This window comes from Tachyglossus aculeatus, chromosome 24, assembly GCF_015852505.1.
Source record: "Tachyglossus aculeatus isolate mTacAcu1 chromosome 24, mTacAcu1.pri, whole genome shotgun sequence".
In the NCBI taxonomy this organism is placed as follows: Eukaryota; Metazoa; Chordata; class Mammalia; order Monotremata; family Tachyglossidae; genus Tachyglossus; species Tachyglossus aculeatus.
In genome coordinates this window covers 9,628,881-9,700,969 of record NC_052089.1, presented here as the reverse complement: position 1 = coordinate 9,700,969, position 72,089 = coordinate 9,628,881, and the positions used below count along the sequence as shown (strand labels likewise).

The 72,089-nt window shown below is 43.1% G+C and overlaps 1 non-coding gene and 1 pseudogene across 1 annotated transcript; one reads left to right on the top strand and one right to left on the bottom strand.

Annotated features, from left to right (window-relative positions):
* The first annotated feature begins 28,254 nt into the window (after positions 1-28,254).
* Positions 28,255-54,793, top strand: LOC119945120 (annotated as a pseudogene).
* Positions 46,270-46,407, bottom strand: LOC119945311. Its single transcript, XR_005456182.1, has one exon. It is a non-coding gene; the product is annotated as a small nucleolar RNA SNORA7 (small nucleolar RNA).
* Positions 54,794-72,089: the final 17,296 nt, after the last annotated feature.

Genomic DNA, 72,089 nt, shown 5'->3' with positions numbered 1-72,089 from the left:
ATCATATTTCCTGAGCACTTACTGTATGCAGAGAACCATACTAAGCACTTGGGAGCGTGTGTCACAGCAAAATAGCAGGCACATTCCCTTCCCACAACAAGCTTACAGTCAGAAGTACCTGACTGTATCAGAAGTATCTCTCGCCCCTGGAATAGAGTCTTTATTTCCTTCACACTAACATTTTTTTAGTGATTAATACTTAAAATGAATGGCCATCATCTCTAACTCTGCTTAGATCTCAAATTTCCTCCATTCTGAGGGTGTTCTCTAGACACTAGACTATCTGCAGACTGAAAGAATCCAGAGATAAATATTCTAGCCTGTGGCTCATCAAGTAAGAATACCCACTCCAATTAATTAATTCTCCAATTAATATATGGATGTGGCAGGTCAGCTCTATCGAGTTCTCTGGGGTAAAAGTATTGGTTGCTGGAACTGTGTCGTGAGAGCTAATCTTAGCCTTGGGGTCCAGAAAAAGACACCCTGAATCCTGAATTCTTTGGGGTGATAAACTGATTAATGTATAGAAGCTAATGCTTCCAGATGAAAATTAGTTATCCTCATTAAACAAAAGAAGAAGCTCATATGAAATCCTACAATTAAGATGAATTATTTTAGGACATTATTCAGGATATCATAAGAACTTAACCCCACTGGGTTGTCCACTTAGCATTTAAGATTGTGGGATCATGAGGATGATGAAGATGATGAGGAGAAGGATGAAGAAGAGGAGAAGGAGGGAGATGAGGAGAAAGAAGAGGAGGAGAAAGAAGAAGAGGAGTAGAAGAAGGAGGACAAGAAAAGAGGTAGAAGAGGATGGAAAAAAAAGTCTGCCCCAGAAATCACCCAATGCCTTCCACCTGACAGCTAGCAAATTGCAAGCATTCTAGTTATCCAGTATGCCTACAAATATGTGGTAGCCTGTGAATAAAGCATTTTGTTTTTTTTTAATGAATTTGTCAAGTGCTTACTATATGCCAGGTACTGTAGTAAGTTCTGGGGTAGATACAAGGCTGTAAGGTTGGACACAGTCCCTGTTCCACATTTTAATCCCCATTTTACAGATGACGTAATTGAGGCACAGAGAAGTGAAGTGACTTACCTATGGTGATACAGCAGACAAGTGGCGGGGCTGGGATTAGAAACCAGGCCCTTTTGATTCCCAGGCCCGTGCTCTATCCACTAGGACCATTGTTGGGTAGGGACCATCTCTATATGTTGCCGACTTGTACTTCCCAAGCGCTTAGTACCGTACTCTGCACACAGTAAATACTCAATAAATATGACTGACTGAATGAATAGGCAACACCACTTCAGGCAATTCTATCACATCCCCGCCTTACCTCCTTCCCCTCCCCACGGCACCTGTATATATGTTTGTACATTTTATTACTCTATTTTATTTGTACATATTTACTATTTCATTTTATTTTGTTAATATGTTTTGTTTTGTTGTCTGTCTCCCCCTCCTAGACTGTGAGCCCACTGTTGGGTAGGGACTGTATATGTTGCCAACTTGTATTTCCCAAGCGCTTAGTACAGTGCTCTGCACACAGTAAGCGCTCAATAAATATGATTGAATGAATTAATATGCCATAAAAATAGACATTTTAGGTTTTCTTTCGAAGTATCCCCAGGCCTGTGCCACAAGGCATTTGATTTCAGCTTCTTCCCAAAATTTTTACTAAAAGTCTTTTATTTAGAATATTCAAAAATATTTCTCTGGAGAAACAGTATTTAATAAAATGGTCCTGATACCATAAAAATATTGAAGCAAGTTTTCATTGTTTTTTAGGAATTCATTTTTGTATGCTTCATCTCCCACTGAGATTTTGAGTTCTCCAAGAGCAGGGATCATGCTTTTCATTGGCTCTGCCACTTGCCTGCTGTAAAACTAGATTGCAAGCTCACTGAGGGCAGGGATCTCTTCTCCAAGAGGTCTTCCCCTATTAAGCCCTCTTTTCTCCAGCTCATTCTCCTTTCTGCATCATCTATGCATTTGGATCCGTGAAGTTTGGGCATTTGATATTTGCCCTGCCCCCAACCCCACAACACTTATGAATATATGTTTACATTATACATTATAAATCATTTATTCATTCATATTGATGTCTGTCTCCCCCCTACAATGTGAGCTCGTTATGAAGAAGGAAAATGTCTGCTGATTCCACTGAATTGTACTATCCGAAGTGCTTAGTACCATGCTCTGCAAGTAGTAAGGACTCGGTAAATATTATTGATTAATTGATGGTTATATTGTACTCTCCCAAGTGTGTAATGTTGGGTTTGGCAAGAATAAGCATTCAGTAAACAAAAAATATAAAATACTGCAATTATTATTGTTCACCATAACCTCCCCCATGCTCAGTACAGTGCTCTGCTCATACTGTTGTGATTCCATTATTTTCAGCCTCAGGAAATTTTGCACTGTGTCACCCAGGGCTCACAGTATAAGAGATGTAGTAAACTGGGCCAGTTTACTAACGTCACTAATGTTCAAGAGAACTAGACTGGACCTCTTATTTGTTTGGACCTGGACTCATCCCATATCGAATCCCCAATCTCTCTGACTCTCCAGTATTCCTGCAGAGGCATGGCTAAAGCAGAAGGATTAATTATCTCAGCCAAACCTTTGACACTACACGGTGCCACTCCATTTCCTCCTTTGCACTCTTTGAGTTGGACAGAACAGTGTGATGTGTCATCAAAAATGTGGCAACTAATGGTGTTCAAATCCAGAACTTTCTCTGCTAAATGATGCTGTCATTCCTCTTCAATCAATCTGTTTCCACATAAGCAGATCCTTTTTTTAAGAGCAGATCCTACTGCGGGACACACCGATTATTTTTCACAAAGGACAGTTCCCAAAATAATTCAACAGTCAAGGAGTCAAGTACACAAATAAAATACCTCACTCTTATTCCCACTCTTCATCTCTAATTCTCTGCCTGTTGACCATGGGAGGGATGTGTGGGGAGGGGGGAGGGGGGCGAGGGGAGAGTGTTATCTGGTCTCTAATCCTTTTTTAAAAAAACCTATCAGTTCTTCTGCAATTTCAGCCCCAAGTGTCTTAAAACTGTTGCAATGGCTTAGGAGATTTCCAATCTTCATTACTGTTTTCCTCCTCTGACTGTCAGAGCACAGGATGAGCCATTATTAGGACAGTAAACATCCGCCCCAAATCATACTGCTAATTAGCAGACTCAGATGCTGGTAAGGAGTCTATTCGGTATCTACTACTGGGGCCAAGTGGGAAGGAACTAGAGCAGGTATTCCCATCCCGGACATTTCTTTGCATTTATGGCTCAAACTTATGGTCTGACTTTCTCCTTCTGGCTTCATCGCCTCCCCATAGATCCACTGGGTTCATTCCATGAGATCAATGCCTCTTCTGTCAGGCTTCCTGTGGAAACAAACTGATCTATATTTTCACCGGTTTTACCAACCACCATTATAGGTGTTGCCTTCAATTCTGCCCCTCATCCAGGAAATCAAATCATTTATGGTTCTCACTCCCCATGCCCACCTCAAGATTTCAAAGCTTAAGAATTTTAACTGCCTCACAGCTCCAAGTCAGCTCTCTCACATGTATATTCTCCTGACTCTTCAGGCCCCCACAGTCTCTCTGGCCAGGTATTGATGCATCCTTTGAGAGTGAACATTTCTTTCTTCCCCAACACACACTCAATTCTGACCTTTCAGCCCTGCTTGCCACCCCCATACTCTGAAAGCTTTGTGACAAATTGTCCTGAGACTGAGGGTTCCATCTCCTGTATCTCCGTGGAAGGAAGGGGAAGATCAAAGCTGATAGAGAGGGCCAATTTCAGGGTCAGCCTAGAGGAGCACCATCCCAAGCTAGAAAATCTGAAGCATTGATTCAATCTAGCCTTTGGCAATCAGCACCTCAAAGTAATTTTTTTTTATTATTTCTAAAGGATTTATTTTTAAAGCTGTTTTCAAAGTGTCTTGCGTTCCCTTTAAAGATAAATAATGGGATACGTAATCAGCGGTAATTGGTGTTTTGTTAAAGTATGTACATTTCCAACACTCAGCTAATTTAAAATGTTCTCGTGTTATCTTGCAAAAGCTCTGTTTGTTATCATTGGACACCAATAGTAGCTCTCTAAGGTAATAGCTATTTCTTTTCACTTGCCATTGTTTTCATTTATAAAAATATTCTGGTCCCCTCCAAGAACTTGGCTGCCAGAAAGAGTCTGTGGGCAAGCTCGTTTTCCCACTTCAAACCCTCTGTGAGAACATAAACAGAGAAAGAGAAGGTTGGATGTTATAGGGAGGTATAAAAGATGTTATAATGAGACTAAAAATTGTAGTTGATTTCTAAAGTGGATTTTTGGGCCATCCATTCAGCTGAACCCTTTGAGACTGTATAAAAATGAGAATGTTATTGAAATTCAAACTGAAGAGGAGAAATTGTAAGAGGTTTCAACCAATCAATCCAATACATGCATTGACTGCTTACTGCGCAGCACTGTACTGAGCTCTTGGGAAAGTATAATATAATAATATAGCAGATACATTCCCTACCCATACTGAGCTTACTGTCTAGAGGGGGAAATAATAATAATAATAATAATAATTATGGTACTTGTTAAGTGCTTACTATGTGCCAAGCACTGTTCGAAGTGCTGGGGTAGATACAAAGTCAACAGGTTGTCCCCATTCTACAGAAGAACAGTCTTCGTGGGGACATGGTTCGATCAGACTGAGGATCACATATTAACCTTTTTAGCCACGTCTGTAGGTGTAGGGTGAACTTTTCCATCTGTAGCACATTCTCAGAGCACAAGTGCCACTACCTATTTCTACCCATACTTTCTCTATGAAGAGATATTGAAAAGTAATGCAGCCTAGTGGATAGAACCCACACTGGGAGTCAGAAGGACCAAGGTCTTATTCCCAATTTCACCACTTATTTGTTGCTTGACTCTGGGCAATTCACTTCACTTTTCTGTGCCTCATTTACTTCATCTGTAAAACGGGAATTCATTCATTCATTCATTCAATCATATTTATTGAGCGATGTGTGCAAAGCACTGTACTAAGCTCTTGAGAAGTACAAGTTGGCAACATATAGAGACGGTCCCTTCCCAACAAGGGGCTCACAGTCTAGAAGGGGGAGACAGACAACAAAACGAAACATGTGGACAGGAGTCATCAGAATAAATATAAATAAAGCTAGATGCACATCATTAAGAAAATAAATAGAATAGTAAATATGTACAAGTAAAATAAATAGAGTTATAAATCTGTACAAACATCTTTACAGGTGCTGTGGGGAGGGGAAGGAGGTAGGGTGTGGGGGATGCGGAGGAGGAGAGGAAAAAGGGGGAATTAATGCCGTGAGCCCCATGTGGGACACGGACTGTGTCCAATCTGATTAACTTATGTCTATCCCAGCACTTACAACAGTGCCTGACACATAGCAGACATAGTCTCTGTCCAAAAGGCACTCACAGTCTTAGGAAGAGGAAGACCAAACATTCAATTCCCATTTTACAAATAAGAAAACTGAGGTTTAAGAGAAGTTAAGTGACTTGTCCAAGGTCACCCAGTAGGCACATGACAGAACAGAGTCCTAGTCTTTTGATTCCCAGGCCTGTGCTCTTTCTGCTAAGTTCACTGATAGAAACACCTCAGTGAGAAGCACAATGCATCAAAGTCCACGACAAGCAGCAGAATCTGCATTATCCTGCTCTCCATGAACGAGGATGGTAAATTTACCAAAAGTGAGTGTAGGTACTCCTTCAGAAAGCTGCAAATGCAAAAAAAGTATAAAACTTTCTAAAAGGTTTTCTTCCAACCCCTAAAGAAAAGGCATGCATATATATTTCAAAATCCCAACCAACTTGGGGGTAAACTTATGTTTCAGGTTTTAAAGGAAATTGTAATTTTCAAATGCTTAGGAAAAGCATTTGTCTCTTCAGTGACTCTACCTTAACAGAAAGGCAATTATCCAGTTCTTTGATACTACCAAAAAGGGACAAAGTAATAATGCAAAACTCTGTTCTGAGTGATCTATGCCACTTCTATGTCCTTGAACTGGGTGACACTTCTGATTGTCATGTAATTAGCTGCGTGTTCACTCTCCCTCCTTCTCTTGCAGTTGTAAATATATTTTCATGTTTCTTATAGGCTACAGACCCGTTTATTATGTCCTCGATGTGTGAGGGCACAGTATGGGAGGAAGAACAACGTTATCAGCCTATAGGTATAAGTGGATAAAAAGTGGATCAAGTGCATTTGAAAATGTTTTGCATGGGGCAATCGACAGAATCGCAATTCTTCTGGCTCCGCATTATTTATTATGTCCCGATCGTACAGTGGAAATCATGGCATTTATTACTGTTCAGAACATGATTTGTAGGAAGAGTCAATGAACCGAGTCGTATGCAGAAAGCCAAATTCCGCAGTTCCGATGAATTGGAATATACCATAAAACACCTAATCGGAGATGGGCCAGGCTGGGTTGGGAAAGCTCCAGGGTATTTTAGAAGCAGAAGGGAACTCGTTATTATTCCCCAAGGTCGTAAGGAGTGTGGAATCACTTTGTTATGATGATTCCCCTCACAGTGAGTTTCTGCTTTAGATAGATGTTCCCATTTAGTCAATACCTCCAAGTGATATTTACATGTCTTTTGCCATTTGTATTTTCAAGTGTCATAGTGTGAATATGTTTTTCTTCTACCCCATTTCACAAATATCTTAATCAGGGGACTTGTACCAATAGCCTGTGCTTGAAGATCTTCCAATTCATAATTGAAAATCATACAAATTTTTGAAAGGAAACTTTAGGTCAAACACACGCGTAAACCTATAGGCATTTATCTGACACCTGACCTTTAAATTCAAATCTGTCCAAAGAAGGTAAGAGCTCAGTCAATTAATCCATCAGTACATCAATCAGCAGCATTTACTGAGCACCCATTCTGAGCAGACTTCTGTATTGAGCTCTTGAGGAAGATTAACAGAGGTCAAAGACATCGTCCCTGCTATGTTCACAATCTAATGGACGAGATAGGTAGATTATTAATTATTTACAATATAAACCATTTACAAATAGATGGAATACACTGGCAAGATAATATAAAGAATAGATTAATAATTAAGTGTAAAATAAGTAGTATTGACAGATACGTAAGTGCTGAATATGGCTTTTGGATTTACATCAGTTGGGGTAGGGGAAAAGGAGTGGAGACAGCTTCCTCAAGGAAGTGGGATCTCAAGAGAATTTTGAAAATGGGGCAATCCAGTGGATTCAAAAGGGGAAAGCATTCCAGACAGGGGGAGAGGTGGGAAAAAGGGAAGCAGCATGGTCTAGTAGAAAGACCACAGGCTTGGGAGTCAAAGGATCTGTTTTCTAATCTTGCCCCTGCCACTTCCCTGTTGTGTGATCTTTGAAAAATCACTTAACTTCTCTGTGACTTAGTTCCCTCCCCTGCAAAATGGGGATTCAATACCTGTTCTCCTTCCTACTTAGATTGCAAACCCCATGTGGGACCTGATTATCTTGTATCTACCCAGCACGTAGTACAGTTCTTGGCACACAGTAAGCACTTAACCAATACCACAGTTATTAATTATTAAACGGGGTCAGAATTGGGGGAATCATGAGAGAGTTATACTAAGAACAGGAGTTTAGGAAATGGAGGAATCATCCGGTAAGTGGTTAAGTGAAACATCTTGGGCCAATGGTTGTGTTTAACTTACCCCCAGTCACCTGTAGTCTTGAAGCTCACCTCAAAATGCATGAGAAAAGCATTTGTTGGCACAGTTTCTTCATAGGTTATCCAAATACTATGTATTCAAGGCTTTCTGCTTCAGGAATTGGATGAAAACACTCCTAGTTTGGGAATTCTGCTTCTTTGGGCTGGAAATGCTTCAGCCACATTCCCCTGGCATGGCCCTTCTGTACTAGCTGAAACATGAACACCCTTCTCAGCAGCGACGTTAATTCAATCTCACTCCATTTCATTCTTACACTCCTCATATTTTAAGTTTGGAGCCTCGGATTCACTGGGATAAAGCCAAACACAATTCTTAACCATGAAAGCCATTGTGCCCATAATAACTGGTTTCCTCTAAGGCTCCAAGGAATGTCAGCAGGAACTAAGGAAAGAAAGATCTAGGCGAAATGTGTGATTCTTCCTTCTTTCCTAGTCCCCACTACATCGGCTCTGTCATTTAAATCACTCTCCCAAGTCTCCTGTACCCCTCTTCTCCTACTCCCCAGTGGAGTTCTAGGGAGACTACCCCTGGGCCCAACCACAGTGTGTACACACAAAAAGGCTATCCCTTGTCATGTTGCCATGCTTAATGTTTGCAGCTATAATGCTGTGTTAACTCTTTTGCCCCCTTGTCTCTCGTCTATTGTTATTATTGTCCATTGCTATTTTATTATCTCCCTTTTGAGTTATTAAAAATTTCCTATGCTTGTCCTGGGTTATTTTGGAGCTTGTCCATCTGTACTCTTCCATGTAACAATGAAATAATCGTGGTATTTGTTAAGCACTTACAATATGCCAAGACCTGTACTAGGCACTGGGATGGATGCGAGAAAATCAGGTTCCACATGCAGTCCACAGACTAAGTAGGTAGTGAATCCCCATTTTTGCAGATGAGGGAACTGAGGCACAGCTAATTTAAGTGACTTGTCCAAGATAACCCAGCAGGTACATGATAGAGTTCATTCACTCATTCGATTGTATTTATTGAGTGCTTGCCATGTGCAAAGCACTGTACTAAGCAATTGGGAGAGTACGGTACAACAACAAAGAGACACAGTCCCTGCCCACAAAGAGCTCACAGTCTAGAGTTGTGATTAGAACCCAGTTCATCTGACTCCCAGTCTCTTGCTCTTTCCACGGGGGCCACACTGCTTCTTATCTTAGCTATAAAAATTGCTCATAAAAAAAAGATAAGGAGTAAAATTATCAAATAACATCCACATGTCTTGTTGTCCCATGATGATTTTTGCTGGGCTACCAACCCAGATTTGACCGATTTCTTGCTTTAATGTATCTGTTTCCGAAATAGCAACAGTCACGATATAATACTGTGAGTTGATGAGTCGTGCCAGGCTGCATTAGCCCATATTTCCTCCTGCCTACAATACTGCTTTTGGATGGTGGCCCAAAGGATGCATAGAGACACGGAGATATGAGCAAAACAACTGCATAATCTCTCTAAGAGGAGTCTAAGCTAATGCAAAAACATAGAAATTATGGAGTGAGATGCAATTGTGTGGTGATCTCATTAATTGTTCATTCATTCAATCGTATTTATTGAGTGCTTACTGTGTGCAGAGCTTGAAAGAGTATGGTATAACAATAAACAGACACATTCCCTGCCCACAATAAGCTCACAGTTTAGAGGCAATTTAGTACCTACTGGATGGGGGACTTTGTCAGGTTATTTCTTCCTCTAAACCGGCAGCTTGTTTTGTACAGGGAACATGTCTAACAACGTTGTTGCATTGGATTCTCCCAACCACTTTGTACAGTGCTCAATAAATACTGTTAATTGTTTTGGGGTTTTTTTGGAAGAGGAAGGTTTATAGAAGAGCTTTGAAGGAAGGGAGGAGCATGCTTTGGAAAAGATTTCTGGGAGTGCAATCCAAGTAGGTGAAAGGCATAGCAATGCTGGGAACTGCAATAATTTACAGCAGCAACTTGTGAGGACGTTTGCCGGGGGCAAATGAAGATTGTGGGCTGGGGTGCAGTGAGTTCGGAAAGAGAAAGGAGCAAAAGAACTAAACACCCATCCTTTTCTTCTAACCCCCTAAATGGGTCACGTAGAATTTTAGCAAACCATCAACAATAAAGTACTAGCTTGTTGTGAAAAACATAATGACAAATGTTAGGGCAGGATTTTTCTTTCACTTTTCTGTATTTTTGTTTTTGTTTTTCAAAATTTATGAGACTGAAAATAGGAGTTCCAAATTAAAGTGGCTCAAAACTGTAACCAAAGAGTCACTACTGAGAACCCTGATAAGTATGTCTGGGACATTCCAGACATTCTGTAGCTGCTTTTGGGAGAGCAAAGTGATCAATCCAAACAGTTTCGCTTGCTTCACATACTGTACGATTGTGACTCCTTACCTTCCCCTTTACTTTTCCATCTTTGATTCAAGATTAAAAAGTACCAGACCGTGAAAGAATGCTACAGTGTTAGAGTTCATATTGCTGTAATTTTTCTTTGATATGTGTTGTGAGCTCCCTTGCTCTCCCCTTTTGCAAAAAAAAATAATAATAATTCTGAATGAGGCTGAGAGAATAATAATAATACTCTGAATTTAGGTGGTAGTTTCCCTCGAAGTTCCTTGCCAGCATTAATTGGTACTCTTGCATTTTGCATGTGAAAAAAGGGGAAGGCATCAACGTGCCCCTGTTTTACCAAGGGAGGAACTGACTCGCAGAGGTGAAGTGACTAGCCCAAGGTCACCAAATCGCTTAGGAGGAAAAAAAGCTAAAAATGGAGCCAAGGGTGTCTGACATGAACCACTGGACCTCAATGATGGCTTCCTGTCTCACTTTCTGGAATAAAATCCAGAGATCAAATGGAATCCAGTTTCACAGAATTATGAGGTACAACAGGAAAGCCAAGTCAGAACACATAATGTCTCCTTGGGGCAAGGTCGGTAAAAAGTACAATGAGTGTGATTTGTGCAATTTAAACAGACTTATGGAACCAGAGGAAAACTTGGCACCAAATAATAGTTTGCAGGGGATAATTTTAAGGGGAGCCAGGACTCACCATGGCCCAAGAAATAGCCGGTTGACCTCTGTCTATGCTTGCTCACCATTTGGAGTGACAGTCTGTCAGGATTTCAATTTATTAATCTAGTATCCTCTTTTCTGTCCAATCCTCTCAGACTGCACACCGCAGCTTATTTTCCTCACTCAATCCAGAGTCTTTACTGAACGCTTACTCTGTTCAGAGCAGTGTTCTAGGAGGTTGGGAGAGAACAAAAGAGTAATTAGATCCTATCCCTGCCTTTTCTTCATATCCATCAAGACCTGGACAGAAGATATGAATTTGTGATTTGGCCAAAATTCTCAAATATCTCATTTCAACTGGAGGAAGAAATTCTAATACCAAATGTCTCCTGCTCTTTCTCCTCCCTTGGGACCGGAATTTTAGTTAAAGATCATTCCTGGAATATCTGAGACTATCAGGAGAGAGAATCAGGTATTGTAGGGATGCCTCAATTTTCCTTTCCAATTTTGTAGGCTCATAAATTTCTGGGGGCTTTAGATGAGCAATTTTGGCGGATTATTTCAATGAAGGCTCTCAGATTGCTCCTCCCAAAGTGTCTTCACTGATCTGTAATAGGTGCCTCAAATTGTAATTCTTTTTAAGAAACTTCTAAAGGAAAGAAAGAAAAAAAACAGGTTTCATTTGACATCTATGAACCAACAGGTCGCCGGAAGTAACTTTTAATGAAAAATTACCATAGCGGTGTTTGTCTCCTCAAAAAAAATGTGTTTCCACTGCTGCTCATGGGTTTTGAGAGAGGGTGGCTGGTACAATCGGTCAGTTGAGCAAAGCAAGATGTCTTTATGCCAGCAGAGCCAGAATAAATGCAACGGGTGCCCTCCTCCTCCACCCCCAGGCAGTAGCTGATGGGTGTATTTCCAAAACTACCCAAGCATTTGACATTAAAGAAACAAAAGCTACATCAGCTTTACAATAACAAGGTTCCTTCATGTCTGGTTGGGAAACAAATCTAGACACAGAGCCTTTAAGGTATCACAGCATTGGGTTTTCTGATAAACGATATAGATGTAAGAGAATTCCAGAGTCTATGCCTGCAGTCCATCACTAGGTCAAACGAGAAGGAAAAAAGAAAATGCTAATTTTGAGTGCAGAACAGCTGGTTCTGACTTGCTCCTAGGGGAACTCACACAAAATTAATTCACATAGCCTGATTTCAGGATTCCACCACATCTGAAAGAATTCAGGAACATACCATAAGGTGCAGAGAGGCCTAGAGAGCAGTTGAGAAACCTTATAGAACCAGGGAAGCCCTTATTTAATCTAGTGTTGTGAAAACAATCTCTTTTGGGAATCATCACACAGACCTGTTACACGTAAGAGAACTCAGACTGGGTGAGCAAATATACATATGATGTGTGAGTATTTCTGTGTTCAAGTGTCTCATCGCTCAGGTCTTCTGGCATTTTGAGGGCCAGGGGAACAATTTGGGCTCCTGGAAGAGTGATGAGACTCATGCTTAATTCCCAAGTTGAAAAGTCCCTGAAGTCGCACCCTTTTCCAGAACACGCAGCTGTGTGTCTCTCTTCTTTTGCCTTCCTGTGTTTTCCCTTCATCCCCCCGACCCCGGCTTCCCCATTCCAACCCTCCCGCTCACACCACACAGAGGGAAAGATACCAGATGCTCTACAGCAGTAAGGAAACTTTGCACTCCACACTCACTGCCCCTCAGAGGAACTCCCAGACAGAAAAGGCCCAGAGCCAGAAAGCCCTGACATTTAAAAAGGTCTTGACATCAGCAGAGGAGACTGCCCAATGACTGGACAAGGAAGGCCAATGCCAACAATGAAACCATTGTACCCTGCCAATAAGAAGGCTGATCGGCCTCCAATTATTCCACCTCCCTCTAAGGCGGCGTGACTCAAAAGGTCGGAAGTTCGCTCCTGGGGTTCCAGCCCACACTCTGACTTGATTTATGATGATTGTTCATTAGCAAGGCCTCTGTATTAGGGGAATGGCATTCGGCCGTGATGGAAAATAGTTTAGGAAATGATGATTCCTAATTGATCTGGCAACCCGCCGTTTCGCAAACACTATGCCTTCTCGGCATTTGCAATTTCTTGGAGACGATCCTCTGACCTGAATCCAAAGTACCCTCATGGCATCAGTTTGGAGCTAGAAAAATCGGAACGGTCCCATTTTTCTGTAGCGGTTTCTGGGACCCAGCCGACACTGCCATATTGATTTCCCATAATAGTAGCCAGGAAACCCGGCTTTTGATTCAGACATCATTGGAATTATTGCTCAATTCTCCCCATGAATTTGTCATTCCAAATTTGTTATGCATTAGCTGGGCACCTAAATATGTATATCTCTACCTTTCTCATTTGAATACGGTGCTTCTGACAGTGGCGTGATCCCCTTCACTCATGCGTGTGCTGCATAAAAAACCCAAATGCGACTAATAACAATAATAATGATAATAATTGTAGTATTTGTTAAGCGCTTAACATGTGCCAGGCACTGTAGTAAGCATTGGGGTAGATACAAGGTAACTGGGTAAGACATATGTTTGGTTTTGTTCTCTGTCTTCCCTTTGTAGACTGTGAGCCCACTGTTGGGTGGGGACTGTCTCTATATGTTACCAACTTGTACTTCCCAAGCGCTTAGTACAGTGCTCTGCACACAGTAAGTGCTCAATAAATACGATTGATTGATTTCCCACACAGGGCTCACTGTCTTAATCCCTATTTTACAGGTGAGGTAACTGAGGCACAGAGAAGTTAAGCGACTTGCCCAAGGCCACACAGCAAACCAGTGGTGGAGCCATGATTAGAACTCATGACCTTCTGATTCCTGGGCCCGTGCTCTATCCACTACGCCGTGCTGCTTCACATGACTAGCACGCCATTCTACCCTGTGGCCACATAAAGATTGTCCTTTGCTGCTCTGCTGGGTTTGCCATTTGCAGCACCTGTCGCTGACTTCAAATCTGTCTCTTGGGGGCTTTAGACTAATCTTCGGTGATGCTTCCTATCTCCTCTTGTAGCACTCCAAGCTGGCGGCTCCTTAGTGAACCGGCGTCATTCTGGCATACTCACACTGTCGTTTTGCTTGGGATTAGTATGCTCACTGCTGGTACCTGAGCGCTGGAAATACAGCACCGTTTGCTCTTGACTGGAGAGATGAATGGGGGGAGAAGAGAATCGCCCATTATTCTTCCAGCCGCGATCACAGCCTTCCTTGTCAGAACATCCATCTAACGTATCCAGTGTCTAACGTCAGATTGTAACACAAGACTGGCCACCACCCTCATAGTGATCAAAACACTATTATGCAGTATTAATGCAGCTTCTGAACTGGCCTTTTAGGAGCGGGTTGTGAGGAAATCAGAGTCTATCTGCAGGAAAAATATATAAATATCCATGTAAGACGTACTATCTGTTCTCAATGTGAGAAAAGAAACGTGTTGGAAGACTTGTCCCCTAACTTATTCATTCATTCAATCATTTTGATTAAGTGCTCACTGGGTGCAGAGAGCACTGTTTCAGTTCTGGATAGAGTGCAAGTAGAAGCAGCATGGCAGAGTGGATAGAGAGCAGGACTGGCAGTCAGAAGGTCATGGGTTCTAATCCCATCTCCGCCACTTGTGTGCTGTGTGACCTTGGGGAAAGTCACTTAGCTTCTCTGTGCCTCAGTTACCTCCTTTGTAAATGGGGGATTGAGACTATGAGCCCCAAATGGGACAGGAGTATGTACAACCCAATTGGCCTGTATCCACCCCAGGGCTTAGTACAGTGCCTGGCACATCATTATACTTCCCAAGCGCTTAGTACAATGCTCTGCACACAGTAAGTGCTCAGTAAATATGATTAAATAAGTGCCTAACAAATACCATAATTATTATTATAATTACATCACATCAATCGTATTTATTGAGCACTTACTGTGTGCAGAGCACCGTACGAAGCGCTTGGGAAGTACAAGTTGGCAACATACAGAGACAGTCCCTACCCAACAGTGGGCTCACAGTCTAAAAGGGGGAGACAGAGAACAGAACCAAACATACTAACAAAATAAAATAAATAGAATAGATATGTACAAGTAAAAATAAATAACACATTCCCTGCCTACAATGAGCTTACAGCCTAGAAGGGGAGCTTACAGTCTAAAGGGGCAAAATTTTTTCATTCATTCTTTCATTCACTCGTATTTATTAAGTGCTTAATGTGTACAAAGCATGGTACTAAGCACTTGGGAAGTACAATTGGGGACATATAGAGATGGTCCCTACCCAACAACGGGCTCACAGTCTAGAAGGGGGAGACAGACAACAAAACAAAACATGTGGACAGGTGTCAAGTCATCAGAATAAATAGAAGTAAAGCTAGTTGCACATCACTGACAAAATAAATAGACTAGCAAATATGTACAAGTAAAATAAATAGAGTAATAGAGCTGTACAAACATATATACAGATGCTGTGGGGAGGGGAAGGAAGTAGGGCGGGGAGAAGGGGAGGAGGAGAGGAAAAAAGGGGCTCAGTTGGGGAAGGCCTCCTGGAGGAGGTGAGCTCTCAGTAGGGCTTTGAAGGGAGGAAGAGAGTTAGCTTGGCAGATGTGCGGAGGGAGGGCATTCCAGGCCAAGGGGAGGACGTGGGCCAGGGGTCGATGGTGGGACAGGCAAGAATGAGGCCCAATGAGGAGGTTAGCGGCAGAGGAGCGGAGGGTGCAGGCTGGGCTAAAGAAGGAAAGAAGGGAGGTGAGGTAGGAGGGGGGAGAGGTGATGGACAGCCTTGAAGCCGAGAGTGAGGAGTCTTTGCTTGATGCATAGGTTGACTGGTAGCCACTGGAGATTTTTGAGGAGGGGAGTAACATGGCCAGAGCGTTTCTGCACAAAGATGATCTGGGCAGCAGCATGCTTTTCACATAGTAAGCGCTCAATAAATGCCATTATTATTAAAGTATAGACTGAAGTGGAGAGAGAATGCTGTATCACTGCTAGAAAGGATTTCATAATGAGTAATCAGAGGAAAAAGGTAATAGTTTAGGCTTCCGGGGCAAAAAGCAGGAAGTCTAAGTAGCCTCTACTTTTTCTATTTCACATGTCTGGTGTCATGTGCCGGTCCCAGGGCCCAGAGTTAAACATCTTCAATCCAAGGGGCATAGTGGCCTGAAAGAGAGGACAGGACCTAAGAATTCTCTGATTGCCTTTCATTGCCTTCAATTCTCTAATTCTAGAGCTGGGATCATTTTCCCATGACTCCTTGCCACTGGTGCAATCTGCAAATTACATTGAGCTTCTCAGAAATGATTGAATAAGAAAAAGGCATCATTATTGGGAAGCGAACTATGATGATCACTAGCTGTTTGTGGGCATGTAGTTGGAGGTTTGAACCTGTTATGCTCCAAGAAGATCAGCTCTGCAGGGCATATGTAATTTTTGTCCTATGACCTTCTGCAGCGGGGAATCTTTTAACGTCCAAGTTGTCTTATGAAAGTGTGTGTGTGTGTGTGTGTGTTTGAGAGAGAGAGAGAAGAGAGTGTGCACAATCACAACAAAGAAACCAGAACTCTAAAGATAGCAGTAGCCACTTTTAGACCGTCATTACCATTACCTCAGACCTTTGTTTCTGAGATTTAGTTGGTGTAACTTGCTACAGCTGTAAGCACCCTCTAAACTAATTAGCTATAGATTTCATGGGTCTTCCTTAGATTATTATACTGTATACTGTGCATAATTACAGGCCTAGAACAAAGGACTGAAGAATCCAATCTGCCCCCATATGGGACCCTTCTGGGTCAGGAGCAGACTTTGTAGGAAGACCAACCAAGCTATAGTGGTTAACAGTGATTATGCCATTAGGAGTTCCTGCATCAAGAACCTTATCCATTACCATATAATTACTATTGTTTCCAACGGAGGTGCTTTATAAGCCTCCATGGTTACTGCCCGGGGGCTAACAATGCATTTCTGCCATTGTAACTATGTAATTAACTCATTTCAGCCACAGGGTGCCTGGAGTTGGGGAAAAAAAAAAGGGGCTGGTTGGTCACTCACCCTCCAGGAAACAATTCTGCCTGTTTTAGAGTTGACAACTTCATTTCTGAGGCCTCTCGGAACTTGACCGCCTGAGCCAAGGGAGAGTCCAGATCAGCTATGGGAAGTGGGAGGAGAGAAGGAGAGAGGCAGAGGGGCAGGGGAGGAGAAAGCCGCTGAAAGTAGGTCACTGTAAAATGGGTGTAGCATTCAGGGCATTGCACCAACCCCTTCCGATGAGATGTAAAAGTAGCCCTTCTGGGTCACCCTGAGACTCTGCCCTTTACAGAAATTTGCTCTCCAGCTACAGGTTCCTGGGCAAAGAGGGTTGTGGAGGAGAGGCAGGGATGGGGAATTGCAGCTATGAAGGAAGCCTGGCAAAAAGGGTTTATAACCTCCTATTTTCTCACTCAGATGCCCTTCTATTATGGTGGAAGCTTCAAAAGCCAGCAAATTAGGTCGGGGTAGCGTTTCATAGGACTCTACCATCAACCCGCCCCTGGCTTCCCAATGAAGAACTGGTTTATTTACTGACAAATGTTACCAGATTGAATCTAGCTATGTGTATCCCTCGCTTTGAAATGGAGGAAGGAGTGATTCATTCATTCATTCAATCGTATTTATTGGGCACTTAAAGTGTGCAGAGCACTGTACTAAGCGCTTGGGAAGTACAAGTTGGCAACATATAGAGACGGTCCCTACCCAACAGCAGGCTCACAGTCTAGAAGGGGGAGACAGACAACAAAACAAAACATATTAACAAAATAAAATAAATAGAATAAATATGTACAAATAAAATAGAGTAATAAATACATACAAACATATATGCATATATACAGGTGCTGTGGGGAGGGGAAGGAGGTAAGGCGGGGGGGATGGGGAGGGGGAGGAGGGGGAGAGAAAGGAGGGGGCTCAGTCTGGGAAGGCCTCCTGGAGGAGGTGAGCTCTCAGTAGGGCAAGTGATAGAATACATGCCCCACATCAGTCTGAAACAGTAGGCCATTTTTTCAATAATTGTTTGAAAAGGTTTTTTTTATTAACGTCCATGTTTGCATGAAATATTGAGATCAAACCACACACGTAACCCAGAACACTATAGAAGTTGGCTCAACAAAAAGAACAGTTCATTTGAATCTAACAATGGATGGCCTATTTTCTCGAACAATGGGATCAGAGCACTATTAAAATCGCCTCATCTAAGAATTCATTCATTCGTTCAATAGTATTTATTGAGAGCTTACTGTGTGCAGAACACTGTACAAAGTACTAGGAAAGAACTATTCAGCAATAAAGAGTGACAATCCCTGCCCAGCCTGGATTTACAGTGAACTGAAGAGCCTCACACAGCATAAGCAGATAGATTCACGCCTGCACAGAAACCCAGGGAAGCCCAGAAGTCCAGGATCGGAGAAAATGGTTGGGATTAGGAGGACTGCAAAGGCAGAGTCTAAGAATACAAACCAGCTTTCTCCCTGAATGGTAGAGGGGTTATTAGATGTTGGATAACAGTCCTCTGATCAGTAACATGAGGGATATAGATTTTTTGGGTTCATTGATATGTTCAAATATCTGCTGATGCTCCCTGCTCTCTGACCACACACTTCCTTTCTTCTCCTTTTTTTAAAGTCATATTTGCTAAGCGATTACTATGTGCCAGCCACTCTTCTGAGTGCCGGAGTAGATACAAGCTAAGCAGGCTGGACACACAGGGCTCACTGTCTTAATCCTCATTATACCGATGAGGGTAATGAGGCCCAGAGAAGTTAAGTGACTTGCCCAAGGTCACACAGCAGGAATATGGCAGAGCTGGGATTAGAACCCAGGTCCTTCTGACTCCGATGCTGGTGCTCTATGTTCTTGGCCACCCTGGCTCCCAGTGGGTTTGCCCACCTGTGCCATAGTGGGCACAGAATCATTGACCTATTCACTTCCTAGACCATAGGGATTTGTCTAAGCCTCTATCTTTCACAAGTTTAGGCAAAGCTAACTGAAATCATTAATACCCTTGTTCCATTTCCTTCGGACTTTCCATTCGTTTGCTGTTTTAGAAAATGTAATCACAGCAATAAACTCATTCCCGGACTCAGCAGGCACCACCATGCAGCCAGAATAAAGGAAAATGTTTCCATTTGAGGATAGGGTGGCTTATTTTTTTTTACACCTGAAACTGCCACTCCTCCAGACAATGTGAATTTGCTTTTAAACTTGCTTTTAAACAATGCACATTTTGCTTTAACTTGAAATTCCGAGTTTAATTGCTGACAGAGAATGGCATCCAAGGGAATCAGCTCAGTCTTGCCTAGGTGAAAGCTATATTTCCAAATCTTTGTTCTGCACAGAGATCTCCCTGCCCAGCACATGGGAGCATGGGTTGGAAGAAGGTGGGTGACAATTTCCTCCTGGGTGTTGGGGTGGGAGCATAATTAACGCAGAAAAGGGGGTAGTGTCTTCCAGACACAAAACCTATGACTGCAGCTTTATGAGTAACTTTGAATTATTTTTTTCATGCCATTATTAGGCTATATGGAAACCCAAGAGGTCATCTCATTTATTCCTCCTCTCTGAGCAAGACAATACTTTAAACCATCCCAGAAAGGCATATGTCTTCTGTTAAAACTCTCCAGATAAGAATCCACAACTTTCTTTGCAAACATATTCCAAGGACCCATAAATCAAGACTCCTACTGAAGTTTAACCCTATAATGCCTCCTCCTGACCTCAGTGGACGTAGAGAACAGTGTCTCCTCATCTCTCAGTCATTAGTCTTTCCTATATCTGAACATCCATTTTACATGCTGTTCCCATCTTTTCCACAGCTTATACAACCCAATATCTTAAGCCTTTCCCCATACAGTTTATCTTCCAGACCATTAATCATCGTTTTCCTCTGAACTCTCCGCGATCTTCATTTCTCCCAAAGCCTGACTCAGCCCTCTCTAATACAAGATTGACCAAGGGTGAGTATAGAGCCTGGACCACCCCTCATTTCTCACATGTGATAGTTTATTTATTATACATTTTCATTTATATCATTTGGACCTTACTGTTTCTTGTTCACCCCATCTCTTAGGACAATGATTGGCACCTAGTAGACACTTCACCAGGGCCATAATTACAATTATTATTCCAGTGAAATTTGTTCTATAGCATTTATCTAGTGACTCAAATTCATTTTGGAGTGCACTGTAAAGCCCATTGAAAAAATTTTCTATTAGGCCTAGGCAAAACCTCCCCTGCCCAGTCTTGCATTTTGGCTATTGGGTTTTCCTCCTTTTCCCCCAGCTGTTTTGGATTGATTCTTAATTTCTCACCTGTAAAAAAAAGTCTGAGCTTCTCAGCGAACCTCACATCTTTCCCCAATTTTCCAGCTCCATCTTTCTTCAAACTGAGAGATATCTGCAGTGGAGTTTCCCTGTCTTCCTTCAGTGGATTTATCTAGTACTCCTCCTGAGGGGGACATGGGAAGAGGAAAAAAAACAAAAACAGAAAACAAGAGAAGCTCATAATAAACCTCAATCTTTCAGGAGTAGGATGAAAAATTAAGGACCTTTCTGTGTGATGTCCAAATTAATCAGGGATCAACAGAACTTGCAGGCTTTAAAGATGCATTGTGAAATCGAAAACAGACTTTTGACACTGCCCAGCAGTTTTACATGCAGCAGAAAGAAGTTAGTTTTCACTGTTCTGGTTCGAAGTAGTAGAAGCATTTCAAGAATGTACTAAATAATGAATGGCATAAAGCAATCTCTCCAGATACTCTAGGAACACTAAGGCAAGTTCTAGCTTTTCAGGCAGATATTGGCAGATGCTGAAGTGCTACTTATTTTGTAAAGGACTTCGTAGGAATGTTTTTCTACATATTTTGGGTTTGGCTTAAATAGGCATTATAAAGGGAGTTGGATCCACTGCTCACACAGAGAATCTGAGGATTATCCGCAAGATGAAAAGCCACATGTAACACAGGTGAGTAGGGGGCTGAGTAAAGTAAAATGAAAAATGCAAGCAATTACCTTAATATTTCAGGTCAAGAGCTACCTTTGCCCAGGATGTCCAGGAAATCAAGGCAGAAGATTTTTTTGTTTTCTATGAAGTATCCAGATAATGACCTCAACCTCAACCTTCATGTCTTTAGGGTATTGACTCAAATGAATTTAGTGGTATGGGCCAGATAAAGGTGTCTGCCAATCAAAGTAGGAATAATTAAGTGCTTATGGGATTTCACCTTGAACTGCTTTCATTATGTCCTTGTCAATGAATACACATACCCAGACACACTCCCATTTGGAGCTTAAAACCCATTGCTACCTCTCCTTAATCTATGGGCTAGAAAATCTGAATACATTTCTTGGGAACTCTGGAAGCAGAAAAATACAAGTTCCCCAACAAGGGTGTTCTTATCAGAGAAGGCCTACTTTTCTTAACCAACCACTGGTGTCACACTACCAAATGTATTTATCAGAATGAAAATCTGTTCAAGTAAATAGCCTGTCATGTGTACCGCATTTCCATAAAGTCAGATCAGAAGTCAAAGCACTTCTCTTCACTTTCCAGGGGAACAAATGTAACCAATTTCAATCGATTTTGTTGGACAAATAAATGGACAAGCAATTGGTCCCTGCCACCATAAGGCTCACAGAATGTCCTTCATTTCTAAGAGATGATTTATGTTTACTTTTCTCAGAGCTGGTTTGCTTTCTAATGTACTGTATAAATGGAGCCTACATATTGCTTTTAAATCTGAAAACATCACTTTAAATGATTTAGGAATACTGTAGATGTATGGGATGTACTACTATCCGATGAGAGGTTCTTAAACATTTTATCACTGAATATACATTTATATATGCACATAAGTACATATGTTTATGTTATGCAAACACACATGGACTTTTTAAGTAGACCTCAGGAATTCCATTCACACCAAGTCTTCCGTGCCCATTTTGGATAAGTACATTGCAACAACTCATTAAAAAGACATGAACCAGACACATACTGTGTGTGCATGTGTGTGTGTATGTGTGTGTGTGTGTGATGGGATCTCTGAAAGTGTGTTACTTGACACGTTCATTGTTTGATCATAAACTGCATCTCCATCTTCTCCCAGGTGCCGGAAACTGCACAGAAGGCATTCGCTCTTTTCCACTGGATATCCCTGTGTTCTATTAGAGAAAAAAAGAAAGAAAAAGATGTGTTAAGATTGTCTGTGGTGTGTCAGCTTGCCAGGCTGTGAGGATCAGGCTTCTCTGGGAACCACTTGGAATGCCGAACAGGGCCAGGCATTGTTCAGAACCAATTATCCAGGGACTGCTCCAGGCTACTGTGGGCAGCCCCATTTTGAGGCCTAATAAGATCTGGGATCATTTCCATTCACCCACTCTCCGGGCTAAAGGGATCGATTTTGGATGTGTCGTGGGAGGAGACATGGAAGGATTGTGATAATTGAGAAGAAGAGTGGTAGAAGCAAAACAGGAAGCCAGCAGTAAACAGGACAAATATTGGCTCTGACTCTCAGCTGTGTGCAAAAGAAAGCTTCCGTTGGCTTTGTAATAATGCTTTGAATTTGTTTTTCCAAAACTCTTTGGCAATAGTGACTTTGATTTCCCCTCACGGGATTCTTTTGAGGTAAGAAGTGGTAGGTTTTATTGTTCCCATTTTCTGTGTCCAACCTGGTTAAATTGTATCTATCCCAGCACTTAAAATGTAAAAACTTAAAACTGTGCTTGGCACATAGTAAGTGCTCTAGAAGTACCATAACTATTATGAGGAATTTAAGGCTCAGAGATACTCAAGGCGACTGGCAAAGCTGAGACTGGAACATTGTTCTCCTGCAACCTTACCATATTCTTTTCACAGGATATGTTGTTTCTGGAGGTCAACAGGAAGACTCCAAAAGAACCATCGTACACTGATCAATCAACAGTACAGAGTGCTGACTGTGGACAAGGCATTGTACTTGCCACTACCAAGAGTACAATATGCTATCTCCCTTCCCTTAAGGGTATTAAGTTCTAGTGGAGGGAAAAGGCACCAAGTAATTTACAGATAGGAAGAAAGAGAAAAAGAGGAACGTGCATGAGTTATTACTTATGTAAAATAATTATTTTGCTTATTAGTAGCAGTACTGGTAGTAATAATAATAATATTTACTAACCACTTACTATATACCAAGTGCTGGGGTCAATTCGATAGAATCTATCAGTCATTGATTCATTTATTTAATGCTTACTGTGTACAGAGCACTGTATTAAGTGTATGAGAGTGTACAGTGTAACAGAGTAGATAGACACATTCCCTGCCCACAAGAGGGGGAGACTGACATTAATATAAATAAAGAAATTACAGAAATGTACAAAAGTGCTGTCTGTGGAGTTGAGGAAGGAGTGAATAAAGGATGCAAATGCAAGTTCAAGGGTGACACAGAAGGGAGAGATAATTTTAGGCACTTAATTGGGAAAGCTATTATGGTTTTTGTTATGGTATAATTATGGTATTTGTTAAGCACTTACTATGTGCCAGGCACTGTACTAAGTGCTGGGGTGGATACAAGCAAATCAGGCTAGACACAGTCCCTGTCCCTCTTGAGGCTCACAGTTGAGAAGGTGGCAATTCCAGTTTTGAGTTTCTTTCTTTTTTCCTTTTCTTTATTCATTCATTCATTCAATCATATTTATTGAACTCTTACTGTGTGCAGAGCACTGTACTAGGCACTTGGAAAGCACAACAGATAGAGACAGTCCCTACCCAACAATGGGCTCACAGTTATGTGCTTACTATTTGATAAGCACTGTTCTAAGTTCTGGGATAGATACAAACTAATCAGATTGGACACAGCCTCTGCTCCACATGGGCTCACAGTCTTAATCCCCATTTTAAAGATGGGGGAACTGAGGCCCAGAGAAGTGAGGTGACTTGCTCAAGGTCACACAGCAGACAAGTGGCAGAGTAGGAATTAGAATCCAGGTCCTTCTGCCTCTGAGGCCCATATTCTATCCACTAGGCCATGCTGCTCCTCATTATCACTGTCTCTCTGAATAACTGTTCTAGAAAACATCCTCTTATAACTAACAAATAACTTCAAAAATTGAAAGACTTCTGGTTGTCAGGGGGGAAAGGGGTCTATACACTTATGTCACAATCACATTGCCAAATGAATCACTTGGCTCTATTTTTTCTGCTGAACTACATATTTTTTGCATAAAAAATAAACATTACAATCCTATAAGAATGATTTATCTAGCAGTTACAGTTGCTTATAAGTGGTATGAGCTGCATAATTGGTGAAGATTGCTTTTTAACATTCAAGTTTCTTCCTTCCTTTTATTTCCTCACTGCTGTTCTCTGGAAATGTTAAGTATTTTCCAGGAAACAGAATGGAACTTCAAGACCCTGATTCCCTCCCAATCAGTCATTTTTTGCATCAACCTACCATCAAGAGGATGATGTGAAGTGCTGAAAAATCTTGTTAACTTGAAAGAAACCACGGATGGGAACTGCTCAACGAGTCCTTGCTCTACTCTCTTTCCACTTGCTAAGGCCTGGGTGCCCGCTAATGATTTAACTGCTCAAGAAATAGAGTTTGTCCTGCTTCCTCTAGGAATCTGTTCCACTTAGAACCATCCATCGTCCTCAGAAAACTTTTTACCTGTTCTTCTTAAAGGGCCCATTCCTTTACTCTATCCTAATCCTATTCCCTTGTTCCACCAAAGGCATCCCTCCTCTCCCTGGTGTTTGCTTTCTTTCAGTGGCTATTTGTATTTGACTAGTTACTTTGCCTCCCTGGAAAATTCACTTAACTATATTCGTAAACTCTCGCCTTTTCTTGTATCTTTTTAAATCAATCCCCTGCATATTTTTCATGGGGGTCTCAGTATCGTCAGCTGGTCCTTCCAAAATTGTTCTGCGCATGGGCTGTTCTAAACATCCCTTAGAGAAGAAGGATGGTCTACTGGATAGAGCATGGGCCTGGGAGTTAGAAGGACCTGGGTTCCAATCCCAGCTCGTTGGCTGTGTGATCTTGGACAAGTCACTCAACATCTCTGTGTCTCAGTTACCTCATTTATAAAATGGGGATTAAGACTTCCAGCACCATGTGGGATATGGACTGTGTCCAGCCTGATTAGCTTGTATTTGCCCTAAAACTTATTACGTTACCTGGCACATAGCAAGTGGCTCCACTACTTATCTGCTCTGTGACCTTGGGAAAGTCATTTTACTTCTACAGGCCTCAGTTATCTCATCTGTAAAATGGGGATTGAGGCTGTGAGCCCCACATGGGACACGGACTGCATCCAACTTGATTTGCTTGTATCCACCCCACACAGTTCAGTGCCTGAACCATAGTAAGCACTTAACAAATGCCATTATTATTATTAATAATAACAAATACCAAAAGAAACCCTAAAATAGAGACCCATATATTGACTGAGTGAAGTTGGTGGATTGTCTTCCCTGTAGGCTTTCCCTAACTAGATGGATCCAAGTACTCAGTACAGTGTTCTGCACATGGTAAGTGCAAAGAAAATACTACTGATAATGATAATCAATCCATCAAGGGTATTTAAAGAGTGTTTACTGTGTGTGGAACCCTATACAAGGTGGTTAATAGAGTACAATACACAAGAGTAGGTAGATACATTCTCTGACCTCAAGGAGCTTTCAATCTTCTAGACTGTGAGCCCACTGTTGCGTAGGGACCGTCTCTATATGTTGCCAACTTGTACTTCCCAAGCACTTAGGACAGTGCTCTGCACACAGTAAGTGCTCATAAATATGATTGAATGAATCTTGCTTAGAGCAGTGCCTCGCACATAGTAAGCGCTCAACAAACACCATCATTATTAATGAATGATATGACCATTCATTCATTCAATCAGTCATATTTATTGAGTGCTTACTGTGTGCAGAGCACTGTACTAAGCACTTGGAAAGTACAATTCGGCAGCAGAGACAATCCCCAACCAACATTGGGATCACTGCTATCATACAAGGAGTCATTCAGTCAATCAATGATATTTATTGAGTGCTTACTGTGTGCAGAGCACTGTACTAAGCACTTGGAAGAGTACAATAGACTTGGTTGTCACATTCTCTTCCTACAAGGAACGTGCAGTCTAGAGTCTAGACCAGCTATCTTTGGAGGCTAGTCTATGCTTGTGATCTTAGTGAAGTATGGAACAAAACCCAGCTTCTTCTGAGATGCAAAAAGGTTTAGAATTTGCAGCTCCTTTCTGAGACCAAAGTAATGTGATATCATTTGCCTTTTTTTTTTTTAACAATTTATCAATGGTGTTTATTGGTGGGGGTTTAGAAGGAGATGGGGATTGAGAAGTGAGAGGGTCAGCTGGGGGATTCATTCAAGTTGCACCTTATTGTCACTCTCTGACCTCCTTAACTCCCATTGAGCTGCAGAATGAGAATAGGGCCCCACATTTCCCAAACCTTGGACTATTGTGTTGTGGGATGCAATTTTTAAAAATCATATTTGTTAAACACTTTCTATGTGTTATACACTGTTTTAAGCACCAGGGTAGGTTCAACTATATCAGGTTGGACACAGTCCCCATCCCTCATGGGGCTCACAGTCTACGTTGGAGGGAGAAGGATTTAATCCCCATTTTACAGATGAGGTAATGGAGACACAGTGATGTTGAGTGATTTGTCAAAGTTCATACAGCAAACAATTGGCAGAAAAGGGATAAAAAACTACATAAAAACTGGGTAAAACTAGATGCTCCCAGGTCTGTGCTCTTTCCATTAGGCCACACTGCTTCTCATTTGCTGCTGCTAATTCACATTGTGCCATAATGCACTTAATCAGTTCTTTCCCATCACTGCTTCTCAATTCTCTCTGTCACTGCTTCTAATTCACCCCTAAAATAATTTAATTAAGCTTCTTCACCCAATCATAGCAATATTAAATGTCAAATTTTCACAATATGTCCGGCAACAACAACAAAAACTTCTCCATTTAACAACTTATCCAGACTTTCAGTGAGGAACTTTCAACAGTCTTTTAGCACAGCCGATTAATAGTCTTTTAGTACCAACCTATTCAAGTGAGCAATTTGTATCTCTTTAAAGTCCATTGGTGTATCGACGGTTTTATCAAAGTAAAAGCGTATGACCCACATCATTCCCACTCACCAATTAATTTTCAGTATTATCACCCTTGTGGTGGAAATGATTTATTTTCCAATAAAAAAAGTATTCTTAGGGTCAAAGATTATATTGCTATCAACATAAAACAGATTTTCCTCACCTACGCTTTAGTCCATTCTTATCATTGATGTTGGACTTGCAAGGATGTTTTTACTCTGATAAGTCTTACTTGAAGATAAATATCCTAGCTCTTCTTTCCAGGTGAGGAGATATTTGGTGATCTAGAAACATTTTTAATGTGAACTGAGGTACTAAAGGTACCACTCCAAGATTCTGTGATGGGGAAACTTGTGTTTTCCAAAATGCCTCGGAGTTGTGGACTTTGGTGATTAATTTGTCCCATGGCAAATAGACTTAGCATCAATCAATCAGTTGATGGTATTTTTTAAGGGCTTACTGTGTGCAGAGCACTGACTAAGCACTTGGGAGAGTAGAATACAACAGAGTTGATAGCAGTCTAGAAAAACAACAGAAGGAAAAAGTTTCAGACCCTTGGAATTGTTAACTCCTTTCAGGGCTGAGATCCTGTCGACATAATCCACTGTGCTCTCCCAAGCAGTACCATGCATGGCAACCAGTATACATTCAACCAGTAGCACTGATTGACTGAAATGACCAATGAAGGCTGCAGCAGAGGGAAATCCCCTTGCTATACCAATAAATAAAGTTGAGGGTGAGGAAGAGGATTTGCACTAGAAGATACTGAGTGGCTGCCAGCGACTTTTCCATGTCAAAAGAAATCTTTTGTTCCTTCATGAGTATAAATTCAATAATTGCAGTGAATTAATCAGTTTACTTTTTAAGCACTTTCTGTGCTAACCACTTGGAAGAGTACATATTCCCTGCCTACAAGGATCAGTCTAGAGGGGGAACGGACTTGAAAATAAACTGTGGTTGTATAAGAAAAAGCTGTGGGGTCGAGGCTGGGGTGACTATCAAGAAGCAGTGTGGCTCAGTGGAAAGAGCACGGGCTTTGGAGTCAGAGGTCATGGGTTCAAATCCCAGCTCTGCCACTTGTCAGCTGTGTGACTTTGAGCAAGTCACTAAACTTCTCTGTGCCTCAGTTCCCTCATCTGGAAAATGGGGATGAAGACTGTAAGACCCCCGTGGGACAACCTGATCACCCTGTAACCGCCCCAGCACTTAGAACAGTGCTCTGCACTTAGTAAGTGCTTAATAAATGCCATTATTATCATTATTATTAAGTGCTTTAAGGGTTCAGAGCCAAGTACATGGGTGATGCCAAAGGGAGAGGGAGTGGGAGAAATCAGAGCTTAGTTGGGAAAGGCCTCTTGGAGGAGTTCCGCCGTCCCACCCTCCGCCATGTCCGGGTCCACCCCACGCCTCATCTCCATGTTCCTGAGCCCCCAGGAGCTGGGGGCGTCGCTGGCCCAGCTGGTGGTGCAGCAGGCGACGCAGGGGGGTCCCCGGGGGCGCTTCTTCCTGGGGGTCTCCGGCGGGAGCCTCGTCGGGCTCCTCGCGCAGGAGCTGCCCCGGGCTGCCGCCTCCATGGGGCCCTCTGCCCGGACCACTGGACCCTTGGCTTCTGCGACGAGCGGCTGGTGGTCTTCGCCGACCCCGAGAGCACGTATGGGCAGTACCGGGTGAGGACGAGGAGGAGGAGGAGAGGAAGAATCAATCAATCAGTCGCATTTGTTGAGTGCTTGCTGTGTGCAGAGCACTGTGCTAAGCGCTTGGGAAGTACAGGTTGGCAACATGTGGAGACAGCCCCTACCCAACAGTGGGCTCACAGTCTAAAAGGAAGAAGTAGCGCTGGGCCTGAGTCCGGCTTGGCCCGGCCCCAGGAGAGGGGCTGGGGACTAGGATTGAGGCAGGTTTTGGGGGCCCAGGCCGGCCCGGAGGCGTTAGTAGTAACAGTAATAGTTCATGAGTTCCCACCTGGTGCAAAGCACCCGCGAAGTACAGAATGCAGAAGCGACACTGTGAGCCCACTGTTGGGTAGGGACTGTCTCTGTGTGTTGCCAACTTGGACTTCCCAAGCACTTAGTGCAGTGCTCTGCACACAGTAAGCGCTCAATAAATACGATTGATTGATTGATTGATTGATCCTGCCCACAAGGAGTTTACACGCCCAAGGGCAGCCGGTCGTGATCTCTGGTGGGGGGGTCATGGGGGTCTAGCCAAGTGCAGTGTTGTCGTGGGCTTCAGGATTAGGGCCTGAGTCGGAGTGAGGTGGCCTTGCCCTCACAACAGCCCCTTCGGGGTGGTAGCTGTGGCTCCCAGACAGGAAGGGAGGTTAGGGTTGATTTCTTCATCAGCAATGGTATTTGAGTGCTTCCTGTGTGTGGAGTGCTATACTGAGTGTGTGTGTGTGTGGGGGGGGGGGGCGGGTACAACAGAGTTGGCAGACAAGTTCTCTGCTCGCAGTGAGCTTCCTTGTGCCCCGTCCTATGTCATTGCCCTCATTTTGGGCTAGCCAAAAAGTCAACTCGAATTTCTGTTGCTGATGATGTCGATGCTGGTGGATCGGGTACATGGTGAGCCAACCCCCAAGGGGGCAGAAACAAAGACCAAAATCTTGGATTTGTCCAGAAAAAGGGGCCTTAGGCTTCTTGACGTGGTCCCAACTCTGGTACACATTTCCTGAAGTCACCTTTCTTCCTGGAGAATAAATCCATGTGTCAGAGAGCTTAATTTGTGCTCTGAGTGTCTCTGACATGTCAACCTTTCCCAGACCCCAGCTCTTTCTCTTCTTTCCTCCAAAGCCAACCTCCCAAAGGATCTCTCAGCACCAGCCTGTTGTTCACTTCTCCCTGCCTGAAACTTTCCTTCCTGATCAACTCCACCAGACCAAGTCCCTCCCCTCTTTCACAGGCCTCCTTAAAAAAGCTACCTCCTCTCAGAGGCCTTCCCTGATTTACTCCCCAGGCTCCTCTCCTCTCCAAATTTCCCATTTTTTGGCCACTTCACTCTGAAATTTCCAACATAAGTAGAGAACTGCCTGTATGTCTATTTATTTCATTTGTGTCTCCATTTTTTGCTTACACTTGTTATAAGCTGCCTCTAGGTCTTCCCTGTTTTCCTGTTGTGTGTATAATTCGTTTGTCCACTTGCTTCCCCATTAAATTGTGATTTCTTTGAAGACAGGAACTGTATCGTTCCTGTTTCCAAGTGCCCAGTACAATGCACAGATGCCAATGGTGATGATTATGGTATTTCTTAAGCACTATGTGTCAGGCAATGGGGTAGATGCAAGTTAGTCAGATACAGTCCCTGTCCTACATGGGGCTCACAGTCCAATTAGGAATCCTCATTGAATCCCCATTCTGCAGATGAGGAAACTGAGGCATAGAGAAGTTAAGTGATTCGCCCAAGATTACCCAGCAAACAAGTGATGGAGCCAGGATTAGAACCCAGGTCCTCTGAGTCCCAGGCCCACGGTCTTTCCACTGGGCCACACTGCTTCCCAATGAGGAACAGTTTTCCCACTTCACCCCTGAGGATAGGTATTCTGGAGCCCAGGAAAAGGGAGGAAAAATACTTTGTTGTGTGTGTGTTTTTGTTTTATCATCTCCTCTCCAAACTTCCCATCCCTGAGAGCCAGGTGATCACCATTAATGCCACTCTGTCTGTAGAGGCGGCAGCTGCGGACTATGCAGAGAAATTGAGAGAAGTGAATTTTGGGGGGTTAGATGGATAATTCTGTACAAGGAAATGCTGATGACTGATAAACCACCCCCACTTCCTGGACCTAAACATAGCACCCGCTTCTCCTCCTTTTCCCAACCTTGTTCTTAGTGATCTGGGAAATGAGATCTGGTGGGGCCCTTGAAATTTGGGAATGCTTTTCTATCGGAGGCTTTTGGGAGCTGGAGGGAAAAGGAGTCTCTTCTACCAGGAACTGGAGTTCTGTTGGTGCCGTGTCTGTTAGATAATAGCCCAATTCTCCCAGAGCCCAAAATTTCTCCTAGACAAAAGGTAGGCACCCTTTTTTTTTTAAATGGTAGTTAAGTACTCACTTTGTGCCGAGCACTGTTCTAAGCTCTGGGGTAGATACAAGATAAGTTGGACACAGTTCCTGATCCACATGGGGCTCACATTGTAATTGAGGGAGTGGGATTGAATCCCCCTGTCTTGCAGATGAGGAAACCGAGGCACAGAGCATTGAAGTGACTTGTCCAAGGTTACACAGCAGACAAGTGGTGGAGCCAGAATTAGAGCCCAGTCCCCTGGTCTTTCCATAAGGCCACCTTGTGGGGGTGTGTGTGGTTATAGGGGTCTGGGCCATACCCCCCAGGCTTTCCTTCACTAAAAATCCCCCACAGGGCTCACCTGGGCAGCATCAAGGCTTCCTCCCACCTGTAGCAGCTAGAGATTTTTCTCCAACTTAAACCATCAGAACTGGTTGTAATCTCAAGGTCCCCAGTCTTCTGTGCTCCTACAGGAATGTCCCAAAGGTAGACCACCTGGAGATTTCTCAGGTAAATCACTGCTACCATCCCAGGACCAAAAGTTACAGCCCCCCGCATTCAGAGTTCTGTCTAGCCTTGTTCAACACAAGGGGCTGGTAGCTGGGCTTGAGGTAGGTGGTGGGGGGTTTCTGACCCCTGTCCCCTCTAATCAGTCAATCAGTGTATTTACTGAGTGCTTACTGTGTGCAGAGCACTGTTCTAAGTGCTGTATTCTCCCTTGGGAGTGCGGTCCCAACACGGACAACGGTTTCCCAGGACACCCCCCCCCCACCCCCGCCGCATTGTAAAAAAGATTAAAAAATACTGAAGCTAAAGAAAGGTAGTTCAAGTATTAACATCCTCAGCAGCAATTAGAACTGAATGTGCCTATAGCAGCTAGTGATTCATTCAGTTGTATTTGAGTGCTCACTGTGTGCAGAGCACTGTACTAAGCGCTTGGAAAGTACAATTCAGCAATAGAGACAATCCCTGCCCACACCGGGTTGCTTGCTGTGTGCACTTGGACAAATGACTTAACTTTTCTGTGCCTCAGTTTCCTCATCTGTAAAATGGGGATTCAATCCTCCTCCCTCTTACTCAGACTTTGAGCCCCATGTGCGACAGGGACAGTGTCGAACCTGATAAACTTGTATCAACCCCAGGGCTTAGAACAGTCCTTGTTACATAGTAAACACTTAAATGCCATTAAAGAAAAAAAAAAACAACAAAAAGAAACATAGTGCCGATGCTGTCCTGCAGCACTGTGACCCTGGTAGCTGCCTCAGTCTTGGCTGCCCATGCTAGCGAGCTGTTTTTCCAAATTCCTGCCAGGCTTTCCCACATCCCAGAATGCCTTAGGTGTTTCTTTGGTCAGATGTCCCGCGAGCAGAAAACAAGGTTGCCGCTGTGTCCAATTCTAAGAGCGTATCATCAAATCGAGGCTAAAACACAATTCCCTGACTGTACCGCTTTGTGAACGAAGATCCTGGTGTCACATCTTTCCAGAACTCACTTAATTCTATACTGTAGGGGTTGCATTCTTGCAAAGTCCCACATACTTCCCAAGCGCTTAGTACAGTGCTCTAGACACAGTAAGCGCTCAATAAATATGATTGATGATGATGACTCCCAGGCCCGTGCCCTAACCCCATGCAGTAGACAAATGGCAGCAAACCTTGTGACTCCCAGGCCCGTACCCCATCCCTATGCAGCAGACAAATGGCAGCAAGCCTTGTGACTACCAGGCCCGTGCCCCATCCCTATGCAGCAGAAACCTTGTGACGACCTTTTAGACTGTGAGCCCACTGTTGGGTAGGGACTGTATGTGTTGCCAACTTGTACTTCCCAAGCGCTTAGTACAGTGCTCTGCATACACTAAGCGCTCAATAAATACGAGTGATGATCATGACTCCCAGGCCCGTGCCCTAACCCCATGCAGCAGACAAATGGCAGCAAATCTTGTGACTCCCAGGCCCATGCCCCATCCCTATGCAGCAGAAACCTTGTGACTACCTTTTAGACTGTGAGCCCACTGTTGGGTAGGGACCGTCTCTATATGTTGCCAACTCGGACTTCCCAAGCACTTAGTACAGTGCTCTGCAAACAGTAAGTGCTCAATAAATACGATTGATGATGATGACTCCCAGGCCCGTGGCGTGACCTAACCTCATGCAGAAGACAAATGGCAGGAAACCATGTGACTACGGGGCCCGTACCCCATCCCCATGCAGCAGACAAATGGCAGCAAACCTTGTGACTCCCAGGCCCATGCCCCATCCCTAAGAAGCAGAAGCCTTGTGACTACCTTTTAGACTGTGAGCCCACTGTTTTGTAGGGAATGTCTCTATATTTTGCCAACCTGTACTTCCCAAGCACTTAGTACAGTGCTCTGCAAGCAGTAAGTGCTCAATAAATACGATTGATGATGATGACTCCTAGGCCCGTGCTCTAACCCCATGCAGCAGACAAATGGCAGCAAACCTTGTGACTCCCAGGCCCGTACCCCAACATTATGCAGCAGACAAATAAATGACAGCAAGCCTTGTGACAACCAGGCCCGTGCCCCATCCCTATGCAGCAGAAACCTTGTGACTACCTTTAAGACTGTGAGCCCACTGTTGGGTAGGGACTGTATATGTTGCCAACTTGTACTTCCCAAGCGCTTAGTAGAGTGCTCTGCACACAGTAAGCACTCAATAAATACGGTTGATGATGATGACTCCCAGGCCCGTGCCCTAACCCCATGCAGCAGACAAATGGCAGCAAACCTTGTGACTCCCAGGCCCGTACCCCATCCCTATGCAGCAGACAAATGGCAGCAAACCTTGTGATTCCCAGGCCCATGCCCCATCCCTATGAAGCAGAAGCCTTGTGACTACCTTTTAGACTGTGGGCCCACTGTTGGATAGGGAATGTCTCTATATGTTGCCAACCTGTACTTCCCAAGCACTTAGTACAGTGCTCTGCACACAGTAAGCGCTCAATAAATACGATTGATGATGATGACTCCCAGGCCCATGCCCTAACCCCATGCAGCAGACAAATGGCAGCAAATCTTGTGACTCCCAGGCCCATGCCCCATCCCTATGCAGCAGAAACCTTGTGACTACCTTTTAGACTGTGAGCCCACTGTTGGGTAGGGACTGCATATGTTGCCAACTTGTACTTCCCAAGCGCTTAGTACAGTGCTCTGCACTCAGTAAGCACTCAATAAATATGATTGATGATTATGACTCCCAGGCCCGTGCCCTAACCCCATGCAGGAGACAAATGGCAGCAAACCTTGTGACTCCCAGGCCCGTACCCCATCCCTATGCAGCAGACCAATAAATGGCAGCAAATCTTGTGACTCCCAGGCCCAAGTCCCATACCTATGCTGCAGAAACCTTGTGACTACCTTTAAGACTGTGAGCCCACTGTTGGGTAGGGACTGTATATGTTGACAACTTGTACTTCCCAAGCGCTTAGTACAGTGCTCTGCACTCAGTAAGCACTCAATAAATACGATTGATGATGATGACTCCCAGGCCCGTGCCCTAACCCCATGCAGAAGACAAATGGCAACAAACCTTGTGACTCCCAGGCCCGTACCCCAACCCTATGCAGCAGACCAATAAATGGCAGCAAATCTTGTGACTCCCAGGCCCGTGCCCCATCCCTGTGCAGCAGAAGCCTTGTGACTACCTTTTAGACTGTGAGCCCACTGTTGGGTAGGGACTGTATATGTTGCCAACTTTTACTTCCCAAGAGCTTAGTACAGTGCTCTGCACTCAGTAAGCGCTCAGTAAATACGATTGATGATGATGACTCCCAGGCCCGTGACCTAACCCCATGCAGAAGACATATGGCAGCAAACATTGTGACTACGGGGCCCGTACCCCATCCCTATGCAGCAGACAAATGGCAGCAAACCTTGTGACTCCCAGGCCCATGCCCCATCCCTATGAAGCAGAAGCCTTGTGACTACCTTTTAGACTGTGAGCCCACTGTTTTGTAAGGAATGTCTCTATATTTTGCCAACCTGTACTCCCCAAGCGCTTAGTACAGTGCTCTGCACACAGTAAGCGCTCAATGAATGCGATTGATGATGATGACTCCCAAGCCCATGCCCTAATCCCATGCAGCAGACAAATGGCAGCAAACCTTGTGACTCCCAGGCCCATACCCCATCCCTATGCAGCAGACAAATAAATGGCAGTAAATCTTGTGACTCCCAGGCCCATGCCCCATCCCTATGCAGCAGAAATCTTGTAACTACCTTTTAGACTGTGAGCCCACTGTTGGGTAGGGACCGTCTCTATATGTTGCCAACTTGGACTTCCCAAGCGCTTAGTACAGTGCTCTGCAAACAGTAAGAGCTCAATAAATACGATTGATGATGATGACTCCCAGGCCCGTGCCCTAACCCCATGCAGCAGACAAATGGCAGCAAACCTTGTGACTCCCAGGCCCGTACCCTATCCCTATGCAGCAGACAAATGGCAGGAAACCTTGGGACTCCCAGGCCCATGCCCCATCCCTATGCAGCAGAAGCCTTGTGACTACCTTTTAGACTGTGAGCCCACTGTTGGGTAGGGACCGTCGATATATGTTGCCAACTTGGACTTCCCTAGCGCTTAGTACAGTGCTCTGCAAACAGTAAGTGCTCAATAAATACGATTGATGATGATGACTCCCAGGCCCGTGCCCTAACCCCATGCAGAAGACAAATGGCAGCAAACCTTGTGACTCCCAGGCCCGTACCCCAAACCTATGCAGCAGAAACCTTGTGACTACCTTTTAGACTGTGAGCCCACCGTTGGGTAGGGACCATCTCTATATGTTGGCAACTTGGACTTCCCAAGCACTTAGTACAGTGCTCTGCAAACAGTAAGTGCTCAATAAATACGATTGATGATGATGACTCCCAGGCCCGTGCCCTAACCCCATGCAGGAGACAAACGGCAGCAAACCTTGTGACTACCAGGCCCATGCCCCAACCCTATGTAGCAGACAAATGGAAGCAAGCCTTGTGACTCCCAGGCCCAAGACCCATCCCCATGCAAAAGAAACCTTGTGACTACCTTTTAGACTGTGAGCCCACTGTTGGGTAGGGACCGTCGCTATATGTTGCCAACTTGGACTTCCCTAGCGCTTAGTACAGTGCTCTGCACTCAGTAAGTGCTCAATAAATACGATTGATGATGATGACTCCCAGGCCCGTGACCTAACCCCATGCAGAAGACAAATGGCAACAAACCTTGTGACTACGGGGCCCGTACCCCATCCCTATGCAGCAGACAAATGGCAGCAAACCTTGTGACTCCCAGGCCCATGCCCCATCCCTATGAAGCAGAAGCCTTGTGACTACCTTTTAGACTGTGAGCCCACTGTTTTGTAAGGAATGTCTCTATATTTTGCCAACCTGTACTCCCCAAGCGCTTAGTACAGTGCTCTGCACACAGTAAGCGCTCAATGAATGCGATTGATGATGATGACTCCCAAGCCCATGCCCTAATCCCATGCAGCAGACAAATGGCAGCAAACCTTGTGACTCCCAGGCCCATACCCCATCCCTATGCAGCAGACAAATAAATGGCAGTAAATCTTGTGACTCCCAGGCCCATGCCCCATCCCTATGCAGCAGAAATCTTGTGACTACCTTTTAGACTGTGAGCCCACTGTTGGGTAGGGACCGTCTCTATATGTTGCCAACTTGGACTTCCCAAGCGCTTAGTACAGTGCTCTGCAAACAGTAAGAGCTCAATAAATACGATTGATGATGATGACTCCCAGGCCCGTGCCCTAACCCCATGCAGCAGACAAATGGCAGCAAACCTTGTGACTCCCAGGCCCGTACCCTATCCCTATGCAGCAGACAAATGGCAGGAAACCTTGGGACTCCCAGGCCCATGCCCCATCCCTATGCAGCAGAAACCTTGTGACTCCCTTTTAGACTGTGAGCCCACTGTTAGGTAGGGACTGTCTCTATATGTTGCCAACTTGTACTTCCCAAGCGCTTAGTACAGTGCTCTGCACACAGTAAGCGCTCAATAAATACGATTGATGATGATGACTCCCAGGCCCGTGCCCTAACCCCATGCAGCAGACAAATGGCAGCAAATCTTGTGACTCCCAGGCCCATGCCCCAACCCTATGCAGCAGAAACCTTGTGACTACTTTTTAGACTGTGAGCCCACTGTTGGGTAGGGACCGTCTCTATATGTTTCCAACTTGGACTTCCCAAGCACTTAGTACAGTGCTCTGCAAACAGTAAGTGCTCAATAAATACGATTGATGATGATGACTCCCAGGCCCGTGCCCTAACCCCATGCAGGAGACAAATGGCAGCAAACCTTGTGACTCCCAGGCCCATACCCCAACCCTATGCAGCAGACAAATGGCAGCAAGCCTTGTGACTACCAGGCCTCTGCCCCATCCCTATGCAGCAGAAACCTTGTGACTACCTTTTAGACTGTGAGCCCACTGTTGGGTAGGGACTGTCTCTATATGTTGCCAACTTGTACTTCCCAAGCGCTTAGTACAGTGCTCTGCAAAAAGTAAGTGCTCAATAAATACGATTGATGATGATGACTCCCAGGCCCGTGCCCTAACCCCATGCAGCAGACAAATGGCAGCAAAACCTGTGACTCCCAGGCCCGTACCCCATCCCTATGCAGCAGACAAATGGCAGCAAATCTTGTGACTCCCAGGCCCATGCCCCATCCCTATGCAGGAGAGGCCTTGTGACTACCTTTTAGACTGTGAGCCCACTGTTGGGTAGGGACCGTCTCTATATGTTGCCAACTTGGACTTCCCAAGCACTTAGTACAGTGCTCTGCAAAAAGTAAGTGCTCAATAAATACGATTGATGATGATGACTTCCAGGCCCGTGCCCTAACCCCATGCAGCAGACAAATGGCAGCAAACCTTGTGACTCCCAGGCCCGTACCCCAACCCTATGCAGCAGACAAATGGCAGCAAGCCTTGTTACTACCAGGCCCGTGCCCCATCCCTATGCAGCAGAAACCTTGTGACTAGCTTTCAGACTGTGAGCCCACTGTTGGGTAGGGAATATATATGTTGCCAACTTGTACTTCCCAAGCGCTTAGTACAGTGCTCTGCACACAGTAAGCGCTCAATAAATACGACTGATGATGATGACTCCCAGGCCCGTGCCCTCACCCCATGCATCACACAAATGGCAGCAAACCTTGTGACTCCCAGGCCCGTACCCCATCCCTATGCAGCAGACAAACGGCAGCAAACCTTGTGACTCCCAGGCCCATGCCCCATCCCTATGCAGCAGAAGCCTTGTGACTCCCTTTTAGACTGTGAGCCCACTGTTGGGTAGGGACCGTCTCTATATGTTGCCAACTTGGACTTCCCAAGCACTTAGTACAGTGCTCTGCAAACAATAAGTGCTCAATAAATACAATAGATGACGATGACTCCTAGGCCCGTGCCCTAACCCCATGCAGCAGACAAATGGCAGCAAAACTTCTGACTTCCAGGCCCGTACCCCAATCCTATGCAGCAGACATATGGCAGCAAACCTTGTGACTCCCAGGCCCATGCCCCATCCCTATGCAGCAGAAACCTTGTGACTACCTTTTAGACTGTGAGCCCACTGTTGGGTAGGGACCATCTCTAAATGTTGGCAACTTGGACTTCCCAAGCACTTAGTACAGTGCTCTGCAAACAGTAAGTGCTCAATAAATACAACTGATGATGATGACTCCGAGGCCCGTGCCCTAACCCCATGCAGCAGACAAATGGCAGCAAACTTTATGACTACCAGGCCCGTACCCCATCCCTATGTGGCAGACAAATGGCAGCAAACCTTGTGACTCCCAGGTCCGTGCCCCATCCCTATGCAGCAGAAACCTTGTGACTACCTTTTAGACTGTGAGCCCACTGTTGGGTAGGGACTGTATATGTTGCCAACTTGTACTTCCCAAGCGCTTAGTACAATGCTCTGCACACAGTAAGTGCTCAATAAATACGATTAATGATGATGATGACTCCCAGGCCCGTGCCCTAACCCCATGCAGCAGACAAATCACAGCAAATCTTGTGACTCCCAGGCCCATGCCCCAACCCTATGCAGCAGAAACCTTGTGACTACCTTTTAGACTGTGAGCCCACTGTTGGGTAGGGACCGTCTCTATATGTTGCCAACTTGGACTTCCCAAGCACTTAGTACAGTGCTCTGCAAACAGTAAGTGCTCAATAAATACGATTGATGATGATGACTCCCAGGCCCGTGCCCTAACCCCATGCAGGAGACAAATGGCAGCAAACCTTGTGACTCCCAGGCCCATACCCCAACACTATGCAGCAGACAAATGGCAGCAAGCCTTGTGACTACCAGGCCTCTGCCCCATCCCTATGCAGCAGAAACCTTGTGACTACCTTTTAGACTGTGAGCCCACTGTTGGGTAGGGTCTGTATATGTTGCCAACTTGTACTTCCTAAGCGCTTAGTACAGTGCTCTGCACTCAGTAAGCACTCAATAAATACGATTGATGATGATGACTCCCAGGCCCGTGCCCTAACCCCATGCAGCAGACAAATGGCAGCAAACCTGGTGACTCCCAGGCCCGTACCCCATCCCTATGCAGCAGACAAATGGCAGCAAACCTTGTGACTCCCAGGCCCATGCCCCATCCCTATGCAGGAGAAGCCTGGTGACTACCTTTTTGACTGTGAGCCCACTGTTGGGTAGGGACCGTCTCTATATGTTGCCAACTTGGATTTCCCAAGCACTTAGTACAGTGCTCTGCAAACAGTAAGTGCTCAATAAATACGATTGATGATGATGATTCCCAGGCCCGTGCCCTAACCCCATGCAGCAGACAAATGGCAGCAAACCTTGTGACTCCCAGGCCCGTACCCCAACCCTATGCAGCAGACAAATGGCAGCAAGCTTTGTGACTACCAGGCCCGTGTCCCATCCCTATGCAGCAGAAACCTTGTGACTACCTTTTAGACTGTGAGCCCACTGTTGGGTAGGGAATATATATATTGCCAACTTGTACTTCCCAAGTGCTTAGTACAGTGCTCTGCACACAGTAAGCGCTCAATAAATACGATTGATGATGATGACTCCCAGGCCCGTGCCCTCACCCCATGCATCAGAAAAATGGCAGCAAACCTTGTGACTCCCAGGCTCATACCCCATCCGTATGCAGCAGACAATTGGTAGCAAACCTTGTGACTCCCAGGCCCATGCCACATCCCTATGCAGCAGAAACCTTGTGACTCCCTTTTAGACTGTGAGCCCACTGTTGGGTAGGGACTGTCTCTATATGTTGCCAACCTGTACTTCCCAAGCACTTAGTACAGTGCTCTGCACACAGTAAGTGCTCAATAAATTAGATTGATGATGATGACTCCCAAGCCTGTGCCCTAACCCCATGCAGCAGACAAATGGCAGCAAACCTTATGACTACCAGGCCCGTACCCCATCCCTATGCAGCAGACAAATGGCAGCAAACCTTGTGACTCCCAGGCCCATGCCCCATCCCTATGCAGCAGAAACCTTTTGACTACCTTTTAGACTGTGAGCCCACTGTTGGGTAGGGACTGTCTCTATATGTTGCCAACTTGTACTTCCCAAGCGCTTACTACAGTGCTCTACAAACAGTAAGTGCTCAATAAATATGATTGATGATGATGACTCCCAGGCCTGTGCCCTAACCCAATGCAGCAGACAAATGGCAGCAAACATTGTGACTCCCAGGCCCGTACCCCAACCCTATGCAACAGACAAATGGCAGCAAACCTTGTGACTCCCAGGCCCATGCCCCATCCCTATGCAGCAGAAACCTTGTGACTACCTTTTAGACTGTGAGCCCACTGTTGGGTAGGGACTGTATATGTTGCCAACTTGTACTTCCCAAGTGCTTAGTACAATGCTCTGCACACAGTAAGTGCTCAATAAATATGATTAATGATGATGATGACTCCCAGGCCCGTGCCCTAACCCCATGCAGCAGACAAATGGCAGCAAACCTTGTGACTCCCATTCCCATGCCCCAACCCTATGCAGCAGACAAATGGCAGCAAACCTTGTGACTACCAGGCCTCTGCCCCATCCCTATGCAGCAGAAACCTTGTGACTACCTTTTAGACTGTGAGCCCACTGTTGGGTAGGGTCTGTATATGTTGCCAACTTGTACTTCCTAAGCGCTTAGTACAGTGCTCTGCACTCAGTAAGCACTCAATAAATACGATTGATGATGATGACTCTCAGGCCCGTGCCCTAACCCCATGCGGCAGACAAATGGCAGCAAACCTTGTGACTCCCAGGCCCGTACCCCATCCCTATGCAGCAGACAAATGGCAGCAAACCTTGTGACTCCCAGGCCCATGCCCCATCCCTATGCAGGAGAAGCCTGGTGACTACCTTTTTGACTGTGAGCCCACTGTTGGGTAGGGACCGTCTCTATATGTTGCCAACTTGGACTTCCCAAGCACTTAGTACAGTGCTCTGCAAACAGTAAGTGCTCAATAAATATGATTGATGATGATGATTCCCAGGCCCGTGCCCTAACCCCATGCAGCAGACAAATGGCAGCAAACCTTGTGACTCCCAGGCCCGTACCCCAACCCTATGCAGCAGACAAATGGCAGCAAGCTTTGTGACTACCAGGCCCGTGTCCCATCCCTATGCAGCAGAAACCTTGTGACTACCTTTTAGACTGTGAGCCCACTGTTGGGTAGGGAATATATATATTGCCAACTTGTACTTCCCAAGTGCTTAGTACAGTGCTCTGCACACAGTAAGCGCTCAATAAATACGATTGATGATGATGACTCCCAGGCCCGTGCCCTCACCCCATGCATCAGAAAAATGGCAGCAAACCTTGTGACTCCCAGGCTCATACCCCATCCGTATGCAGCAGACAATTGGTAGCAAATCTTGTGACTCCCAGGCCCATGCCACATCCCTATGCAGCAGAAACCTTGTGACTCCCTTTTAGACTGTGAGCCCACTGTTGGGTAGGGACTGTCTCTATATGTTGCCAACCTGTACTTCCCAAGCACTTAGTGCAGTGCTCTGCACACAGTAAGTGCTCAATAAATTAGATTGATGATGATGACTCCCAAGCCTGTGCCCTAACCCCATGCAGCAGACAAATGGCAGCAAACCTTATGACTACCAGGCCCGTACCCCATCCCTATGCAACAGACAAATGGCAGCAAACCTTGTGACTCCCAGGCCCATGCCCCATCCCTATGCAGCAGAAACCTTTTGACTACCTTTTAGACTGTGAGCCCAATGTTGGGTAGGGACTGCATATGTTGCCAACTTGTACTTCCCAAGCACTTAGTACAGTGCTCTGCACACAGTAAGTGCTCAATAAATACGATTAATGATGATGATGACTCCCAGGCCCGTGCCCTAACCCCATGCAGCAGACAAACGGCAGTAAACCTTGTGACTCCCAGGCCCATGCCCCACCCCTATGCAGCAGAAACCTTGTGACTACCTTTTAGACTGTGAGCCCACTGTTGGGTAGGGACTGTCTCTATATGTTGCCAATTTGTACTTCCCAACCGCTTAGTACAGTGCTCTACACACAGTAAGCGCTCAATAGATACGATTGATGATGATGACTACCAGGCCCGTGCCCTAACCCCATGCAGCACACAAATGGTAGCAAACCTTGTGACTCCCAGGCCCATGCCCCATCCCTATGCAGCAGAAATCTTGTGATTCCCTTTTAGACTGTGAGACCACTGTTGGGTAGGGACTGTCTCTATGTTGCCAACTTGTACTTCCCAAGCGCTTAGTACAGTGCTCTGCAGACAGTAAGCGCTCAATAAATACGATTGATTGATGAGGAGGAGTTGTGATTTTAATAAGCCTTTGTAAGTGGGAAGAGTTGCTGTCCATGGTATATGAATAGGGAGAGAATTCCAGGCCAGAGGGAAGATATGGGCAAGGAGCCAGCGGTGAGCTAGATGAGATTGAGGAATACTGAGTGGGTAGGAGTTAGAGGACTAGAGTAAGAAGTCTGGGTTGTAGAAAGAAATCAGCGAGGTAAAATAGGATGGGGAGGGGAGAAGTGTAGACTGAACATTTTTGTAGAAAAATGATTTGGGCAGCAGAGTGAAGTATGGACTGGAGTGGGGAGAGACAGGAAGCAGGGAGGTCGGCAAGGAGGCTGATAGAGTAATCGAGGCTGGATAGGACAAGTGCTCAGATCAGTGTAGTAGCAGTTTGGATGGCTGATACAGTAAATGAGGCGGGATAGGATACGAGCTTGGATCAGCGCAGTAGCAGTTTGGATGGAGAGGAAAGGGTGGATTTTAGTGATGATGTGGAGGTAGAACCAACAAGATTTGATGACAGATTTAATATGTGGGTTGAATGAGAGCGTGAATTAACTTAGGCTGCATCCCGATTAATATCTAGCCATCATTTCTGTTTGCTAGTTTTAAGGAAGGAATTCATCGTCTCTGCGCTTTTTAATTCAGTTAATTCTTCTCTACTCCTCACACATTAGTGTTCCTATTTTTGCTGTAGGCTTAACTGAATAAATGTATGCATGTTTACTTCCTTGCCTTTGCTGTTTCCTGACCAGTTTTCTTTGTGGGAAGATGTTTAAGTATCTTCTCAGGAAGCCACATTTGGTATGTGAATCTCTTTGCATTATTTTCATTTGGTTTAAGACAGCATAATCAATTTATAGTCACCGAGATAGATGTACAATTTGTACTGAGTTGTACTTAGACTCCACATAAATATGCATAAATACTAAACTTACAGTGATATATAATATGAGCACTTTAATAAAGTAATGTAATTGTGCATTACCATATATTCCATAATATAATGGGAAGCTATTTTTATCTGCCTTGTCTCAATGTAGCCACATTGGCGGGTCCAGTTTTCCATGGAATATCACCTTTGTCTTCTCCCTAGGGACAAAGCAGAGGAACTCTGGATCCCGTGGACAGAGGGAGAGGGGAATTGCTTCCCGAGGGATAGAGAAGGGAAATTTAGAATGTTGAATTGTCCTTCCCTAACCATGAGGATGGACATTCATGCAAACCTGCCATGGTTTATTCCAAATATCCTGTTGCCACTGACAAACATCTGGGCTGGATAAACCATGAGTTAGGTCTGGCCTCATGGATCTATTTATGGAACAGATTTAGCAAAATAAAAAACCATCTCCTCCACTTGTCCTCAGCTCCAGCAGGCCTTCAGAAGTTAAGTGACTTCACTTCTCTTCTCTGTGACTCAGTTACCCATCTGTGAAATGGGGAATAAGACTATGAGCTCCATGTGAAAGAGGGACTGTGTCTGTCCTGATTATCTGGTACCTACCCCAGTGCTTGGAACACTGCCTGGCATATAATAAGAGTTTAACAAATACCATAATTATTATTATTGTTACCTGCCTGGGTGCCAAAGACACAATAGGATCTGCCAGCAACTATAAAGTTAATTAAAAGTACATCTGTTTTCCAAGTTTCAAAATCAACCAGTTCTGATATTAATGGACTGTAATACATGATTATAATATCATAAAATCAGGCACATAGTCCCTCAGACAGTTCTAACAGTCTAGGGAAAATCAAACTGCAAGATAAACTCAACTAACTTGTAAATTGTTTTTCTCACCCACCCTATTATAAGGTTCTTATAGTGATCTTGAAACTGTTCCCTCAATTTTCACCAGCGAACCAGTTACCCTTTTCTGTCTGGTCTATTTTGGGTAAAAACGGAGAAGCAAAAATACATTTCCAGTAAATAATAATCAATCAGTCCATCAGTGATTTTTATGGAACAATAACAGTGTGCAGAGCATTGTACTAAGCACTTGGGAAAGAACAATACAATAGCACTGGAAGACACAATCCCTGCCCACGAGGAGCTTGGTTCAGTGGAAAGAGCACGGACTTGGGAGTCAGTTCTAATCCCAGCTCCATCACTTATCAGCTGTGTGACTTTGGGCAAGTCACTTAACTTCTTTGTGCCTCAGTTACCTCATTTGTAAAAAGGGGATTAAGACTGAGAGCCCCATTTGGGACAACCTGATTACCTTGTATCTACCCCAGTGCTTAGAACAGTGCTTTTCACATACTAAGCACTTAACAACTGGCATCATTATTATTATTATTATTACTAATAACAATAATAAGCCAATCATTTGTGATAGGCTAAACTGACCTGCCAAAAAATGTACAAAAAAATTGTTTTGTTCATACTTAGCTTTTGCAGACAAGAACTATATGTTAATGAAATTATTATTTCATGCAAAATGATTGGCCCAGATTTTATCCTAAAGAGCCTGTAGCATTGGCTCCACTTCTCTCACTGTCACTTTAAGAATGAATTATCGACTACTACCCTCCACTTTGAGAGACGTTCCTTTCTGCCTAGTTTGATCACAAATGAAAAACAAGCCTAAAGGATAATTATGGTAACCCGTCACTTTCCATTGCAAAATGCAACTTAACTCCTACAGAGACATTTAACATTCATGCCCATCCCTATTTTCATTGCACTTTACATACCAATTTCATTAGCGAGGGAAAGGGAGCTACATTAAATGAGTAAGGATTTATTCTCTCAATCCCTTCTCTGGATCTGATACTCTACAACCTTCTGTGCTGTATTTTAACCTCATGATGTCTCTGTAATGATGCTGTGCAGTCCTCAGAGATATGTTAAATCTTTGCACTTACATGGCTTCTTGACTTAAAATCACAATATCAGACAAGCTGAGGGAGAGGCTGAGCATTGCAACCTGTTGGAATATCAAATGGAGGACACCTTCTCCCTGTTCTCTCCCCATATGTCTCTTGGCACCTAGGTTAATAAATCAGAAAGTATTTGAACCTTGAGTTATTTAGGGGTGGGGAAGAAATTCACCCAGGAATAGATTCAATTGAAGCACCAGAGCCAAGGGGTGTGTGAGCTTTAATTTTCAAGTGAAGGTGAAAGATTTAATCCCATGTAATCACTAGTCCTCAACCTTTCTCTATAGAAACATTCCACCGAGGTGTGCTGATAATTGCTGGAGGGCAGGGATCATATATACAAACTCTATTTTACTCTCCCAAGCACTTAATATGGGACAATACACTCAAGTGATCAAACAATACTTCTGATGGATTGACTCATTTTAAACTCATTTTTCTCTACTGTACTGGGGAAGAACCAGGCTCATTCATGTATCAATCTGGGAGAAATTTTGGAGAAAGAGAGGAGTCTTGCCTTGTCTTATGCTGTTGACTTTTCTCCGACCCAGAGCGACTCCATGGACACGTCTCTCCTAGAATGCCCCACCTCCCTCTGCAATCGTTCTGGTAGTGTAACTATAGAGTTTTCTGAGTAAAATATGGAAATGGCTTACCATCGTCTTCTTCGTCTCTGCTCTCAACTCTCTCCCATGCTGCTGCTGCTCAGCACAGGGGAATTTTGACTTGTAACAGATTGCCTTCCATTTGCTAGCCACTGCCCAAGGTAGGAATGGAAGGGGTATGCCTCTGCCTGACTCTCCCTCCCATAACCAAGACTGGTAAAGTATTGGAAACTCTCCAGGTGTGAATGTGAGAGGGGAAGAGGGGAATTGGGGTGGAAAATACTATTATTATTTTGCTCCAGTTGAGACAGGGAACTCTCAATATTTTAGAGCCTCTATCAATGTTTAATTATTGCAACCATCATCAAAGGCCAGACAGTATATTTTCTACAGATTTATGGCATGACTGTACCCATAGATTTCTGAAAAATGACCTCCAAGCATGAAAAAAAATTACTTTGCTATTATTTGTATGGCTATGTTCTTTCCTTTTGTTTAATTCATGGAGTGAGATTTGGAAGTAGAAACAGGAGGGCCTTTTATAGACTGAGTAAAATGACAACTTTGGGAAGCTCAAATGAATATACATATGTACTGTATATGTGAGCCCACTGCTGGGTAGGGACTGTCTCTATATGTTACCAACTTGTACTTCCCAAGTGCTTAGTACAGTGCTCTGCACACAGTAAGCGCTCAATAAATACGATTGATGATATGTTTGTACGTATTTATTACTCTATTTTACTTGAACATATTTATTCTATTTATTTTATTTTGTTAATATGTTTTGTTTTGTTGTCTGTCTCCCTCTTCTAGACTGTGAGCCCGCTGTTGGGTAGGGACCATCTCTATAAATTTCCAACTTGTACTTCCCAAGTGCTTAGTACAGTGCTCTGCACACAGAAAGCACTTAATAAATACGACTGAATGAATGAAAATGAACACTACCTTGTAGTGCATACATAAAGCCAAAATTCTCTGGAGAAAACATAGCTGAGTCTCTTTGGGATTTCAAATCTGCAGTTGATTTTTCCTGTTGTCCCAATAAGCAGAATTATTTTTAATTCTCTCCTTCAATCAGCATCATGCTATCACCTCAGCCAGCTCAGTACTCTTCTGTTTGTGTATCTGATTATTTATCTGTTATTGATTCCACTTGCCTGCTTTTAGAAATCTGTCAATCGATGCTATTTATTGAGTGCTTGCTTTGTGCAGAGGACTGTACTCTCTACCTGGGAGAGTATAATAGGTAGTTGCTATCCCTGCCCGCAAAGAAGTTAGAGTCTAGCAGATTCATTTATTTGTTAACCGTTTATTTGTTTATTTATTTGATAGTGGTGTACTGATTTGCTTGGTTTCATTACATCTATCCTTAAAACCTTTTACCTCTTGTGAATTTATCCTTTTTTTTTTTTGACTTTTCATTAGACTACAAGTTAGACTCTAAGGGAAACTGGACAGATATAATATCGTATGGTTTTCCTTTGTTCATTCAATTGTATTTATTGAGTGCTTACTGTGTGCAGAGCACTGTACTAAGCTGTTGGGAAGTACAATTTGGCAACATATAGAGACGGTCCCTACCCAACAGTGGGCTCACAGTCTAGAAGGGGGAGACAGAGAACAAAACAAAACATATTACAAAACAAAACATATTGTATTGTTACTTTGACACTTTGTATTGTCAAAGTGTCTAGCAAAGCACTCTACACCCAGAAGTCGATCAGTAACTGCTAAGGTTGGATGGACTATTATGAAATTCCAATTTGGTGAGGTTTTGATGAACCTTTAATGACAAAAGACCATTAAACTTCAATCAATCAATTAATGAAGCAATGAGATTTATTGAGTGCTTACCCTAGGCAACGCTCTGAACTGAGTGTTAAGGAGAGGAGAATAGAATAAGTGGATATGACCCCTATCCTCAAGGATCTAGAGGGGGAAGGTCATTAAATAAATTACAGGAAGGGAAAACAACCAACATTAATGATAGTATTTTATAATATATAGCAGGAATCATTTATTTATATTAATGTTTGTCTCCCCCTCTAGACTGTGGGCTTCATTTGGGCAGTGAACTTGCTTACCAACTCTGTTGTACTCTCCCAAGCATGCAGTATAGAGCACTGCACACAGTAAGTGGTCAATAAATACCACTGATTAATCAACTGATTAATTGATATGAACATAACACAACTCCATGGGAGTGACCGGGACTAGTGTTCTCAGAGATTACAGCTACGGAGTAGATTGCTATTCTCCACTCCACAACTCTTTGGCTGAGTCTCCAAACTTATCCCAGTCAGACATCTAAAATTTCCACCTAATACCCTTTGCTTTTTGTTGTTTACAGTATTAAGTGCTTATTATTTGCCAGCCACTGTACTAAACACCTGGGTAGATACAAACTAATCTCATTAGAAACAAAGTCAAAGTCAAAGACTTAATCCCTATTTTTACGGATGCGGTAATTGAGGCATAGATAAATTAAGTGATTTGTCCAAGGAGATAAGTGTTTTCCACCAGGGCTGAAAAGTCCTCAAATTGGGTCTCTGTGAGGAATTGGTTCCCACCCAAAATCCCATTCTCATTCTACTGTTGCCCTTAAAATAGAACAACAGCCCCTTTGCTTGGGCTAGGAGAAATGTGACTGGATCTGTGCTCTTTTGTGAAGACTCTTCGAAAAACTTTCCTGGGAAAAATAATCTGAATGGCCCAGATATTCTGCTCATTTTTTTCTCCTCATTTGTATCTTTATCTTCTTGTCCTTTTCAGCGTTTAGAGAGCTAATTCTACCTCCTCTGCCTCTCCTCCCCATGCTCAGCTCAGCTTTGCCAAGTAAGCAGCATATCTTGGACAGATTTGCAGGCAAAAAATTATTTCCCCTCACTGAAAAACAGAGCCGCTTCTAATTTTATTTTTGCTTGACTACACAATTTAATAATTACAGGCAATGTGGGTCAATCACCCATATGGATCGAAGGCATTCGGCTTAGACTAGCTAGATGTGGCACCCATTGGATTCCATGTGCTAAAAAGAAATAGAGGGTGAGCTTAGGGTAGCCTGACTCATCAAACTAAATGATTTGCTAATTGGGCCTTATTAAGCCATCTTTCTTCTGGCAGGACTCTCCTTATAGGTTAATAATAATTCATAATTTTGACATTTGTTAAGTGCCTAACACTGTACTATGCACTGGGGTAGATACAAGATAAGCAGGTTGGAAACAATCCCACAAGCGGTTTACAGTTCAAATAGGAGGGAGAGCAGGTATTGAATCCCCATTTTACAAATGAGGAAACTGAGGCATAGAGAAGTGACGTGACTTATCCAAGGTCACACTTCAGACAAATGGCCAAGCCAGAATTGGAGCATAAGTCCTCTAACTCCCAGGCCCGTACTCTATCCACTAAGCCATACTCCTTCTCCTGAAGGTTCAGCTTTTAAAGGCATGCTGAGGTCGAATCTATGTGGATTTGGTGGAAACTTGTGAGAGCTGCCACATAGCTAAGATAGGGTCTCCTTTCCAACTTTTCCACCAAACAAGAAGTAATACTACAGAGATTATTTAATAATAATAGCTAATGAAGACTTATTCTGGGCTAAAAACTGGAACACAGATGGAAAGTAGTCCCTTTCCACCATGGAACTCACAGTCTAAGAGGGAGGGAAGACAGATTCTTTAGCCCCATTTTACAGATGAGAAAACTGAGGCGCACAGAAGTCATGTGACAGAGCCAGGACTAAAACTCAGGTCACCTGAGTGCTGGGCTTTACTTATTAGGCTGTTCTCCCTCCCCAGATCATTCCCACTTAAATCTTGTGCCCAAACTCTGTAGCAACACCAGACTTGGATCTCACAGCTTCCCCCCAACACGTGAATTCTTCAGGACATTACCTTGCCAATCATTCCACAGGGCACAAGGGGCCAAGGGGAGCGGAGAAGAGCCAGGGAGAACCATTTAGGAAAGCCACAAACTTGCCAAAATTTCTCCACTCCCCTGAAACCTTGCCTCTGGGAACCCAGCCTAAATTTTAATATCATTATTTGATTCACTACTTAGTATCACTTTGTGCAAGACTCTTAACCTCTCCATGCTTTTGTAAGGTCACTTGTAATATTAGTCCATATAATTATGGCTATAATATGTTATAGTACTATGAATGGAATGTGTATCTATCATCCTTTGTTTTCGAACATGATGTTACTGAGAGCAAGGCCTTATCCATTCATGAGGATGTGGCTAAAAAGATCAATATGCAACCACACTCTGTGCTTGTAAAGAAGATTCTTTGCTCTGCTGGTCAATTAATCAATCAATCAATCAATCACGAGTATTGAGCATTAACCTGTACCAAACACTGTACTAAGTGCTTGGGTGAGTACAATTGAGTTAGTAGGTATGATCCCTGCCCTTAAGAGGCTTACAATGTACCACACGAGACAGACACTAAAAAAATACCTTACTTGTAATGTGAGAGGGAAACCACATGTTATCAAGATATAGGTTTAAGAGTTGGTGGGGAGAGGAGCAATACCTAAATCCTTCATAATACAGAAGTTTTGAGCTGGCAGTAGAGGGGAAAGTAGGGCAACGTGATGAGAGTTTAATCTGGGAAGGGCTCCTAGAGGATGAAAGTTTAATCTGGGAAGGGCTCCTAGAGGAGATGTGATTTCAGAAGGGCTTTGAAGATAAGGAGAGCAGTGGTCTGCCAGATGTGAATGGGTGTGGAGTTTCAAGAAAAAGGGAAGGTTTGAGCAACAGGTCAGCATTGAGAGGGATGAGAACAAGACATAGTGAATAGGTAGATGACCAAATGTTAATTTGCAATCTGCTCCTAGGTCTACCAATCTTCCCTGTATCTCCACCCAAAGAAAGTATCCTCCTTCCAGATTTCCACCGATCTGCTGGCTCGCCTGTCTGCTGTTTTTGAATCCCAACAGTCTGCTGCTAAATCACATTGTCTGAGACTCTGCTTCCCTGTGTCTTTAAATAACATAATAATACCTCACTGGCAGGGTTGTTCTGAGAACTAATTAATAATTGTAAAGCAATTTGAAAATGTAAAGTGCTGCTATATAAATGCTAAGCAACAACAATAATGATGACAATAAACTCGAAGGGAGATTAATCTTCAAATGTCTTGCAGCAAGCAGCTCTGTGTTTACCTGCTAGAAACAAGGAGACATGTTTTAGAACTTTCAGGGATAAAATCTTGAGAGAAGTTTAAAGTCCTTTTTTTTTCAGAATAAAGGTGATTTGTTTTAGACTAAATACCTTGGGCTTGTGGGAAACCTGCATAAGGGCTCAATGATTCCATCTGCCTGCCCTGTGACGTAATCTATGAAGCTGAGTCTAGCTTGCAAAAAGCCCCCAAATCAGAGCAACTGTGGGATTTTCACAGTGAAACCCTACCTCTTCCTCACCTACATACTTGAGATGCTTCGATTTATAAGGAGCAATTAGGGAAAACAACTTCCCATTCAGAAAAAAATAACCCAGGGAAAGATGCCGTCACTCCTCATCCTTGGGTCCAAATTAGTCACTCAGTCATATTTACTGAGCACTTACTGTGTGCACAGCACTGTACTAAGTGCATTTTGCAAAGAAAAATGCTAAATAAATGCCATCAATTGAGTTTCCTCAAGTACCTTCCAGCCCAGCAACTCCAGTTCCTGTTCCCTAACTCCCTGAACCTCTACTCAGTTCCCAAAGGTCTCAGAGGCAGATTGGGGCCTGAAAATCCACTCCCCCCAAAACTGTTTTTATTAGGGCAAGCAGCAAGCCCTGGCCATATTTACAGAATCCCTACCCAATCCCCAAATTTCAAACTCCTCTACCATGAGCAGTGACGAGACTCCCAATAGATGGATTTGAATGTCCATTCTTGTCTCTCGCCCCTGCCGACCTAGTGCAGAGTAACTAACAAGCGGATAAAACTATCCATTGTCTGGCAGCGGATATGGGAAGGAGAAAGTGGCCTGAATGACCCTTGAATAAGAGAGAGGATGCTGGAAAACATTTTGAAAAATGTTCTTGAGGTAAGGGACTGTGGTGATACATCAAAAGGGTCAGTGGGAGAAGGAACAGAGGGAGGGAGGAGGAAGGATGCCACGGAAGGAGAGAAAATGAGATTCTCCTTCCAGGCTGCAGACCTTTGTCATGCCATTGTTTTTTATAGTTGTATTTCCCATTTCCTGTCTTGCAGGTCATCCTCAGGACAACTATGGATTAGTCCACCATCTGGCGTTGAGTCCAGTTCAACAGAAATCCCAATTAATAGGCCTTTGCTGCTTCCTTTGGGAGATGGTTGGGTAATTCAGGAGCCTTCACTGTCAGGAAGTTTTTCTTGATAATCAGTTTAAATTACCTTTCATTACATCTCTTTGCTCTGACTGAAATGCTTTTGAACCCTGCTAAGTGAGTCCTCCCACCTCCTTGATATAGTTGCTTTGAAAATGCAGGCACACTTATCTTGCCCCCTACTCAGACACCATGCCGACAAGTTATTCAGATTTAGCTCCTTTAATCTCTCCTTATAAATAAATTGCTCCAGTCCTTTAAAACAATTTGGGTGCCCTTAACTCTCGCCAATTTGTCTTCAGTCTTAAGCTCTTCAGCTCCCCAAAATTGTACTGTCTCAGATATTTTTGCCACCACCCCACCGCCCCTGTGTTCTACTAAACACGGTAGAATTGTTTAGTCCATGGTCTTCTCTCCCTTTGCAACCCAGAGTTCAGTTTCACAGGGTCTTTCCCCTCAAGAAGCATCAGTCAGAATTGTAATAAGAATGATTGTATTTGTTAAGTGCTTACTATGTGCAAAGCACTGTTCTAAGCGCTGGGGGGAATATAAGGTGATCAGGTTGTCCCACGTGGGGCTCACAGTCTTAAGCCCCATTTGACAGATGAGGGAACTGAGGCACAGAGAAGTTAAGTGACTTGCCGAGAGTCATACAGCTGACAAGTGGCGGAGCCAGGATTAGAACCCATGACATCTGGCTCCCAAGCCCGGAATCTTTCAACTGAGCCATGCTGCTTCTCTACTGTACTTTCCAAGCACTTAGTACAGTGCTCTGCACACAGTAAGTGCCCAATAAATACAACTGAATGAATGAATGAATTAGATTTGCTGCTTTTCCTCTCAGTTTAATTCAGGCTGTAATCATATTCTCCTCCCCAAAGAAGCAAGCCCCTCTCTCCCCAACCTAAAAATACACACACACACACACATTTTATGTCCATGCGCACTTGTCGACACTCAGTATATATTAATTGAATGAATTAATCTACTTGTTCCTGAAAGCTGTTTGTCAATACTCTCTGTTTATTCTGAATAATTAGTAAGCTCCTCACTCAGACAGAGGGGAAAAGTTGACTCATTCAGGCAATCACCCAGTTATACCTGGATGAGTTAATTGATTTAAAATGGGCAGCCCCTTGTTCTTATTCTGAATTTACTCCTCCTAGCTTATCCTATCATCAGACTCAAAGGCACCCAAAAAACATCCTAGAGTAAGCATCTGTTCCCAATTTGCTGTTCATCGGTTTACATTTTAAAATCCAATTTTCAATCAATTGTCGGGAAACCGATATCAGTAAATTATGTGTCAGAGTAAGATATTGTATCAAATGTCATCTTTGAATCCAAATATATTCCAATGAATCCAGCCAGGTTTGTAGGAGCCCATCTCAAGACCACCTAGGCGATCTCTGTGATACTGCAGATAAAATATGGCTAAAAAACATGTTATTGCAAAATGACAGAACTGTAAATCAATCTTCACATGCAGAAAATGTATATAAGAGTACAAAACTAGCAGTGTTGTGGGGTTTGTTGCTTATGCTTCACTGTGTATGTGCTTTATTCATAAACCTTACATTTATACACAAGTGTGCACAGATCAATCAATCAGTTGTATTTATTGAGTGCTTACAGTGTGCAGAGCACTGTACTAAGCGCTTGGGAAGTACAAGTTGGCAACATATAGAGACAGTCCCTACCCAACAGTGGGCTCACAGTCTAGAAGGGGGAGACAGAGAACAAAACCAAACGTACTAACAAAATAAAATAAATAGAATAGATATGTACAAGATAAATAGAGTAATAAATATGTACAAACATATATACATATATACAGGTGTGTATCTGTATATATGCTATATATATAGCATATATACAGATACACATAGACACATAAAATCTAGAAAACTCTTTCAATTCCACAGGTTGGGAACAAGTTCCTAAATCCTTTCATTCATTCACTCATTCGTTCAGTCGTGTTTATTGAGTGCTTATTGTGTGCAAAGCACTGTGCTAAGCACTTGGGAGAGTACAATACAACAAGAAACGGACAAATCCTTGAACTGATCATTCAAGACCGCCTATCCTCAGAGGACTCTGCTCTAAAAGCATATTTTCAAGACAAGAAGTGGTTATGACCAGCTTCTCTGAATCAATAAAACATTCTAGGCTGAAAATGAGCCTAAAGGAGACTGCGGTTATCTACGAGCCCTAAATACATTCAATCATCTTTGTTAGAGAAACATAACTGAATGCTCTGTTCAGTCACAGGTTTCAGATACTTTAGGCAGCCCTCAGACCAGTGATGAAAAGGAAGATACTGAAGTAGAAAACTGATAAAGAAACTGATAGAGAAGCAACATGGCTTAGTAGCAAGAGCCTGGGCTTGGGAGTTGGAAGACGTGGGTTCTAATACTGGCTCTGCCACTTGTCTGCTGGGTGACCTTGGGAAAGCCACTTAACTTCTCTGTGCCTCAGTTTCCTCATCTGTAAAATGGGGATGAAGACTGTGAGCCCCACGTGGGACAAGGTTGATCACCTTGTATTCCCCACAGTGCTTAGAACAGTGCTTGGTACATATTAAGCACTTAACAAATACCATGATTATTATTATTATAAATGATAATAATCACGGTATTTGCTAAGTGCTTACAATATGCATAGCACTGTACTAAGTCCTGGGGTAGTGGTAGTAGTAATAATAATAATAATAATAATAATAGTAATAAGTACAGTGCTCTGCACACAGTAAGCGCTCAATACATACGATTGAATGAATAATAGTGGTATTTGTTGAGCACGTACTATGTGTTGAACACCATTCTAAACACTGGGGTAGATGCAAGTTAATCAATAGTGGTACTTGTTGAGCACTTATTATGTGTTGAACACCATTCCAGTGCTTAGAACAGTGCTTTGCACATAGTAAGTGCTTAATAAATGCCATCATTATTATTATTATTCTAAACGCTGGGGTAGATGCAAGTTAATCAGGTTGGACATAGTCCCTGTCCCACATGGGGCTCACAGTCTAAGTAGGAGGGAGTCGGATTCAATCCCCATTTTACAGATGAGGTAACTGAGGTGCAGAAAAGTTAAGTGACTTGTCCAAAGTCATACAACAGAAAAGTGGCAGAGCCGGTATTAGAACCCACGTCCTCTGGCCGCCAGACCCATGCTCTTTCTTCAAGTGCTTAGTACAGTGCTCTGCACACAGGAAGCGCTCAATAAATATGATTGAGTGAATTAGGCCATGCTGCTTCTCAATTATTAATAATTGTTCATTGACCTCTAACATACTTCGATACCACAAAAGTAATAGATACTTCCCTAACGTAGTCCTTTTTTCTTTCAAACAAAATGTTTAATGTGTCCGTTGTACCCTGCTTCTGGGGGTTTTAAAAAAAACTGGTTGAATTTCTGCTTGCTTCAGCATACGTAGATAATTAAGTAGGAGAGTTGATTGACTTTTTTTCCTCTGAGAGGTATTTATGTAAATTTGAATTGATTATTTTTCTCTTTACCCAGCATTTCTGATATAATTACTGTTTATTTATGATTTACTATCCCTGTGCCATGGGTAAATGCGATTTGGCCATTTCCTACTGGCGGGATGGGAGCTGTTTGCTAATTTTGAAAGCTGTGTTACCTCTTCCAGGCCACTGGAGTCTCCTTATGTACATTCAAGCAAGCGTTTATTAACTGGACTGTGGTGGTTGGGAAGAATGAACACCATTCTCTAAAATGAACAATTTATTCCTTTCTCCCTGATCTTTTTTCCTGGCTCCAGAGTTCAACGGTATAATCGCATCCTTTTTTCTCCCACTTAAGCAACAGATGGAGAACATCTTTTCTTCAGGGTCTTGCCTTTCTTTGCTTTGATTGCAGATAGGTAAATTGTTAAATATTTGCTTTTTGGATAAACGGTTCCATGCAGGTTGGATCTGAAAGCTATTTGTCATGGGGGTTATTTTCTGTTTGCTATTATCTGTTCTACCTTATAAATAAAAACAAAAACTTCAGAAAGGCACCTTACCTAGAGCTCAAGCAAGCACAGAGGTCTTTCTTAGACCAAACCATTCATCAAGGAGGGACTTTGAAACATTTCTTTTTCAGAGATGTCTAGGAAAAGGATGTCTTTCTCATGGGCATTTATAGTGTTTTAAAGATCCAGGACTGTATGTAATTTTCAGAAAATCCTCATTGTTCTCTTTGGGACCTTGGGCAAATCACTTAACTTTTTTTGTGCCTCAGTTCCCTCATCTATAAAATGAGAATTCAATGCCTGTTCTCCCACACTGTGAGATTCCTGTGGATCCCTGACCTAATTATCTTATCTCTAATCCAGGAATCAGTCAGTGGTATTTATTGAGTGCTTACTATGCGTAGGGCACTGTACTAATCATTTGGGAGATTACGCCATAACAGAGTTGGCGGACACATTTCTAGGCCACAACAAGCTCACAGTTTAGCGAGGGTGACAGACATCAATATGAATAAATGATTAGCACTTAGTCCAGTACTTGGCACATAGTAAGCACTTAACGTATAACACAATTATCATTATTACTATTATTCAGAAAATGACTGCTATTTCCTCTTGAGATTTTGGGTAGTGGCCGATATCTATAATCGTGAGGAGTTGGTCCCTACATGTCACACTTTGAGAAAACCTGGGTTTGGATCCGTCCAAGTTTAATATCTTCTCAAGCACTATTTTCATACACTTCATGTGCTACATCCTAGATGATTTATCATTGCACAATCCAACTCGTTATTCCCCAAACTCTGGAAATTTCCCAGCATGTACTGCATTCATCGCTCTCCAACACCCACAGATTTGTTCCAGTAATTAACCCTGCAAGGTAAGATTCCACATTACCTAAATTCCATGATCTCATTCAGGTCTGAGGATGTAGCAACGAAGTAGTTGCATGCCGAACTCAGAGGCAGTGCTGGGATCGGAACATCTAGCATGGATAACAGCAGAAAGGAGTGTAGGATGGCCAAGAGGGATGCCTTGGGGAGCACAGCCCCAAGGAGTGTTTGTGGTGATGATCTTATTTTATTCATGTAATAAACTCTGCAACCCCATCAAAGTTTTTAAGAAGCTTGGACAGAGATGTGTATTAGATTGGAATCATGGAAGCAATAAAAGGAATCATTTTCCTCCTCAGAGAAAAGTAGCTTTTCCCCCCCTCTTTGTTCACCCCAGGCCCACAGTACTTGTAAATATTTTTGTACTCTACCATTTCCCCTATTTCCTAATCCATTTCAATGTTTATATACCCCTTTAGAGATTGTGGCTACCTACTTTGTTGCATTAGTCTTTCCCAAATGCTTAGTACAGGGCTTCGCACACAGTAAGTACTCAGTAAGTTCTCTCGGTTTATCATGAGCGCTTTTTCTGGATTCAACAAGAGGAGGAAGCACATTTTTTCATTAAGGTTGAAAGCCAAACAGTTCTGTTACCCTGTTCGATATTCCCAAGTGAAGTTTCCCTTTAAAGTATCAGGATCAGAGTTTATTCAAAGGCTTATTCAGAGGTTTATTCAAAGGTTTATTCAATCATATAAATATGATTGATCAATCAATCAATCATATTTATTGAGCACTTACTGTGTGCAGAGCACTGTACTAAGTGCTTGGGAGAGCATAACATAACAATATGAGAGACCTAATCCCTGACCACAGTGAATTTAGAGCATGGAACCTTGGAATACAGTACCAGTTAATCAACGGTAGTTACTCTTTGCAGGGCACTGTTCTAAACACTTGGGAAGTTACAGTGCAATCAAGTAGGAAGACTTGATCCCAACCCACAGGAAACTTGCAGTCTACAGAGAGAGGCAGATGGATATGTACATACGTGCTAAAGGGGTGAGATGAAAATCCAAGTGTTTAATTAAGGGCTAGAGATGAAAAGTGTCAGGGTAATATGCTGCCATTGTGTTTCCCTTAATTGGCTTGGAGACAAGGCTGGATGCCTCCACTATTACATAGTAAACTTCCTAAGGGCAGGGATTATTTCTACTACTACTAATAATGGTGGTATCTGTTAAGTGCTTACTATGTGCCAGTAGCTCTAGGGTGAATACAAGCAAATCAGGTTGGACACAGTGCCTGTCCCACATGGAGCGCATAATCTCAATCCTCATTTTGCAGATAACTGAGGCACAAGATAAGTTAAGCAACTTGCCCAAGGTCACAAAGCAGACCAGTAATAACAATAATAATAGTGGTAGTGGTTAAGTGCTTACTCTGTTCCAGGCACTGGGGTGGATACAAGCAAATCGGGTTGTTCCATGTGGGGCTCGCAGTCTCAATCCCATTTTTACTGTGAGCCCACTGTTGGGTAGGGACAGTCTCTATGTGTTCCCAACTTGTACTTCCCAAGTGGTTAGTACAGTGCTCTGCACACAGTAAGCGCTCAATAAATACAATTGATTGATTGATTGATTTGCAGATGAGTAAACAGAGGCACAGAGAGGTGAAGTGACTTTCCCAAGGTCACACAACAGACAAGTGGCAGAGCTGGGATTAGAACCCATGGCCTTCTGAGTCCCAGGACCAGCCTCTATCCCCTATGCCCTGCTGCAGCAAAGTTAGGATTAGAACTGAGGCTCTTCTGATTCCCAAGCCCATGCTCTGTGCACTAGGCCATACTGCTTTCTACCAATTCTATGGTATTGTGTTCTTTCAAGCATTTAGTACAGTGCTTTGCACACACTAAGCAGTCAGTGAATACCACTGACTAATTCTTTTCAGCATTAGCTGATCCCAAATGTTAGCTTGTAACTAGAATTTTGGTTTCCCACTGTAAATATGCATTCAAAAATAAACTGGCCCACAAAGAATTTTATCAATATGTTCAAACATCTCAAAACTGACCCCAGTTTTGTGAATGACTCTGTTTCTTAGTTTTACTTCCTTCAGTCTGATAAACCAGTTGGTTCTTGTTGCTGTTTTTTCCCATTCCTTCTCTTTTCCCATGGGGTACAGTGGAGGCCTCATGCTTTTTTTGTGGGATTTTTTTCCATTTGTGCAAACACGAATTCCTCCAGTTCATCTATTGCTCTGTCTCTTCTGGGGTGACCAGGTGCCCACAGATGACATTTCACCCGCGAGTCCAGAACTCAAATTCAGCTCCTAACAAGCCCTCAATTTTATTTTTATGTTACTTCTTTAAATGGGATTCCTGCCACAAATTTCAGGTTTATACCAGATGCTCATAAATTGCAAAACAAATAAAGAAAGGTATACAATACCTCCATCCCTCTGTCCTCCGGGCATGTTCACCCGATAAAAACAATAGCAAACAGGTTATTACTGATAATTAATGGACTGCTCTTAGGTAGCAGAGGCCCTCAGGAAAAGACTGACTTTTAAAGAGAATGGCTTAGCACTATCCTCTAGGCAGATTTCTGACAGTGAAGTGGGAGGAATTCCAAAGCCAGGTTAGAGTTTCAAATCCGTCTGTTTCCAGTTATGCTGACTTAATATCCCATGAGACATAGTGAGTAGAATTAAGGGTGGGATGGTTAAGGAGAAGAGTAATGAATTCAAGAAATAAATTAGTTGGATTTTTTTCGCTGTTTTGTATATTCACAACATTTGAAGTCATTTAATTTTTTCCGGAATAAAATCAGCTCAAGATGGGTAAAATTGGTCTACAATTTTGCTCTAACAAAACACCAACCCTCTTCCATTCCTGAAAAGAGTTTTCTCCTTCTGACTGGAGGAGGTGAGGACGAGTCAGGGAAAAGTGTGAAGATAAAGGGTGTTGAATCTCTGCTACTCTACTTCTTTCCTTCTCATATTTCACCCCCAATCTTTGTCGCCTCCCCATCAAGCCTTCCATTGCCTCCTTGTACTCCTTAAGTACTTTGATAGTCCATCTTACCCTAGCCGCACAACACTTATGTACATATTCTCTGTTTACCCTAGCTGTAATGTATTTTAATATCTGACTCCCCTGCTACACTGTAAAACCCTTGAGGACAGGGACCATGTCTACCAATGCTACTGTAATTCATTCATTCATTCAATCGTATTTATTGAGTGCTTACTGCATGCAGAACACTGTACTAAGCTCTTGGAAAGTACAAGTTGTGCACTCTCCCATGCACAGCGTCCAGCACACAGTAAGTTCCTTATAAATACCACTGATAGGGTGGTTGATTGATTCCTTGCTTCACAACTCCTCTGGCCCTCTTGGGCTTGTTTCTCTTCATTTTCCCTCAGAAAGACCTCAGCAGCTCATCTTTCTGCTACATTCCTTCCTTCCATCCATTTGGCTAATCTGAATTGGCAAATGAAAAAAATTGAACACTTTCCATTTCCTCCGCCTTTCTGGAAGAGCACAATAAATCAGGATGGGAGATTCCAAAGCATTGTGCCTGTGAGAATGTGTGTGTATGTGTGTGCATCAGTGTGAGTGCATGTGTGTGGGGGGTGAGTGTGTACATTACCAGATAAGGCTGCAGATTGGCACTTCATTCATTCAATCGTATTTATTGAGCGCTTACTGTGTGCAGAGCACTGTACTAAGCTCTTGGGAAGTACAAGTTGGCAAAATATAGAGACGGTCCCTACCCAACAACTGGCTCACAGTTTAGAAGGGGGAGACAGCCCACAAAACAAACCATGTGGACAGGGGTCAAGTCGTCAGAACAAATAGAATTAAAGCTAAATGCATATCATTAACAAAATACATAGAATAGTAAATATGTACAAGTAAAATAAAGAGAGTACTAAATCTGCACAAACATATATACAGGTGCTGTGGGGAGGGGAAGGAGGTAGGGCGGGGGTGCTGGGGAGGAGGAGAGGAAAAAGGGGGCTCAGTCTGGGAAGGGCTCCTGGAGGAGGTGAGCTCTCAGTAGGGATTTGAAGGGAGGGAGAGAGCTAGCTTGGCGGATGTGCAGAGAGAGGGCATTCCAGGCCAGGGGGAGGACGTGGGCCGGGGCTCGATGGTGAGACAGGCGAGAAGGAGGTACAGTGAGAAGGTTAGTGGCAGAGGAGTGGAGGGTGCGGGCTGGGCTGGAGACGGAGAGAAGGGAGGTGAGGTAGGAGGGGGTGAGGTGATGGAGAGCCTTGAAGCCGAGGATTTAGAGGACTCTGGTCATGGTAACTTTTGCCATTATAAGCCCTGCATGTGTGACTGGCTACAGTGGAATGTTCAAAGGAAAGAAGGCATGGCTGGAAGGAAGTTAAGCTGATTAAAACACTCTTCTCTTTACTGAGATGCAGGCAGGGGAGAGCACAGATTTGGAACAAATTTCCTTTTGCTATTTCCATCTGAATCAGTGGGAAGATGACATAAAGCAATGCTTAAACTGTTTAAAATGGCCCTTAGAAATGATCCTCTCTGATGAGGGTACAAACTCTGCTTTGTCTTGCTCTATGTTTGAAGAATCTTGGGCGTGTCAAGAGGGTTGATGATATCTCTGCTGAAGCCTATTAAATTAAAAACCCTCTGACTTAAACTGGGAGCCCCACGCAGAACAGGGATTGTGTCCAACCTGACTGACTTGTATCTGTCTCAGTGCTTAGAACAGTGTTTGGCAAACAGTAAGCTTTTAACGAATGCTCTATATATAAATAAAAATCAGCCCCAATCCACAGGCAGTGTTGTTTTCAGTGGTTTCCAAATGTGTTGGCTAGGTGATGATGTTCATGCCCAATGAAGACAGAGATAAAGATGAATAAATAAAAACGAAATGGGTGCTTTCTCCTAAAACAGAAAGCATATTTCAAAGCAAAGCTATTCCCATCCAAATTTTTGCAAGCTCTCTATTAATAAGAATGAAAGCCGTTCCATCAGGAACAGATGCCATAGAGATTTGTTCTTATGTTGCTGCCCAAGTGCAACTCTTTCTTGTGATTTTTTTCAAGTGGAAAGAAAGGAGAGATTATGCATGGACACCAAACCTCTGAGTTCTAATCACCCCGAATATTTGTCATTTTCTTTCACCATCCCACAAATTCCACAGATTATAGTGGGGAAGATAACACATAGGCTGTACATTGAAGATTCAGTGCTAAGGCATAGAGAATGAACTGGTTTTTAACCAATCATATTGATTTTCAAGAAATTTTCAATCCCTATTCTTTAACTTTGTATTTATAAGACTCCTACCTATTAGTAACTAACCTCAAACAGAGTGGAGAAAGGCACCCTTCTAACTTCTTTTTTGTGTACCTAGCTTCGAACAGCATCATTATACCAAAGATGCTGAGACACTGCGGCGGATTTTGATAAACAGACAGATTAAATCCATCCCATGTCTCCCATTTCCACTGGAGCCCAAACAGGAAAGATCACTTAGACCGTGAGCACCATCTAGGATAGAGTCTGTCTCCCACCTGATTATCTTGTACCCACCCCAGCGCTTATAACAGTGTTTGGCACAGAGTAAGCACATAACAAGTACTATAATCATTTAAAATTAATTAAGATCACCGTGCTTTCTGTGATGGCCGTTTTACAAGCTATCAGGGGTTTCCACCATCTACAGTTCTAGCTTGAGGAAAATATTTCTCCAGAGATGGCTAGTGCCACCTGGAGATCGGACCTTCTGTGGGTCAATTAAGGAAAGACCACAGCTGTCAAAGTTCAACATGACTTTCTGCTGTGCAAAATGCTTTCTTTCCGCAATAGTATCACGGTCTGATTAAGTACTCGTGGGTATTATGTCTCCTTGAGAGACCCCATTATGGAAAGTTGAATGAAAAGAATTATTGACAAGACAATTAGAAGAGAGAGTCAACTTATGGCAGTCAATTTAGAGAATCAGCTGGCTCTGTAAAAAGATCACGGACTTGGGAGTCAGAGGTCATGGGTTCTAATCCCAGCTCTACCATTTTACAGCTGTGTGACTTTGGGCAAATCACTTAACTTCTCTGTGCTTTAGTTACCTCATCTGTAAAAATGGGGATTAAGACTGTAAGCAGGACAACCTGATCATCTTGTAACCCCCTCCCCCAGCACTTAGAACAGTGCTTTGCACATAGTAAGCACTTAACAAATACCATCATCATTATTATTATTATTATGGCGCCAGACCAGGTGACCAAGAAATAGTGGGTATAATCAGATAGGTCCTAGGAAATAAAAAGCAGGGTTTGGTGACTATAAAAAAAAACATGGCATTTCTGAAGCTGGCATGCCATGACCAGTTCTTGGCCTCTGCAACTTAGAAAAAAACTAAATACTGCCTTAAAAGGTGCAGAAAAGACGGTGAAGATATTGAGGGATGTGGGAGCAGTCCTCTTATAGGAAAGATGGAGACAATTAGGTCTCTTAGCTCAGGAAAGAGAGATGAGAGGTGACGTAGCTGAAATGATCAAATCATGAGGAATGTGCACTGGGCGAACGCAGAACTGTTCACCTAATTCCACACTTCCAGGGCAACTAATGGAGCTTGAAGGTGGTGGATTTGAAATAAATCAAAAGAAACATTCTTTACCACAAAGGTGTTAAGTAGCTGAAATATGTTTCACAAGAAGCGCAAACCCAGAGGATCAGTAAGTTCAGAGGAGTTTGGATCGATTCATGGAAGACAGGGGAAAGTTAGGGATGTTGCAGGAAAAGTTACGGATACTTACAGGCCCATCTCCAACCATTAGAAAGAATGTCAAGAGAAAAGCATCTATTTTTGCACAGTTCCTACAAACATATACTGTTGCCATTGGTAGAGACCCTGGACTGATTGAACCCATGATCTAAGCCAGTCAATCCACATACTATTAGACCCATGTCACAGAAGAGAAGATTGAGTCTGAATCCAAGGAAGCCTGACAAATAGGTTCTTAAAAGGCCAGTCTGATCTTTTCCATTCAAAAGGTCATTTCTTGATGCAGTCACTGATCCTATAAACATAGAGTTTAGTTGGGTCGAAAAGTGGTTTTTTTTTCATCCTCTGAACTACTTGTTCCTTTTTATTTGCTCACTTGGTTTTACTGGTGTTCCAATTCTTGGCTTTATAGATGTCTTCTTCGGGGACAGAATTAGGATGTAGAGCAGTGTGTGGTGTTATATTGAACTCTAAAGTTCTTACCAGTAGGTGACCTGTTGGAGATTAATTGCCTTCTGATGTTGTCACTGCTGAGCATACAGACTGTTTTAGTCTTACTCAGTTTCATTAAGCTTGGAGTGGGAAAGAAATTCAAGGCAAGGAACCAGGTGTATTTCAAAAAGAGAAAAAAATGTAATTGTTCCACAGTGGGTTTGGCTGAGACAAGTAGGAATAAGACATTTGAGAGGCAGCCCTGTCTGGTGGACAGAGCACAGGCTTGGGATTTAGAAAGACCTGGGTTCTAATCCTGGCTCCATTCATACCTGCTGCACGACAGTGGATAAATCACTTATCTTCTTTGTGTCTCAGTTACCTCATCCATTAAAAAAAGGAGGGAATTAATATTGTGTGCCCCAGGTGGGACATGGACTGTGTCCAACCTGATTATCTTGAATCTACCACAGTGTTTAGTACAGGACCTAGCACATATTTTTAAAAAATAGCAGTTATGAACCAGTGGCCCCCGTGCTTTCTCACTTAGTGGCCACTTGCCCAGTACTATTAAAGAGGCACTTTAGAGGGCTAAACAACATTCATCATTGCCAATTTTTTTTTCTGGTAGGATACCATGCATGGAGTCCAGGTATTGCCATAATATCCAGAAATCTAAGCCTGAAGGAACAAAGAATAGCCATTAATCTGGAAAAAAATTGGAGACCAACACAATAATTTCAAATCTGAAATCAATAGTCAACTTAAAAGAGTGAATACAAATGGCAAAGTGGGGGGATTTGCACAGAAATAAAAGATAGTTAAGAAATCCCAACTTTTACTTAATAGTGCCAACCCAATGAAGCAAGGTTTAACTGCTGGAGAGTCAGAAGGGCAGAGTGTGTTTGCAGAGATATTTGCATTTGGGTATTCCTAGATTCTGGTTACTCTGGCCTGAGATTACCAAGGTTACAGTGTGGTTTCCTGGATGGGGTCGGGGGGCGGCGAGGAGGACAAGGGGCTTGTGAGGAGGTGACCATGAGAGCAGGGTTGACCTTGACTTAAGCAGAGGTAAAATACAGGAAGTCCTTGAGCTGAGACACTCTGAGTTAAGAAAAATGGCACTTATGACATTTTTAAACTTCCACCCCATTTCTTTACAGGACATCAGCTTTGACTTAACACCACAAGCTCCAGGGACATGGGAAGCCAAGGGGAGGGGGAGGTGGGCCACATAGGAACTGGGAGAAGATGGAGAAACAATTTATGCACCACAGTCAGGGGTGGGAGCCTGGGAAGGGAGAAAGTTTAAAGTGGACTTGGAAATAGCTATAATTCTATGTATTTATAATGATGCTACTGACGCCTGTCTACTTGTTCTGATGTCTGTCTCCCCCCTTATAGACTGTGAACCCGTTGTGGGCAGGGATTGTCTCTATTTGTTGCTGAACTATACTTCCCAACTTCTTAGTACAGTGCTCTGCACACAATAAGCACTCAATAAATATGATTGAATGAATGAAAGAAAGGCTGGGAGTGGGAGTACGGGAGAGTCACCAGGTCCATTTTCTGATAAAAGTCAGCTTTCCTTTCCCATGTTTCTAACAATATAAATACAATGAAGCAAACTGATGATATACATATGTTTGTAAATATTTATTACTCTATTTTACTTGTACATATCTATTCTATTTATTTTATTTTGTTAATATGTTTGGTTCTGTTCTCTGTCTCCTCCTTCTAGACTGTGAGCCCACTGTTGGGTAGGGACCGTCTCTATGTGTTGCCAACTTGTGCTTCCCAAGCGCTTAGTACAGTGCTCTGCGCACAGTAAGCGCTCAATAAATACGATTGATTGATTGATTGATGACACCGCATTCAGCCAATGTTTCGAGCTCAGCAATGAAAATACAAATGACCTCATGTAGGAAGAGTCATATTCAAAAGCTGAAGACAATGTGGAGCTCTATCATAATGAATCTAAGTTATACATCGTTGATGTTCAGTTACATTCAACTAGATCTTGGTACTCAGCATGCCCAAGTGGAAAGAGCACTGACTGGGAGTCAGAGGACCTGTGTTCAGATCCTGACTCTGCCACATGTTTGCTGTGTTACCTCGGCTAAATCACTGAACTTCTCTGGGCCTCAGTTACTTCATTTGTAAAAATGGGGATTAAGACTATAAATCCCATGTGGGACATGGGGTGGGACCAACCTGACTAGTTTGTATCTACCCCAGTGCTTAGTAAGAGCCTAGCGCATAGTAAGTGCTTAACAAGTACCATTAAAAACAACTGAAACGATTTGGCCTTAAGGATATTTTGACTTTTTAAATCCATTCAGGATGTCTATATTCTTCCATATTTTTGTATTGCTTTCTGACCCCTGTTTCAACCTCCCTCAAATACAGAGCTGTCACACAGTTTACATTTTCTTAGTTTTTTTTCACGGGCTCCCTGAGCAAAAAGTGGAAAGATGAAATACTTTCTTACTTTAGTGTCTAATGACAAGTCCATCAAACTTTTTCCCAATAACCCTTGTGTCCATTTTATTCAAATCCCCATGAGAATTCTCAAATTACATCTATTCAATGCCTAGCATACTATGGGAGATTTCTAATACCCAATTTAATACCTAAATTCACAAGGAAGTTAATCAAACGCTATGTAGCATAGTGGATAAAATACTCAAAATTTCAAAGGTACACTTGAGGTCATGTCCTGTTACGGTTATAATTTCATTAAATTTTCTATTACCTTTTTTCATGAATGTAATTATAAAATTAATGGCATCTGACCACTTTCCTACAGCAAATAGGAAAGGAAGTCTGATTTAGCCACTAAAACTGGAGAAAGATGTTATGGAAAAAGCACCATATCTGAGCCTCTTCTGATTTTCCAAAACTATGTCCGGAAACATATCAAGCTTCCCTAAAACAAGATAGACAAATAGACAGAGTTGGGTACTCACTTGGGTATTCATGGATATCTATAACCCTTGTGTACATATCTTTATATACTATTACTTTTTCCTATCTTTAATGCATTTTAGTATCTACCTCTCCAGCTAGATTGTACACTTGAGGACGGGTGATGTCTATTGTTCTCTCTCAAGCAGAGTCAAATCTGAAGGAAGGCTCTGCACACAAGAGGCACTCAACAAATTCTCTTAATTTAACAAGTGGATAACCACCTCTATATGTTGCCAACTTGTACTTCCCAAGCGCTTAGTACAGTGCTCTGCACACAGTAAGCACTCAACAAATACGATTGAATGAATGAAGATTGCTTTAAATCGTCATTCTTGCCCCATTAAGTGAGGAATTATTTAAAATACTTCAAATCAATCAACCTGGAGGTAGTGAGCATTCTAATGGGAATCTACCCTTCCACAGAAGTTCAAAGGATGACAAGGGACCAAGTCTTGCATGACTTACTATCACAAGGGTGTCTAATAGAGAGGACTACGATCCCCAACTATAATGCGCCCTGTGAATAAGACTACTTCCTATGGTGCTTTTTCCATAACATCTTTCTCCAGTTTTAGTAGCTAAATCATACTTCCTTTCCTATTTGCTGTAGGAAAGTGGTCAGATGCCATTAATTTTACAATTACATTCATGAAATTACATTCCTACACTAAAAGCATTCCATGGTTTATGGAAGGACTTAAATATTGGTCATATTTATCACATACAGAAGGGTGGTCACGGGGGAGAGAGACAATGTATTCATTCATTCATTTAATTGTATTTACTGAGCACTTACTGTGTGCAGAGCACTGTACTAAGCGCTTGGGAAGTACAAGTTGGCAACATATAGAGACGGTCCCTACCCAACAGTGGGCTCATGTATCCTCTCCAGGAGGTGGGTTTGTTAAGAGGGAGGATTTGGTATTTGTTAAGAGGTTACTATGTGTAAGGCCTCTATTAAGCATTGGGTAGATGCAAGCTAATCAGGTTCAGCACAGTCCCTGTCCCAAATGGAGCTCACAGTCTTAATCCCCATTTTACAGATGAGGCAACTGAGGCACAGAGAACCTAAGTGGCTTGCCCAATATCACACAGCAGACAAGCGGTGGAGCTGGGATCAGGACCCAGGTCCTTAGGACTCCCAGGCTCGTGTTTTACCCACTAGGTCATACTGTATTTTTTTTATTTTAATGGTCTTTGTTAAGCGCTTACTGTGTGCCAGGCACTGTACTAAGTGCTAGGGTAGGTACAAACCAATCAGATTGGGCACACTCCATGTCCCACATGGGGGGCAAAGTCTTAATCCCCATGAGGTACAGAGAAGTTAAGTGATTTGCCTAAGGTCACACAGCAGACAAGTGACAGAGCCAGGATTAGATCCCAGGTCCCTCAAACTCTCATACCCCAGCTCTATCCACCAGGCTATATTGCTTCTCTTGTGGTTGGGGATCAGACTCCAAAATTGCGGCACCAAGTAATAGAAGTAGCTTTTATCTGATGTCCTCCTGATGGGGGACTCTGTTCTGGTTGCTTGGAAAATTCAGATTAATGAAGTGGTACACCCCTTACCCACAAGGAGCTCTAATGAAAAAATTTACACTCTAAGGAGTCATTTGCAATTTACACACCACTTGGGTTTGGGGATGGACACATCTAAGGAGTCTCCCAGTAAGTAACAGCTGAAGAAAGTTTTCCCAGGAGTCAGAGTTCCCTGGCTTCAGGGAATTATTTGAGGGTGAGGAGTGGATCTGGGGAAAGGAAGTAGGAGGCCCAGCCCTCTCTTGAGGGGAGATGGAAGAACTGGCTCCATTTCATTTGGATCCATTAATACCAAACCTGTGCCTATACCTTCATTAAATGCAGAGTGCTTTGGGATGATAAAGATAATTAAATGCTCAACATTTAGTGATGAATTTGACCCTCCCTGAAAAAGACATATGCAGAACTTTAATTAAAATACCAACACAATGGGGTTTTACCACTACCCCTTTGGAATCTAAGATACCTATGCACTACATTTCAAAGTTATTTGACAAATTTCAATTCAAAGGCAAAGGGTTTAAATATGACCTGGCTTTCTATCATTATATTAGTAAAAAAAAATCTATAATGTTTGAAAGAAATACTTTCCTAGAAATGATTTTGAAGCTGAGAAATTTAGCTTCTTGAACAGGCAAACATTTCCCCTTTACCACCCACCGAAGTTCAATCACTTTCAAAAAATCAATGTCAAACTTACAAGAAATAATTTACGTGAAATAAAACATTTCTTGTCGTCGTCATCATTGGTATTTAATGAGTGTTAACTGAGGGCAGAGCACTATGCTAAGTGCGTGGCAGAGTGCAATACAAGAGTTTGGGGGCATAGCCCCTTTCCATAAACAAGTTTACAGTCTAGAGAGAGAGTTGGGGTTTTTTTTGTTTGTTTGCTTTTTTAATGAGATTAGAATGATTTATTTTTATGGAAAATAATTCCGTCCCTACTCCTCTTCTTTCAAGGTAATATTTCAGCTAGCTTATCAAAATTTCAAGGCATGGAAAAGACACAACTGCTTTCAGTGCAAAGGCTGGGATTGTGGCCAGCTCTGTCAGTCAATCAATGGTATTGATTGAGCGCTTACTCTGTGCACAGAACTTTGCTAAGTGTGTGGGAGAGTATAATAGAGTTGGCAGACACTTTCCCTGCCCACAACGAGCTTACAGTCTACAGGAGCAATCAATCATTCATATTTATCGATCACTTCCTGTGTGGAGAACACTGTACTAAGTGCTTGGGAGAGCATAATATAACAATACAACAGACACAATCCCTCCTCTCTCCTTCTCTCCTTTAATAATTCAAGTTTTCTTGTCTATGACTCTCCTCCATTTCCCCTTCCTGATCCCTCACCCTGGTAAGTTAGTACATTAACATCCACAACAACTCTTTTTTATACCTATCTCTACTTTAATCACCCCTCTCTCTCCCTTCATTGTCACACGAGACCTTTCCCCCAAACTATTAGCCAGCAGGGTTTTAATGGCACTTGGGGTGTAGACAGTGACAATCCCTCTATGGCCTCCTCTCTTACTTGGTTGGGGGACTTGTTTGTTCTCCTGCTGTTGTCCAATTCTCCTCATAAATTCTACCACCAAAAGGGGTGACATTATATATCCTGTTGATGGTCTGACTGCATTTTACAACATCCCTATTTGCCAATCTCAATCACCACATACTCTTATGTTTTTTAAGTGGTGTTGGTGAAAAGGCTTTAGAAATCGAATAGTTATATCTGTGGGGGGTCCAGATCTTACAACCATAAAGAAGACTGGACATATATTCAGAGGCATTTTCCTCCATTTTAGGCCTTTGAACTGAACCACTGTTTCTTAGGATTCAATCTCGAATCCAATTGCTATGGGCATTGCATATTAAATGGTGTTTAAATTAGACACAAGACTGGGAATCCCATTGTTGGATAATGGTACTTTTACCCACATTTTATCTCCCAGTTATAAATTTCACACTTTAGAGTATATAACTCCCAGTACATCTTGGTATAAGAGATCACGATAAATCTCAGAGCATTCAATACCGAAGAAATGTATTTGTTATTTGTGTTGCTTTTTACGGGAGCCTTGCACTGCACCTTTTTGATATTGGAGACAAAATGTTTTTGGTGCCAGGAAATGAAAAAGATATGCAGCTGTAATTTATGATAAGCAATATATTTTTTGATGATCATTTTGTATGCATCTATTGATTCATTCATTCAATCGTGTTTACTGAGCACTTACTGCGTGCAGAGCACCGTACTAAGCACTTGGGGAGTACAAGTTGGCAACATATAGAGACGTTCCCTACTGGACAAGGGGCTCACAGTCTAGAAGGGGGAGACAGACAACAAAACAAAACATGTGGACAGGTGTCAAGTCGTCAGAACAAATAGAATTAAAGCTAAATGCACATCATTAACAAAATAAATAGAATAGTAAATATGTACAAGTAAAATAGAGTAATGAATCTGTACAAATATATATAAAGGTGCCGTGGGGATGGGGAGGAGGAGAGGAAAAAGGGGGCTCAGTCTGGGAAGGCCTCTTGGAGGAGGTGAGCTCTCAGTAGGGCTTTGAAGGGAGGAAGGGAGCTAGCTTGGCAGATGTGTGGAGGGAGGGCATTCCAGGCCAGGGGGAGGATGTGGGCCAGGGGTCAACGGTGGAACAGGTGAGAATGAGGTATGGTGAGTAGGTTAGCGGCAGAGGAGCGGAGGGTGCAGGCTGGGCTGGAGAAGGAGAGAAGGGAGGTGAGGTAGGAGGGGACTAGGTGATGGAGAGTCTTGAAGCCGAGAGTGAGGAGTATGATGCGTGTGTATTTGTCAAAACATATACACAAAAATATGTGATATATATGAGAACCATGTATATATATACATATAAGAGAAGCAGCGTGGCTCAGTGGAAAGAGCCCGGGCTTGGGAGTCAGAGGTCATGGGTTCGAATCCTAGCTCCACCACTTGTCAGCTGTGTGACTTTGGGGAAGTCATTTAACTTCTCTGTGCCTCAGTTCCCTCATCTGTGAAATGGGGATGAAGACTGTGAGCCCCACGTGGGACAAGGTTGATCACCTTGTATCCCCCCCAGTGCTTAGAACAGTGCTTGGCACATAGTAA